Source organism: Ranitomeya variabilis, chromosome 1, assembly GCF_051348905.1.
Source record: "Ranitomeya variabilis isolate aRanVar5 chromosome 1, aRanVar5.hap1, whole genome shotgun sequence".
Classification (NCBI taxonomy): domain Eukaryota; kingdom Metazoa; phylum Chordata; class Amphibia; order Anura; family Dendrobatidae; genus Ranitomeya; species Ranitomeya variabilis.
Window position 1 is genome coordinate 8,229,194 of NC_135232.1, and position 72,089 is coordinate 8,301,282.

At 45.6% G+C, this 72,089-nt stretch overlaps 1 protein-coding gene across 3 annotated transcripts; it reads left to right on the plus strand.

Annotated features, from left to right (window-relative positions):
* The first annotated feature begins 15,830 nt into the window (after positions 1-15,830).
* LOC143793647 (uncharacterized) lies at positions 15,831-58,262 on the plus strand. 3 transcript variants are annotated; one of them, XM_077280705.1, is made up of 7 exons: positions 15,831-15,947; positions 40,088-40,210; positions 42,614-42,703; positions 46,004-46,306; positions 56,568-56,713; positions 56,912-57,006; positions 57,909-58,262. In XM_077280705.1, exons 1-7 carry the CDS (start codon positions 15,878-15,880, stop codon positions 58,120-58,122), a joined length of 1,041 nt encoding a protein of 346 aa, XP_077136820.1. In that variant the 5' UTR covers positions 15,831-15,877; the 3' UTR covers positions 58,123-58,262. The 3 variants fall into 3 exon arrangements, with proteins under 3 accessions (XP_077136820.1, XP_077136821.1, XP_077136822.1); XM_077280706.1 differs by having other exon boundaries at positions 46,004-46,287; positions 56,561-56,713; XM_077280707.1 differs by lacking the exon at positions 42,614-42,703.
* The last annotated feature ends 13,827 nt before the right edge of the window (positions 58,263-72,089 follow it).

A 72,089-nucleotide genomic window follows, 5' to 3' on the forward strand; every position in this document is an offset into this window, starting at 1 on the left:
GCGCAATGTGGATGCGTTTTTTTTGGCCTTGGGCTTGCTGTATGAGGAACCTCATTTGGAACTTCAGGCAGAAAAAACTTTGATGTCCCTATCGCAGGGGCAAGATGAAGCTGAAATTTACTGCCAAAGATTCCGTAAATGGTCTGTGCTTACTCAGTGGAATGAGTGTGCCTTGGCGGCTACTTTCAGAGAGGGTCTCTCTGATGCCATTAAGGATGTTATGGTGGGGTTCCCTGTGCCTGCGGGTCTGAATGAGTCCATGACAATGGCCATTCAGATCGATAGGCGTCTGCGGGAGCGCAAACCAGTGCACCATCTGGCGGTGTCCACTGAGAAGACGCCAGAAAGCATGCAGTGTGATAGAATTCTGTCCAGAAGCGAGCGGCAGAATTTTAGACGGAAAAATGGGTTGTGTTTCTATTGTGGGGATTCTACTCATGTTATATCAGCATGCTCTAAACGTACTAAAAAGCTTGATAAATCTGTTTCCATTGGCACTTTACAGTCTAAATTTATTTTGTCTGTGACCCTGATTTGCTCTTTGTCATCTATTACTACTGACGCCTATATCGACTCTGGCGCCGCTTTGAGTCTTATGGATTGGTCCTTTGCCAATCGTTGTGGGTATGATTTAGAGCCTTTGGAAACTCTTATTCCTCTGAAGGGGATTGACTCCACCCCATTGGCTAATAATAAACCACAATACTGGACACAAGTGACTATGTGTATTAATCCGGATCACCAGGAGACTATTCGTTTTCTAGTGCTGTATAATCTACATGAGGATTTGGTGCTGGGATTGCCATGGCTGCAGTCTCACAACCCAGTCCTTGACTGGAGAGCTATGTCTGTGTTGAGCTGGGGATGTAAGGGGACTCATGGGGACGTACCTTTGGTTTCCATTTCATCATCTATTCCCTCTGAAATCCCTGAGTTCCTGTCTGATTATCGTGACGTCTTTGAAGAACCCAAGCTGGGTTCACTACCTCCGCACCGTGAGTGCGATTGTGCTATAGATTTAATTCCGGGTAGTAAATACCCAAAGGGTCGTTTATTTAATCTGTCTGTGCCTGAACATACTGCTATGCGAGAATATATAAAGGAGTCCTTGGAAAAGGGACATATTCGTCCATCGTCATCTCCCTTAGGAGCCGGTTTTTTCTTTGTGTCAAAAAAAGACGGCTCTTTGAGACCATGTATTGATTATCGGCTTTTGAATAAAATCACGGTTAAATATCAATACCCATTGCCGTTGCTGACTGATTTGTTTGCTCGCATAAAGGGGGCCAAGTGGTTCTCGAAGATTGATCTCCGTGGGGCGTATAATTTGGTGCGGATCAGGCAGGGGGATGAGTGGAAAACCGCATTTAATATGCCCGAGGGCCACTTTGAGTATTTGGTGATGCCTTTTGGTCTTTCTAATGCCCCTTCAGTCTTCCAGTCCTTTATGCATGATATTTTCCGCGATTTTTTGGATAAATTTATGATAGTGTATCTGGATGATATTCTGATTTTTTCGGATGACTGGGACTCTCATGTCCGGCAAGTTAAGAGGGTTTTTCAGGTTTTGCGGTCTAATTCTCTGTGTGTCAAGGGTTCTAAGTGCGTTTTTGGGGTTCAGAGAATTTCCTTTTTGGGATATATTTTTTCTCCCTCTTCCATTGAGATGGATCCTGTCAAGGTTCAAGCTATTTGTGATTGGACGCAGCCCTCTTCTCTTAAAAGTCTTCAGAAATTTTTGGGCTTTGCCAACTTTTATCGTCGATTTATTTCTGGTTTTTCGGATGTCGTTAAGCCATTGACCGATTTGACTAGACAGGGTGCTGATGTTGCTAATTGGTCCCCTGATGCTGTGGAGGCCTTTCAGGAGCTTAAGCGCTGTTTTTCTTCTGCCCCTGTGTTGCGTCAGCCTGATGTGACTCTTCCTTTTCAGGTTGAGGTCGACGCTTCTGAGATCGGAGCTGGGGCAGTGTTGTCGCAGAAAAGTTCTGACTGCGCCATGATGAGGCCTTGTGCCTTCTTTTCCCGTAAATTTTCGCCCGCTGAGCGGAATTATGATGTTGGGAATCGGGAGCTTTTGGCCATGAAGTGGGCGTTTGAGGAGTGGCGCCATTGGCTCGAGGGGGCCAGACATCAGGTGGTGGTATTGACTGACCACAAAAATTTGATTTATCTTGAGACCGCCAGGCGCCTGAATCCTAGACAGGCGCGCTGGTCATTATTTTTTTCTCGGTTTAATTTTGTGGTATCGTACCTACCAGGTTCTAAGAATGTTAAGGCGGATGCCCTTTCTAGGAGTTTTGAGCCTGATTCACCTGGCAACTCTGACCCCACAGGTATTCTTAAGGAGGGAGTTATCTTGTCAGCCGTTTCTCCAGACCTGCGGCGGGCCTTGCAGGAGTTTCAGGCGGATAGACCGGATCGTTGTCCGCCTGATAGGCTGTTTGTTCCTGATGATTGGACCAGTAAAGTCATCTCTGAGGTGCATTCTTCTGTGTTGGCAGGTCATCCTGGAATTTTTGGTACCAGGGATTTGGTGGCAAGATCCTTCTGGTGGCCTTCCCTGTCACGAGATGTGCGAGGCTTTGTGCAGTCTTGTGACGTTTGTGCTCGGGCCAAGCCTTGTTGTTCTCGGGCTAGTGGATTATTGTTGCCCTTGCCTATTCCTAAGAGGCCTTGGACACACATCTCGATGGATTTTATTTCAGATCTGCCTGTTTCTCAGAAGATGTCTGTCATCTGGGTGGTGTGTGACCGTTTTTCTAAGATGGTTCATTTGGTTCCCCTGCCCAAATTGCCTTCTTCTTCCGAGTTGGTGCCCCTGTTTTTTCAAAATGTTGTTCGTTTGCATGGTATTCCTGAGAATATCGTTTCTGACAGAGGAACCCAATTTGTGTCTAGATTTTGGCGGGCATTTTGTGCTAGGATGGGCATAGATTTGTCTTTTTCGTCTGCTTTTCACCCTCAGACTAATGGCCAGACCGAGCGGACTAATCAGACCCTGGAGACATATCTGAGGTGTTTTGTGTCTGCTGACCAGGATGATTGGGTTGCTTTTTTGCCATTGGCGGAGTTCGCCCTCAATAATCGGGCCAGCTCTGCCACCTTGGTTTCCCCGTTTTTCTGTAATTCGGGGTTCCATCCTCGATTTTCCTCCGGTCAGATGGAATCCTCGGATTGTCCTGGAGTGGATGCGGTGGTGGAGAGATTGCATCATATCTGGGGGCAGGTGATGGACAATTTAAAGTTGTCCCAGGAGAAGACTCAGCTTTTTGCCAACCGTCACCGTCGTGTTGGTCCTCGGCTTTGTGTTGGAGATTTGGTGTGGTTGTCTTCTCGTTTTGTCCCTATGAGGGTCTCATCTCCTAAGTTTAAGCCTCGGTTCATCGGTCCGTATAAAATATTGGAGATTCTTAACCCTGTTTCCTTCCGTTTGGACCTCCCTGCATCCTTTTCTATTCATAACGTTTTTCATCGGTCGTTATTGCGCAGGTATGAGGCACCGGTTGTGCCTTCCGTTGAGCCTCCTGCTCCGGTGTTGGTTGAGGGTGAGTTGGAGTACGTTGTGGAAAAAATCCTAGACTCCCGTGTTTCCAGACGGAGACTCCAGTATCTGGTCAAGTGGAAGGGATATGGCCAGGAGGATAATTCTTGGGTCACTGCATCTGATGTTCATGCCTCTGATCTGGTTCGTGCCTTTCATAGGGCCCATCCTGATCGCCCTGGTGGTTCTGGTGAGGGTTCGGTGCCCCCTCCTTGAGGGGGGGGTACTGTTGTGAATTTGGATTCTGGGCTCCCCCGGTGGCTACTGGTGGAATTGAACTTGTGACATCATCTTCCCTGTTCACCTGTTCTGATTAGATCTGGGTGTCGCTATATAACCTGGCTTCTCTGTTAGATGCTTGCCGGTCAACAATGTTATCAGAAGCCTCTCTGTGCTTGTTCCTGCTCCCAGACATCTACTAGATAAGTTGGACATTCGTCCATGTTTTGTTTTTGTATTTTGGTTCCAGTTCACAGCTGCAGTTTCGTTACTGTGTCTGGAAAGCTCTTGTTGATCAGGAATTGCCACTCTGGTATTATGAGTTAATGCCAGAGTCCTAAAGTAATTTCTGGATGTGTTTTGTTAGGGTTTTCTACTGACCATGAAAGTATGCTTTCTGTCTTCTGCTATCTAGAAAGCGGACCTCAAATTTGCTAAAACTATTTTCCTGCTGCGTTTGTTGTTTCATCTCATATCACCGCCAATATATGTGGGGGGCTTCTGTCTCCTTTTTTTTGGGCATTTCTCTAGAGGTGAGTCAGGTCTTATATTTCCCTCTGCTAGCATTATTTAGTTCTCCGGCCGGCGCTGGGCATATAGGGATAAAAAGTAGGACATGCTACCTGGCTACTTCTAGATGATGCGGTAGGTTTAGTTCATGGTCAGTATAGTTACATCTTCCAAGAGCTTGTTCCTATAGAGGCTTATGCTAGTTCTCTGGCCATGGAGATCATGATAAGGAAGGCAACTTAGGCAAGGGCACCAAATGGACCATTTTAGAAAAACTATCGCATACCACCCAGATGACAGACATCTTCCGAGATACCGGAAGATCCGAAATGAAATCCATGGAAATGTGCGTCCAAGGCCTCTTTGGGATAGGCAAGGGTAAAAGCAACCCGCTGGCACGAGAACAGCAAGGCGTAGCCCGAGCACAAATCCCACAGGACTGCACAAAAGAACGCACATCCCGCGACAAGGAAGGCCACCAAAAGGACCTAGCCACCAAATCTCTGGTACCGAAAATCCCAGGATGTCCCGCCAACACCGAAGAATGAACCTCAGAAATGACTCTGCTGGTCCATCCATCAGGGACAAACAATCTCTCCGGTGGACAACGATCAGGCCTATCAGCCTGAAATTTTTGCAGCCCTCGTCGCAAATCTGGGGAAATGGCAGACAAAATCACTCCCTCTCTGAGAATACCAGCCAGCTCAGAGACTCCCGGAGAGTCAGGCACAAAACTCCTAGAAAGTGCATCAGCCTTCACGTTCTTCGAACCAGGCAGGTACGAGACCACAAAGTCAAAACGGGAGAAAAACAACGACCAACGAGCCTGTCTAGGATTCAGGCGCTTGGCAGACTCGAGGTAAATCAGATTTTTATGATCAGTCAAGACCACCACACGATGTCTAGCTCCCTCGAGCCAATGTCGCCACTCCTCAAATGCCCACTTCATAGCCAACAACTCCCGATTACCAACATCGTAGTTCCGCTCAGCAGGTGAAAATTTCCTTGAAAAGAAGGCGCATGGCTTCATCACGGAGCCATCAGAACTTTTTTGCGACAAAACAGCCCCTGCTCCAATCTCAGAAGCATCAACTTCAACCTGGAAGGGAAGAGAGACATCCGGCTGACATAAGACTGGAGCTGAAGTAAACCGATGCTTCAGCTCCCGAAAGGCCTCCACGGCCGCAGGAGACCAGTTCGCAACATCAGAACCCTTCTTAGTCATATCCGTCAAAGGTTTAACCACGCTGGAGAAATTAGCGATAAAACGATGGTAAAAATTAGCAAAGCCCAAGAACTTCTGCAGGCTCTTAACAGACGTGGGCTGAGTCCAGTCATGAATGGCACGGACCTTGACTGGGTCCATCTCCACAGTAGAAGGGGAAAAAATAAAACCCAGAAAAGAAACCTTCTGTACCCCAAAGATACATTTTGAGCCCTTCACAAATAGAGCATTCTCCCGCAGAACCTGAAACACCATCCTGACCTGGTTCACATGGGACTCCCAATCATCAGAAAAAAAAAAAATATCATCCAGATAAATAATCATGAATTTATCCAGATATTTCCGGAAGATGTTATGCATGAAGGACTGAAACACAGAAGGAGCATTAGATAATCCGAAAGGCATCACCAGGTACTCAAAATGACCCTCGGGCGTATTAAATGCCGTTTTCCATTCATCTCCCTGCTTTATACGCACAAGGTTATACGCACCACGAAGATCTATCTTGATGAACCAACTGGATCCCTTAATCCGAGCAAACAAATCAGACAATAGTGGTAAAGGATACTGAAATTTAACCGTGATCTTATTCAGAAGACGATAATCAATACAAGGTCTCAGAGACCCGTCTTTCTTGCCCACAAAAAAGAATCCTGCACCAAGAGGGGACGAGGATGGGCGAATATGTCCCTTCTCCAAAGACTCCTTTATATAACTCCGCATCGCGGCATGCTCTGGCACAGATAAATTAAAGAGTCGTCCCTTAGGAAACTTACTACCAGGAATCAAATCTATAGCACAATCACAGTCCCTATGAGGAGGAAGGGCACTGGACCTGGCCTCATTAAATACATCCTGAAAGTCTGACAAAAACTCAGGGATCTCAGAAGGAGTAGAAGAAGCAATAGACACCAATGGAGAATCGCCATGAATCCCCTGACACCCCCAACTAGACACAGTCATAGCTTTCCAATCTAAAACTGGATTATGGGCCTGCAACCATGGCAGACCCAAAACGACAACATCATGCATTTTATGCAGTACCAAAAAACGAATCACCTCCTGATGTACAGGAGTCATGCACATGGTCACCTGCGTCCAGTACTGAGGTTTATTCTCTGCCAATGGCGTAGAATCAATTCCTCTAAGAGGAATAGGATTTTCCAAAGGCTCCAGGACAAAACCGCAGCGCTTGGCAAACGACAAATCCATCAGACTTAAAGCAGCACCAGAATCCACAAAAGCCATAAGTGAGTAAGAAGATAATGAACAAATTAAAGTCACAGACAAAATAAACTTAGGCTGAAAAGTACCAATGGCGACAGGATTAACTTTTTTCTTTAAACGTTTAGAGCATGCTGAGATAACATGTGTTGAATCACCACAGTAGAAACACAACCCATTTTGACGTCTATGATTTTGTCGCTCGGCTCTGGTCAGAATTCTGTCACATTGCATAGAATCAGGTGACCGTTCAGACAGCACTGCCAAAGGATTAACAGATTTGCGCTCCCGCAAACGTCGATCAATTTGAATGGCTAGAGCCATTGAATCATTTAGACCTGTAGGGATAGGAAACCCCACCATCACATCTTTAATGGCTTCAGAAAGACCATTTCTGAAATTTGCGGCCAGTGCACACTCATTCCATTGAGTAAGCACGGACCATTTCTGAAATTTTTGGCAATATACCTCAGCTTCATCCTGACCCTGAGAGATAGCCAGCAACATTTTTTCAGCCTGATTTTCAAGATTAGGCTCCTCATAAAGTAAACCAAGTGCCAGAAAAAACGCATCAACATTCACCAATGCAGGATCTCCTGGCGCCAGAGAGAAGGCCCAATCCTGAGGGTCGCCGCGCAAGAAGGAAATAACAATCTTAACTTGCTGAGCGGAATCACCAGAGGAACGAGGTTTCAGAGACAGAAACAATTTACAATTATTCCTAAAATTCAGGAATTTAGATCTATCTCCAAAAAACGGCTCAGGAATAGGTATTTTTGGTTCAGACATAGGGCTATGGATAACAAAATCCTGAATGCTTTGCACCCTAGCAGCAAGCTGATCCACACTAGAAGTCAGAGTCTGGACATTCATATCTGCAGCAGAGTTTCAGCCACTCAGAGAAAAAGGGGATGGAAGAAGCTAGGCAAACTGCAGCAAAAAAACCCAAAAAACTCAGAACTTCTTTTTAATCCCGCTTCTGCGATGCATTAAACATTTTCTTTTGGCCTGGCATTCTGTTATGATCCCAATGGCAGAGGATCTCTGATATTCCGGCAAGATAGCAAAAATATAAATACTGCTCTAGGGAGGTGGAAACTGGGCTAACCGCATACCTGATCCTAACACAAACAACTAAAAGTAGCCGGTGAACGTGCCTACGTTGGTTCTAGACGTCTCGAGCCCGCCGGAGAACTGACTACCCCTAGAGAGAAAAAATAAGACCTCACTTGCCTCTAGAGAAATTGAACCCCAAAGATATAGAAAGCCCCCAACAAATAATAACGGTGAGGCAAGAGGAAAGCACAAACGTAGAGATGAACTAGATTCAGCAAAGTGAGGCCCAATAGTCTAAATAGCAGAAAATAGATAGTGGACTATGCGGTTAGCAGAAAACCCTACAAAAACATCCACGCTGAACATTCAAGAACCCCCACACCGACTGACGGTGTGGAGGGAGAATATCAGCCCCCTAGAGCTTCCAGCGAGTCAGAAAATCAAATGTAAAGCAAGCTGGACAAAAACACTGAATAATGCAAACGATCCAAATTGTACAAAACAGACTTAGCTTTTCTTGCATGAGGCAGACTGAAAGGAATCCGGAGGAGACCATATAGGTCTGGATACAACGATGCCAGGCAAGAGACTGAGTCCAGAGGAGACTTAAATAGGGAACACCCGCTGCTTAACGACACAGCTGGAGCTCAGGCCTGCAACAAGACATGCCTAACACAATACCGTTAGTGACCACCAGAGGGAGCCCAGAAACACAGTTCACAACAATTTTCTATATTTCTGACAATACAATTCTGCCGCCTTTTGACCCTGAGACAGGGCCAACAAGGTCTTCTCCGCTTGATCCACAGAATTCGGTTCATCATATAATAATCCTAAAGCCTGAAAAAAGGAGTCTACATTAAGCAAGGCCGGATTCCCAGATTCCAGGGAAAATGCCCAATCCTGTGGATCGCCACGCAGCAGGGAGATGTCGATTTTAACCTGCTGAATGGAATCACCAGAGGATCGCGGTCTCAGAGCAAAAAACAGTTTACAATTGTTTTTAAAACTCAAAAATTTGGACCTGTCACCAAAAAACAAATCAGGAGTAGGAATCTTCGGCTCTAAAACAGGAGTCTGAACAATATAATCAGAAATACCCTGTACCCTAGCAGCAAGCTGGTCTACACGAGAAGCTACTTCCTGAACATCCATGCTAGCACAAGACTCCTCAGCCACCCATAGATAAAGAGGGAAGAAAAGACAAAGCAAACTGCAGAAAAAAAAATGGCTCAACACCTTTCTTCCCTTCTTCTGAGATGCATTTAACTCATTATCAGCCAGTTGTACTGTTATGATCCGGTGACCGTGGAGCCGCATGAAACTTTCTCTGGAGTAGGTGGAAACTGTACTGACTGCAAATCCTGAACTAACACCGCAACTAGAAGTAGCCGTGGGGTGTGCCTAACAAAACCCTAGACACCTCGACACAGCCGGAGGACTAAATACCCCTATAGATGGAAATAGGAATGCTACCTTGGCTCAGAGCAGAACCCCAAAGGATAGGCAGCCCCCCACAAATAATGACTGTGAGTAGGAGAAGAAAAGACACACGCAGGTAGAAAACAGGATTTAGCAAAAGAGGCCACTCTAGTTAAATAGGAAAGGATAGGACAGAATTCTAGGCGGTCAGTAAAAAAACCCTTCCAAAAATATCCACCGCAGATAATACAAAAATTCCACAATCTAACTAAAGACGTGGAAAGAATATCTGCAACCCCAGAGAATCCAACAAGACTGAGAAAATACTGACACAATCTAAGCTGGACAAGAAAACACAAAGAATAGCACTGAATTGTGAAGCACACAGCATGTGTGCCACAGAAACAAAACCAGACACTTATCTTTGCTGATTTGGCAGAAAGGCAGGAGGAACCAAGCAGAGGTCCAACACCTCCCAACAACAATTGACAACTGGCAAGGACTAATGAATCCTGCACACCTAAATACCCCAGTCAGAACTGCAATCAGCAGACACACCTGACCAGGACTGCAACTCAGGGGCAACTGCATTACCACCTACTACCACTGGAGGGAACCCAAAAGCAGAATTCACAACAGGGGCCATATTGGATATATTACTGAACACATAAAAAGATTAGAGGGTACAATTAACAAAGAAGACATTTATGCGTGATTCTGTTGCTCTTGAACCACACAGGCTCTGCAAATATGACAATCTATATGAATCTATAGGGCAGCACAGTGGCTCAGTGGTTAGCACAGCAGCCTTGCAGCACTGGAGTCCTGGGTTCTAAACCCACCAAGGACAACATCTGGAAGAAAGGTAATGTCCAGGATTGAATCCAAGTGGATTTTCACACTGGACACCCTGGTCCCCAAAGGTTTAAACCAAGAAATAGAACTGTATGCGTTTTAATTACAAGAGGGTAACCTTAAGTGTGCATGTTACCCGAATAGCCTAATACGAGTTTTTATTAATATTTTATTAATAATTTATTATTAGGCGGCCATAGGTGTATGTGGGGATTTTTTCTGGTGATCATACAACCTATGACCATTAATAAGCTACAGCACTTTTCCATATACGCGTAATAATTTTATGTTTTTTTTCACTCGTAAGTAAATGAGTAATTTTATGATTATATGTGTTTAACCTATATAGGGGTTCTTAAAATGTAAGGTTTTTATTTTCACTTGAAATAAATTATGATTTTTAATCGCCATAACATTATGACCACTAACCCCCTCTCTATCTAATCTTCCCCCTCCCCTTTCCTTTCTTTAGCAATATGGGACATAATGGTGTATCTCTAAGCAGTAAACTTTGGTACAGTCTTTCATGGTTCCACTTAAAGAGTAACCAAGTGGTCCTATCTATCACCACTCAAGCTTGACATAAGCGCAGAACATACATGTCATATTTTAATTTATACCACAATATAGTGCTGCAAAAAGTAACACGTGGGTGAATCAATATGCAGGCTGTCCAGGCTGGCTAGGATCAAGGAAGGCGTAGTCCATATAAGGTCGGGCCAGACAGGGAACTCCATCCCTGACGAAGAAGGAGTGTATCCTTCGAAACGCGTCGGATTGGTTGCCCTGTCTAAAGCCCGCCCTCCTACCCTGTGACGTCACATCAGGTACCACGCCCCCAACAAACACCGCTACGGCTCCGGCGTTGCTTCCGGCCGGGGCACGCCAGGAGTACGCGGTCCCCGCTCACACACAGTGCTGAGCGAGCGGAGATTCTCTCAGCCTAGTCGGCCTCCACACTGCCCCGCAGCCCCATGCTATAGTCTGCACCTACCAAATCAAGCACAACATCGCTCTCAAGCAGGACGGCTGGTATCCTCCACGCGGTGCTCACTCCTGCTATCACATACAGTGAGTACATGTATTTAAATAGTAAGCTCGCTTGAAGTACGGGCTATCATCGGGTGGACTATTCGGGGAGGTCTTGTCCGGACTTATATGTACACAATCCTTTGAGGATCTAAACTGATTATTGTACTACTGTGTTTGCTAATTTCTAGGACCTTTAGTACTACTATTTCACAAGCGCAGGTGACCTATTTATTTGAACATCTGGAAGAAGTTTGTATGTTCTCCCTGTGTTTGCGTGGGTTTCCTCCGGGTTCTCTGGTTTCCTCCCACACTCCAAAGACATACTGACAGGAAATTTAGATTGGGAGCCCCATCAGGGACAGGGATGATAATGTGTGCAAACTGTAAAGCGCTGCGGAATATGTTAGGGTATGTGCACACGTCCGGATTTCTTGCAGAAATTTCCTGAAGAAAACCGGAAATTTTCTGCAAGAAATCCGCATTTTTTTTTTTGCGTTTTTTTTGCGTTTTTTTTTAGCATTCTGCAAGCGTAATTAGCTTGCAGAATGCTAAAGTTTTCCAAGCGATCTGTAGCATCGCTTGGAAAACTGACTGACAGGTTGGTCACACTTGTCAAACATACTGTTTGACAAGTGTGACCAACTTTTTACTATAGATGCTGCCTATGCAGCATCAATAGTAAAAGATAGAATGTTTAAAAATAATAAAAAACATTAAAAAAAATGCTTATACTCACCTGCAGACCTCAGCGGCGTCCGTTCCGTATAGATGGTGTGTGCGCGCAGGACCTTCCATGACGTCGCGGTCACGTGAGCGGTCACATGACCGGTCTCGACCAATCACAGGACCGTGACGTCATCGCAGGTCCTTCACCGCACACCAGCTATAGAAACCGAAGCGGCAGCATGCACCTGAGAGGCGGGAAGACATCGAAGGTGAATATATCACTATTTTTTATTTTAATTCTTTTTTTTTAATCAATTTTATGGTGCCCAGTCCGTGGAGGAGAGTCTCCTCTCCTCCACCCTGGGTACCAACCGCACATAATCTGCTTACTTCCCGCATGGTGTGCACAGCCCCGTGCGGGAAGTAAGCAGATCAATGGACTCCTAGGTGTGCGGAATCCCCGCAATTCCGCATTTTTAATGAACATGTTGCTTTTTTTTCCGCGATGCGATTTGTTCGCGGAAAAAATCGCAACATTTGCACAAAAAATGCGGAATACACTGTAAATAATAGGAGGCATAGGTTAGCGTTTTTTTCGTGTTTTTATCACGTTTTTATAGCGAAAAAACGCGAAAAAAGCGTGAAAAATCCTGAATGTGTACATGGCCTTAGCGCTATATAAAAAATAAAGATTATTCCAAATAGAGCCAAATTTGTCACATTGTGCCCGTTCCTCTCTGAGCCCTGCCGTTTGTCCAAACAGAACCTTTTGACTACAAATTGTGTAATCACTGACAAAAGTGAGAAATTCTGGTCTAAAACAAGATTTTTCTGAAAAAAATGAACTTTTTCAATATGACGACCTAATGTTATCAAATTATGTGTCGGACCTGTGGGTTCAAATTGCTCATTATACCCCTGGATGAAATCTTTTAGCGGTGTTGTTTCCAAAATGGGGTCAGTTGTGAGGGGTTTCCAATGGCGCTCCTTTCCTTCCGAGCCCTGTTGTGCACCCAAACACTGGTCTTCCCCCACATATGGGGTATCGGCATACTCAGGAGAAATGGCACAACAAATTTTATGGTTCATTTTCTCTTTTTACACTTGTGAAAATAAAAAAAAAATTGTTCTGAATTAAAATGTTTGTGAAAAAAAGTTAAATGTTCATTTTTTCCTTCCGCATTGCTTTAGTTCCTGTGAAGTTCCTGAAGGGTTAATAAACTTCTTGAATGTGGTTTTGATCAGCTTGAGGGGTGCAGTTTTTAGAATGTTGTCACACTTGGGTATTTTCTATCATATAGACCCCTCAAAATGACTTCAAATGTGAGGTGGTCCCTAAAAAAAATGGTTTTGTAAATTTTGTTGGAAAAATGAAAAATCGCTGGTCGACTTTTAACTCTTATAACTTCCTAAATTTTCAAAATTTTTGCCAAATTTCCTTTTTTTTTCATAAATAAACGTAAGTCATATGAAAGAAATTTTAACACTAACATGAAGTACAATATGTCATGAAAAAATAGTCTCAGAATCAGTGGGATCTGATGAAGCAGAGTTATTACCTCATAAAGGGACAGTGGTCAGAATTGTAAAAATTGTAAAATTGTAAAAATTGGCCGGTCATTAAGTACCAAATTTCCCATTTCCTTACATATTGTAGCTTATCAGCAGCCGGACCCTCCTGCTCCTGTAACTGGTGAAATGTGTTACATTCTATTGGTTTTAAGTCACCGTTTAATTGTAAAGCGCTGCGGAATATGTTAGCGCTATATAATTTAAAATATTCTTATTATTCAGTGTTCACCTATTGTTATTTTGTTAATACACATTTTTATTGCCACGTCTCTATTATTTCCGTCCACAGTTTGCACTTATTTGTATAGGTTTTTATGCTTCTTTTGGTATATACAAACCTGTGTTCATGTCGTTATCTGGGTTTGGTTACATTTTCTCCTCGGGTTTCCATGGTAATCTCAGCCCGATTGTGCGTTCACGCGATGATGGCATGGGTGGTTGTATCCATAATTGTGTCTTAGCTGACTGAAACACCATGATTTGTGGGTAATGACTGTGCTCTTGTGGCTGGGTCATTACTCATGACACACTCGGTGATTGTGCCCACCCTGTCCAAATCACCCCGGCATGTGCCAATCAATGTCGGGGTTTTATATACCAAGGCAATGTTGGCTGTTACAGTTGGCTATAAGTCTGTGTAAAGACAGTTCCCTGAAGGTGCGATGCCAGCCCCAGAGGAAGGTAATGTGCCAAAACGCGCGTCGGGGCCTGGCACCCCATCAGCAGGAGGTCAGGTTTACTTTATACAGGTGTCAGATCAGCTCTACATCTTCTACATAATATCATTGAGTACACTTACTGGCTGCAATATATTAGCTTAGGCTCTACATTTTACATGTACTGGAACTACTGTAGATCATCACCAGACTCTGCTGATTCTACTGTCTACATACGTAATCATGGAGATTTACACGCATCTTGATCTGCACATACATTAAACCTGAGTCGTCTGTCTTTACGTTTCTGTTTGTTGTTGCTGTATAGTGTGTATCTTGTATCTGCCTCCGCTATACATTAGTTTTCTGGTGCCATCTTTAGTTACACTCTTTTTTTAATCTTTTTGTATCAACAAAGTTTTACTATTATTAGATTTTAGCCTCTATTTTTGCATCTTTTTCTGTAGGGTTTTATATGTTTGTGTGCTGAGCATTTCATGGAGCTCAGCCTGAGGAAAATACCTAAATACCTCCACCAATGCACATTTAGTTTTGCGGGGGTGGTGACCTATGGCCGGGCTCAATTCCGGGGGTGGAAGCTTGTGGTATTTGGGTCACTGATGAGGGAACGGGGAGGTTGTTTCTGGCTGGAGTGGGATACACATGCTATGGTCATGATATCCGTCTTTTGGAGGAACATGAAATCTTGTGGACTGAGGGCTTTGTATTTTGGCCATCTAAATGGAGTTGCTGTATGACAGTGGATGGAAGAAATAAAACTAATTGCCTCGTTCTCCTGCCTGGGTGATTATTACAGCCCACAACCTCAGGTCTTCACATCCACAACACCAGCTAACATGCTCATCATACTGCTGTGAGCAGCCTGCATGGTATAAACCTGCTTCTGTAGCTGCAGAGTCTCCAGACTTGTCTCCATCGAGTGCATCAGGGCAGTCATTGGTCAGTGATCACCAGCGGATCCTAATGACTTGTACAAGAGTGTGATCCTTCCTCAGACCGGTACTAACCTCAGTGAGGGCCGGGATTTCTGCTCATGGTTCAGACTCCAGACTGGAGAAATCCAGAGATGGTGATAATGTAGGACCTCTATCGCTCCCGTCCATAATTTCATGACTTTTCCTTCTCGTGCAGTTATCCAGGCGATTGCTGCTGCTTGTACTTCATGTCGTATCTACTTGCTATTACCTGCTTTATGTCCAGACATCTCCTTTTTATCCTAAGTGGTATTAATGCTTTACATTCTGATGTAATGTTGTATGAATTAATAAAGCATTTTTACTCTTGGACATTAACCGGATGGTTTAAGATTCATTTTTTAGTAGGTTTCTATCCAGACAAAGAACAGTGGAGCCCGGGTTGTCCTGTGGGCCGCAGCATGCAGATGCTAAAATTGCTCTTGTAGGATGACGTCTGGGTGTTATAAGATGTATCGGGGCCCCCAGATTAAATCCTGGAGGCTGATTATAATGACTGTTTACTTTTCTAGCTTACTCGTATAGGGTTTGTGTTTTTTATACATTTTATGTCTTTGATAACATTGTTTGAAATTCTATTTTTGCACATTTTTATCTTTGTGTCTTTTTCAAACACATTTATTTTTTGTCTAAAAATCATTTTTTTTCAGTTAGCTTTCATTAAAAAAAAGTTTTTGTCTTTTGATTTTTACATAATGATAGCAGTAAAAATAGTGAGAAGTTCTTCTAATTCTTCCTCTTTCATTAATTTTCCTAGATGGTGGTTTCTGGTATTTTGCATTTCCTGTCATTTTCTCTTATGATTTTCTGTTTCTAGCTTCATTATAATAATATGTTTGTTACTTTCCTTCCTCTTTTCTTGCAGTGAGTTCCCCATCCTCAGCCGGTGATCAGGACAGATATGGCCCATACTGTGACTTACGCCGACCTGAGATTTCTTGAAGTCCTGCAAAAGGAGAAGAAACTTTCCGGTGAGTTATTTTATTTTTTATCAGCATCTCTACAATCTACAGACTTAGATCCAGTCAGGCACCACCTTGTGCCGTTGTCACAATCACACAATTGGATACAATAATACAGTATATGTCGTCGTACAGACACAAACTGGTCAGGTACAACTCACATACAGTCACATACTGTGGAGGTGAGAAAGAATAATTACACACTGGATTGTGCAGAAAATCTAACACTAGACCAAACAATAATCAATAGATGTGGGGTCCGGGGGCACTTGGGTAATACTGGTCACAAAATAATGAGTTCTCCGTCACCTCTCCTGTAATAACATGTTTAGTAGAGGGGCTACAAGGACACTGATCAGCAGGAAGGAGAATTTCCAGCGGCACAGACATGATCTTATGCCATAAAATAGGACAAAGTCCTGAGTATAAAAGTACAAAACAAATGGAAGATGTGAAGAAACCAGATTGTATCTTAATTTCCCAGACAACCATGTTTTTACAAACCAAAAGAATTTACTTTTTATCTGTATATTGGCTTGTGGATTTAAGTGTTTATGTCTGGTGGGTCGAGAAGACAAACTTGCAAACTGATATACTATCTAACACACTGGGTAAGTATGTGAGGGTATGTGCACACGTCCGGATTTCTTGCAGAAATTTCCTGAAGAAAACCGGAAATTTTCTGCAAGAAATCCGCATATTTTTTTTTGTGTTTTTTTTTCGTTTTTTTCGCGTTTTTTTTAGCATTCTGCAAGTGTAATTAGCTTGCAGAATGCTAAAGTTTTCCAAGCGATCTGTAGCATCGCTTGGAAAACTGACTGACAAGTTGGTCACACTTGTCAAACATACTGTTTGACAAGTGTGACCAACTTTTTACTATAGATGCAGCCTATGCAGCATCTATAGTAAAAGATAGAATGTTTAAAAATAATAAAAAAAATAAAAAAATGGTTATACTCACCCTCTGCAGACAGCCGATCTCAGCGGCGTCCGTTCCTATAGATGCCGGTGTGGTTCAGGACCTTCGATGACGTCGCGGCTTGTGATTGGTCACGTGAGTCACATGAGCCATCACGCGACCAATCACAAGACAGCGACGTCATCACAGGTCCTGAACCACACCATCTATAGGAACCGAAGAGAGAGCATGCACGGGAGAGGCGGGAACACTTCGGCGGCCATCAGAGGGTGAGTATAGGACTATTTTTTATTTTAATTCTTTTTTTTTCACCAATTATATGGTGCCCAGTGCGTGGAGGAGAGTCTCCTCTCCTCCACCCTGGGTACCAACCGCACATAATCTGCTTACTTCCCGCATGGTGTGCACAGCCCCGTGCGGGAACTAAGCAGATCAATGCACTCCTAGGTGTGCGGAATCCCCGCAATTCCGCATTTTTAATGAACATGTTGCTTTTTTTTCCGCGATGCGATTTTTTTGCGGAAAAAAATGCAACATTTGCACAAAAAATGCGGAATACCCTGTAAATAATAGGAGGCATATGTAAGCTTTTTTTTCGCGTTTTTATCATGTTTTTATAGCGAAAAAACACGAAAAAAACGCGAAAAATCCTGAACGTGTGCACATGGCCTAATAGTGACTGTACATAGTGTGTGTTTATCTTTGTTTATTGATGTATGCTGATATGCTAATTGTGCATTGAAATCTGGAACCAACTTGGTGACTTCTAAAGCAGAGAGGGAAAGACTGAGCAAATAGATTGAATGGTCAAGTAGTACTACATGATCACATCACCATTGTTTACCTCATCTTGATGTTGGACTGAAGGACACTGGGTAAATCTAAAACTAGATCACATGCCTGCAGTATAAAAGAGACTTTTCTTCTGGTGACTCTTTAGGATCTCAGCTTAGGGTACATCGGACCCAGCTGAAAGAACACAGGACTGCTCTCGGTTATCTCCCTACGCTTGTCGTTACCTCCTCTCTGCGTGTATACCACAGGTGGAGTAGTGACCCTGGGAGCTCTGACGTAACATCTACCATTATCTCGGCGAGTCAGCGGAAGGGTGAGGCCCTGTAATGTGCACCATCTTGGGGTAATTGCTGAGATTGTTCTGTTTGCTATGGTGTGTTGTGGTTCAATAAAGTATTGCCACACTGTTTTACCTTAGCCCTGTGATGTCTGTGTAGTGTATTGCCCACCGGGAGATAGAGCGGACGTTCAGTGGTATGAGCCCTGGTCCATGCAGTCTTGCTAAAGACAGCCGGGCCAGCGGACGAGAGCACCCACTGACCCCGTTTCTCCACAGAAGACTATTATAATCACCCTAAATATGACCTGCGCACAATATATAGAGACATTGAAATCATACAAGAAGGAGGACACAAGGAAACAATACAAGAGGGAGGAGATGGGGAAATAAATCAAGAGGGAGGAGGTGAGGAAATAATACAAGAGGGAGGAGGTGAGGAAATAATACAAGAGGAAGGAGAGAAGGAAACAATACACGAGAGAGGAGGTGAGGAAATAATACAAGAGGGAGGAGATGAGGAAATAATACAAGAGGGAGGAGGTGAGGAAATAATACAAGAGGGAGAAGAGAAGGAAACAATACAAGAGGGAGGATGTGAGGAAATAAAACAAGATGGAGGAGAGTAGGAAATAATACAAGAGGGAGGAGAAGGGGAAATAATACAAGAGGGAGGAGATGAGGAAATAATACAAGAGAAAGGAGGTGAGGAAATAATACAAGAGGGAGGAGAGAAGGAAACAATACATGAAAGCAGAGGTGAGGAAATAATACAAGAGGGAAGAGACAAGGAAATAATACAAGAGGGAGGAGATGAGGAAATAATATAAGAGGGAGGAGAGAAGGAAACAGTACCTGAAAGAGAAGGTGAGGAAATAATACAAGAGGGAGGAGAGAAGTTCATACAAAAGGAAGGAGGCAAGGAAATAGTACATCAGGGAGGAGATGAGGAAATAATACAAGAGGGAGGAGAGAAGGAAATAATACAAGAGAGAAGAGGCGATTAAATAATACAAGATGGAGGAGAGAAGGAAATAATACAAGAGGGAGGAGATGAGGAAATAATAAAAGAGGAAAGATGCGATGAAATAATGCAAGATGGAGGAGAGAAGGAAATAATAGAAGAGGGAAAGACGTGAGGAAATAATACAAGAGGGAGGAGATGAGGAAATAATACACAAGGGAGGACGCAATGAAACGATACAAGATAAGGAAGTGAGGAAATAATACAATAGGGGGAGACAAGGAAATAATACAAGATGGAGAAGAGAAGGAAACAATACAAGAGGGAGGATGTGAGGAAATAATACATGAGGGGGGACGTGAGGAAATAATACGAGAGGGAGGAGATGAGGAAATAATACAAGAGGGAGGAGATGAGGAAATAATACAAGAAGGAGGACATGAGGAAGTAACACAAAAGGGAGGAGATGAGGAAATAATACAAGAGGGAGGAGGTGAGGAAATAATGCAAGAGGGAGGAGATGAGGAAATAATACAAGATGGAGGAGAGAAGGAAATAATACAAGAGGGAGGACGTGAGGAAATAATTCAAGAGGGAGGAGATGAGGAAATAATACAAAAGGGAGGAGGTTATGAAATAATACAAGAGGGAGGACGCAATGAAACGATACAAGATAAGGAAGTGAGGAAATAATACAAGAGGGGGGAGACAAGGAAATAATACAAGATGGAGAAGAGAAGGAAATAATACAAGAGGGAGGATGTCAGGAAATAATACATGAGGGGGACGTGAGGAAATAATACAAGAGGGAGGAGATGAGGAAATAATACAAGAGGCAGGAGATGAGGAAATAATACAAGATGGAGAAGAGAAGGAAACAATACAAAAGGGAGGATGTGAGGAAATAATACTTGAGGGGGGACGTGAGGAAATAATACAAGAGGGAGGAGACGAGGAAATAATACAAGAGGGAGGAGATGAGGAAATAATACAAAAGGGAGGAGGTGAGAAAATAATACAAGAGAAAGGACGCAAGGAAATAATACAAGAGAGAGAGGAGATGAGGAAATAATAAAAGAGGGAGGAGATGAGGAAATAATACAAGAGGGAGGAGATGAGGAAATAATACAAGAAGGAGGACATGAGGAAGTAACACAAAAGGGAGGAGATGAGGAAATAATACAAGAGGCAGGAGATGAGGAAATAATACAAGATGGAGAAGAGAAGGAAACAATACAAAAGGGAGGATGTGAGGAAATAATACTTGAGGGGGGACGTGAGGAAATAATGCAAGAGGGAGGAGACGAGGAAATAATACAAGAGGGAGGAGATGAGGAAATAATACAAGAGGGAGGAGGTGAGAAAATAATACAAGAGAAAGGACGCAAGGAAATAATACAAGAGAGAGAGGAGATGAGGAAATAATAAAAGAGGGAGGAGATGAGGAAATAATACAAGAGGGAGGAGATGAGGAAATAATACAAGAAGGAGGACATGAGGAAGTAACACAAAAGGGAGGAGATGAGGAAATAATACAAGAGGGAGGAGGTGAGGAAATAATGCAAGAGGGAGGAGATGAGGAAATAATACAAGATGGAGGAGAGAAGGAAATAATACAAGAGGGAGGACGTGAGGAAATAATTCAAGAGGGAGGAGATGAGGAAATAATACAAAAGGGAGGAGGTTATGAAATAATACAAGAGGGAGGACGCAATGAAACGATACAAGATAAGGAAGTGAGGAAATAATACAAGAGGGGGGAGACAAGGAAATAATACAAGATGGAGAAGAGAAGGAAATAATACAAGAGGGAGGATGTCAGGAAATAATACATGAGGGGGGACGTGAGGAAATAATACAAGAGGGAGGAGATGAGGAAATAATACAAGAGGGAGGAGATGCGGAAATAATACAAGATGGAGAAGAGAAGGAAACAATACAAAAGGGAGGATGTGAGGAAACAATACTTGAGGGGGGACGTGAGGAAATAATACAAGAGGGAGGAGACGAGGAAATAATACAAGAGGGAGGAGATGAGGAAATAATACAAGAGGGAGGAGGTGAGAAAATAATACAAGAGAAAGGACGCAAGGAAATAATACAAGAGAGAGAGGAGATGAGGAAATAATAAAAGAGGGAGGAGATGAGGAAATAATACAAGAGGGAGGAGATGAGGAAATAATACAAGAGGGAGGAGATGAGGAAATAATACAAGAGGGAGGAGATGAGGAAATAATACAAGAGGGCAGAGATGAGGAAATAATACAAGAGGGAAGGAAAGAGGAAATAATACAAGCGGGAGGAGAGAAGGAAACAATACAAGAGGGAGGTGGTGAGGAAATAATACAAGATGGAGGAGAGAAGGAAATAATTAATACAAGAGGGAGAAGGCAATGAAACAATACAAGAGGGAGGAGATGAGGAAATAATACAAGAAGGAGGAGACAAGGAAATAATACAAGAGGGAGGAGATGAGGAAATAAAACAAGAGGGTGGAGACAATTATATAATACAAGAGGGAGGAGAGAAGGAAACGATACAAGAGGAAGGAGAGAAGGAAACAATACAAGAGGGAGAATGTGAGGAAATAAAACAAGACGGAGGAGAAAAGGAAATAATAAAAGAGGGGGAGGCGAGGAAATAAAACAAGAGGGAGGAGATGAGGAAATAATACAAGAAGGAGGAGACAAGGAAATAATAGATGAGGGAGGAGATGAGGAAATACAATAGGGAGGAGAGAAGGAAACAATACAAGAGGGAGGAGAGAAGGAAACAATACAAGAGGGAGGACGTGAGGAAATAAAACAAGATGGAGGAGGTGAGGAAATAATATAAGAGAAAAAAGTAAATGATAAAAGAAGGATGAAACAAGGAAATAATAGCTGAGGGAGGAGACAAGGAAACAAAAACAGAGGGTAGTGATGAAGCAATAAATATTCATTAGAAAAATTGTGTAAAAATGAAATCAATTTTCTAATATTGAGACAAAGAGACTCATTGCCAAAGAAAGTGAAAATAATCCAAAAGTATTTTTCAGCTACGTAAACAAAAAACTTAAAAATGATAATGTTGGTCCTTAGAAATAATGATGCCACTAGAAAATCATTAATGTAGACATATCACCGGGCCCAGACGGCAGACACCAACGAGTACTGCAGCAATTATGTTCTGTGATAAATGGACCATTGTTTCTAATATTAAACCCCTGACCTTAATGACCGGTCAACTTTTACAATTCTGACCACTGTCCCTTTTTGAGGTTATAACTCTGGAGCACATCAATGGAGTCCACTGAGTCTGAGAACATTTTTTCGTAACATATTTTACTTCATGATAGTGGTACAATTCCTTCAATATGACTTGTGTTTATTTATGAAAAAAACAACAGAAATTTGCCAAAAATTTAGAAAATGTTGCAATTTTGAAACTTTTAGTTCTTTGTGTCCTTAAATCACATAGATACAGTATGTCACACAAAATAGTTAATAAATAACATTTCCCACATGTCTACTTTACATCAGCACAATTTTGGAAACATAAATTATTTTTGTTAGGGCGTTATAGGAGTTAAAAGTTGACCAGCGATTTCTAATTTTTCCAACAAAATTTACAAAATTATTTTTTTAAGAACCACCTAACACTTGAAGTGATTTTGAGGGGTCTATATAATAGAAGATACCCAAAAGTGACACATTCTAAAAACTGCACCCCTCAAGGTGTGCAAAACCACATTCAAGAAGTTTATTAACCCTTTAGGTGCTTCACAAGAACTAAAGCAATGTGGAAGGAAAAAGTTAACATTTAACTTTATTCACAAAAAATTTAATTTAGACCCAAACTTTTTTATTTTCACAAAGATATCAGGAGAAAATGGAACACAAAATTTGTTGTGCAATTTCTCCTGAGTACGCTGATATGTGGGGGAAACCCACTGTTTGGGTGCATGGCAAGGCTCAGAAGAGAGGTAGCATCATTTGACTTTTTGAATGCAAAAAAACACCAAGCAAAACACCACCATAACACCAACACCACAGCCGTAACCCCAATATAACCCTAGCCCCAACCCTAACCCCAACCTCAACCCTAACACAACCCTAACCACAGCTCAACCCCATCCCTAACCGCAAACCAAACAATGGAAAAAATTACAATTTTTTATTTTATTGTTTTTCCCTAACTAAGGGGGCGACAAAAGGGGGTTTGATTTACTATTTTATTTTGATCATTGTGATAGGGTCTATCACAGTGATCAAAATGAGCCAATAGGAAAAATCTCCTATTGCTGCCGGGTACCGGATGGCAGATATCGGCGGACGCACTGCACATGCGTCCACTATTTTCTTCCAGGAAGATGACGTGGAGGGCTGCGGGATGGAGCAGGAGGGTCTGGGGATGGTGCAGGTACCGGGGGTGCTCGGGGGACCCCATTTCTCTCTCCTGTTGTATGCTAGATCATATCCGAGGAGAGTGAAATTAATGGAAAATCTAATTTTTTTTTGTGATAACGTGACAGGAGACAGTAAAAACTGACCTGAATCCTGTTCTCCAGGGTCTTAGATACCCCTAGTAGCCAAGACCCCGGAGATTTTCCAATGCTGGAGAGCACTATGTACAAATTTCGCTGAGGAATAGGTACCCTTAACTGTCACCATTAAAAGGCGTATCAGCGGTAGTTTAGGGGTTAAGGATCACATAATAACAGGGTCTAAACTGAAGAGCAAATGTGGTGCCAATATTCAAAAAGGAACATAATCGGAGCCTGGAAATTACAGGCCTGTAAGAGTAACCTCTACTGTGTTACCATCCTTGAGGGTTTCCTTAGAGACACTATGCTGGAAGATCTCACTAAGAATACCCTCATGACCCAGCATCACGTGGGTTTATGAGGGATCGGTCCTGTGATCGGCTTCTATGAGGAGGTAAGGGCCAGACTGGAGCAGGGGAGCACTCTGTATACTGTCTATATATACAGATGTGTTATACAGAAGCACATGAAAGGTTGGTATAGAAAAAAGAGCAATGGGACTAGTGAAAAATATGTGTAATTGGGTTAAGAGCTGGTTATTATTAGAGATGAGCGAATATCTTGTGCTTCCTCCTTATTCGGCAAGCTATAGCACTTACCGAACAATCAGTTCTCAGAAGGCTTCCACGGGGGGTCAGTATTGGGCCCTCTTCCTTTTAACATATTTATCAATGATATTGTAGGGGGAAAACAAGGTAGAATTCCAATATTTGCAGGTGATGCTAAACTCTGCAGGGTAATTTACACAGAGGAGGACAATTTAATATTAAGGAGGAATTATGTAAATTGGAGTTTAGGGTGAGAAATGGCAATTGAATTTTAACGAAAATAAATGTAAGGTCATGCACCTGGGTAGAGGAAATAAAATGTATAATTATGTGCTAAATTGTAAACCACTGGGCAAAACTATCACTGAAAAAGACTTGGGAGTATGGGTGGACGACAAACTCACATATAGTGGCCAGTGTCAGGCAGCTGCTACAAAGGCAAATAAAATAATGGGATGTGCTAAAAGAGGCAGAGATGACGAGAACATAGTTTTGTCTCTACTAGTGCTGAGCGATACCTTCCGATATCGGGAAATATCGGGATCGGATTGGATCAGCCGATATCTAAAAAATATCGGATATCGCCGATACCGATACCGGAAACCAATGCAAGTCAATGGGACACAAATATTGGAATGAAAATAAGCCCTTTCTTTCCTTGTACATCCTGTTCCGGAGGGGGGGAAGAGTGTGGGCGGTGCGTGGGCGGAGACTGCGTGTCTGTGTGGGACCGTGGGGGGTCTGTGCGTGCCTGCTGGGGGTCTGTATGGGCCTCTCGGGGGTCTGTGCGGGCCTGCCGGGGGTCTGTACGGGCCTCTCGGGGGTCTGTGTGGCTTGCTGGGGGTCTGTGCGGCCTTCCGTGGGTCTGTACGGGCCTTCCGGGGGTCTGTGCGGCCTGCTGGGGGTCTGTATGGGCCTCTCGGGGGTCTGTGCGGCCTGCCGGGGGTCTGTACGGACCTCTCAGGGGTCTGTGCTGGCCTCTCAGGGGTCTTTGTGTTTGTGTGCATGCATCATCTGATGGGACTACAAGTCCCAACGGGCTATGCCTGCTACAATGGCAGTGATTGACACATTAGCCAATGATGGGACAGTAGACCCATCATCCGGCTAATGTGTTGAATGTAAAAAAAACCCACAAACATACATACAACATACTACATACATACTACATACATACATACAACATACCACATACATACAACATACATACAACATACTACTTACATACTACATACATACAACATGCATACAACATACTACATACATGCTACATACATAGATACAACATACATACATACAACATACATACTACATACATACATACAACATGCATACAACATACTACATGCATACTACATACATACATGTAACATACATACAACATACTACATACATACAACATACATACTAAATACATATTACATACATACTACATACATGCAACATATTACATACATACTACATACATACAACATACATAGTAACATAGTAACATAGTTAGTAAGGCCGAAAAAAGACATTTGTCCATCCAGTTCAGCCTATATTCCTATATTCCATCATAATAAATCTCCAGATCTACGTCCTTCTACAGAACCTAATAATTGTATGATACAATATTGTTCTGCTCCAGGAAGACATCCAGGCCTCTCTTGAACCCCTCGACTGAGTTCGCCATCACCACCTCCTCAGGCAAGCAATTCCAGATTCTCACTGCCCTAACAGTAAAGAATCCTCTTCTATGTTGGTGGAAAAACCTTCTCTCCTCCAGACGCAAAGAATGCCCCCTTGTGCCCAACACCTTCCTTGGTATAAACAGATCCTGAGCGAGATATTTGTATTGTCCCCTTATATACTTATACATGGTTATTAGATCGCCCCTCAGTCGTCTTTTTTCTAGACTAAATAATCCTAATTTCGCTAATCTATCTAAGTATTGTAGTTCTCCCATCCCCTTTATTAACTTTGTTGCCCTCCTTTGTACTCTCTCTAGTTCCATTATATCCTTCCTGAGCACCGGTGCCCAAAACTGGACACAGTACTCCATGTGCGGTCTAACTAGGGATTTGTACAGAGGCAGTATAATGCTCTCATCATGTGTATCCAGACCTCTTTTAATGCACCCCATGATCCTGTTTGCCTTGGCAGCTGCTGCCTGGCACTGGCTGCTCCAGGTAAGTTTATCATTAACTAGGATCCCCAAGTCCTTCTCCCTGTCAGATTTACCCAGTGGTTTCCCGTTCAGTGTGTAATGGTGATATTGATTCCTTCTTCCCATGTGTATAACCTTACATTTATCATTGTTATACCTCATCTGCCACCTTTCAGCCCAAGTTTCCAACTTATCCAGATCCATCTGTAGCAGAATACTATCTTCTCTTGTATTAACTGCTTTACATAGTTTTGTATCATCTGCAAATATCAATATTTTACTGTGTAAACCTTCTACCAGATCATTAATGAATATGTTGAAGAGAAGAGGTCCCAATACCGACCCCTGCAGTACCCCACTGGTCACAGCGACCCAGTTAGAGACTATACCATTTATAACCACCCTCTGCTTTCTATCACTAAGCCAGTTACTAACCCATTTACACACATTTTCCCCCAGACCAAGCATTCTCATTTTGTGTACGAACCTCTTGTGCGGCACGGTATCAAACGCTTTGGAAAAATCGAGATATACCACGTCCAATGACTCACCGTGGTCCAGCCTATAGCTTACCTCTTCATAAAAACTGATTAGATTGGTTTGACAGGAGCAATTTCTCATAAACCCATGCTGATATGGAGTTAAACAGTTATTCTCATTGAGATAATCCAGAATAACATCCTTCAGAAACCCTTCACATATTTTACCAACAGTAGAGGTTAGACTTACTGGCCTATAATTTCCAGGTTCACTTTTCGAGCCCTTTTTGAATATTGGCACCACATTTGCTATGCGCCAGTCCTGCGGAACAGACCCCGTCGCTATAGAGTCCCTAAAAATAAGAAATAATGGTTTATCTATTACATTACTTAGTTCTCTTAGTACTCGTGGGTGTATGCCATCCGGACCCGGAGATTTATCTATTTTAATCTTATTTAGCCGGTTTCGCACCTCTTCTTGGGTTAGATTGGTGACCCTTAATATAGGGTTTTCATTGTTTCTTGGGATTTCACCTAGCATTTCATTTTCCACCGTGAATACCGTGGAGAAGAAGGTGTTTAATATGTTAGCCTTTTCCTCGTCATCTACAACCATTCTTTCCTCACTATTTTTTAAGTGGCCTACATTTTCAGTTTTTATTCTTTTACTATTGATATAGTTGAAGAACAGTTTGGGATTAGTTTTACTCTCCTTAGCAATGTGCTTCTCTGTTTCCTTTTTGGCAGCTTTAATTAGTTTTTTAGATAAAGTATTTTTCTCCCTATAGTTTTTTAGAGCTTCAATGGTGCCATCCTGCTTTAGTAGTGCAAATGCTTTCTTTTTACTGTTAATTGCCTGTCTTACTTCTCTGTTTAGCCACATTGGGTTTTTCCTATTTCTAGTCCTTTTATTCCCACAAGGTATAAACCGCTTACAGTGCCTATTTAGGATGTTCTTAAACATTTTCCATTTATTATCTGTATTCTTATTTCTGAGGATATTGTCCCAGTCTACCAGATTAAGGGCATCTCTAAGCTGGTCAAACTTTGCCTTCCTAAAGTTCAGTGTTTTTGTGACTCCCTGACAAGTCCCCCTGACATACTACATACATACTGTTATGATCCGGTGACCTTGGAGCCGCATGAGACTTTCTCAAAAAAAGGTGGAACCTGTACTGACCGCAAACCCTAAACTGACACCGCAACTAGAAGTAGCCGTGGGGTGTACCTAAACCATCCTAGACACCTCGACACAGCTGGAGGACTAAATACCCCTATAGATGGAAATGGGAATCCTATCTCGCCTCAGAGCAGAACCCCAAAGGATAGGCAGCCCCCCACAAATATTGGCTGTGAGTACTAGAGGAAAGACACACGCAGGCAGAAAACAGGATTTAGCAAAAGAGGCCACTCTAGCTAAATAGAAAAGGATAGGACAGAATACTAAGCGGTCAGTATCAAAACCCTGAAAATATCCACAGCAGATAATACAAAAATTCCACCATCTAACTAAAGACATGGAACGTATATCTGCATCTCCTGAGAATCCAACTTGACTGAAAAAATCCTGACACAGTCTAAGATGGACAAGAAAAAACAATGAATAGCACTGATTTGTAAAGCACACAGCATGTGTGCTGAAGAAACAAAACCCAGACACTTATCTTTGCTGATTTGGCAGCAGGGCAGGGGAACCAGACTGAGATCCAAAACCTCCAAGAACAATGGACAACTGGCAAGGACTAATGAATCCTGCAACCTTAAATACCCCAGTCAGACCTGCAATCAGCAGGGACACCTGCCCAGGATTGCAATCCAGAGACAACTGCATTACCACCAACCACCACCGGAGGGAACCCAAGAGCCGAATTCACAACAGTACCCCTTCCTTGAGGAGGGGTCACCGAACCCTCACCAGAGCCCCCAGGTCGATCAGGACGAGCCAGATGAAAGGCACGAACCAAATCAGCAGCATGGACATCAGAGGCAAAAACCCAAGAATTATCCTCCTGGCCATAACCCTTCCATTTAACAAGGTACTGAAGCCTCCGCCTCGAAAAGCGAGAATCCAAAATCTTCTCAACCAACTCCCCATCAACCAACACAGGGGCCGGAGGATCAACAGAGGGAACAACGGGCACCACATATTTCCGCAATAAAGATCTATGGAAGACATTATGGATAGCAAAAGAGGCCGGAAGGGCCAATCGAAAAGACAGCGGATTAATAATCTCAGAAATCCTATAAGGACCAATAAACCGAGGCTTAAACTTAGGGGAAGAAACCTTCATAGGAACATGACGGGAAGACAACCAGACCAGATCCCCAACCCGAAGCCGGGAACCAACACACCGACGACGGTTAGCAAAACGTTGAGCCTCCTCCTGAGACAACACCAAATTGTCCACCACATGAGCCCAAATCTGCTGCAACCTGTCAACCACCGAATCCACACCAGGACAGTCAGAAGGCTCAACCTGCCCTGAAGAAAAAAGAGGATGAAAACAAAAATTACAAAAGAAGGGCGAAACCAAAGTAGCCGAACTAGCCCGATTATTAAGGGCAAACTCGGCCAATGGCAAGAAAGCCACCCAATCATCCTGATCAGCAGACACAAAGCATCTCAAATAAGTCTCCAAGGTCTGATTAGTTCGCTCGGTTTGGCCATTTGTCTGAGGATGAAATGCGGAAGAAAAAGACAAATCAATGCCCAGCCTAGCACAAAAGGCTCGCCAAAACTTAGAAACAAACTGGGAACCTCTGTCGGACACAATATTCTCCGGAATACCATGCAGACGAACTACATGCTGAAAAAACAACGGAACCAAATCTGAAGAGGAAGGCAATTTAGGCAAAGGCACCAAATGAACCATCTTAGAGAACCGGTCACAAACCACCCAGATAACCGACATCCTCTGGGAAACCGGAAGATCAGAAATAAAATCCATAGAAATATGCGTCCAGGGCCTCTCAGGGACCGGCAATGGCAAAAGCAACCCACTAGCACGGGAACATCAAGGCTTGGCCCGCGCACAAGTCCCACAGGACTGCACAAAAGAACGCACATCACGTGACAAAGAAGGCCACCAAAAGGACCTACCAACCAAATCTCTGGTACCAAAAATACCAGGATGACCAGCCAACACAGAACAGTGAACCTCAGAAATCACTCTACTAGTCCATCTGTCAGGAACAGTTTCCCCGCTGGACATCGGTCAGGTTTGTCAGCCTGAAATTCCTGAAGAACCCGTCGTAAATCGGGAAATGGCAGAAAGAACCACCCCTTCTTTCTGAATGCCGACCGGTTCAAGGACCTCAGGAGAATCAGGCAAAAAACTCCTAGAGAGGGCATCAGCCTTAATATTCTTAGAACCCGGAAGATACGAGACCACGAAATCAAAACGGGGAAAAAACAAGGACCATCGAGCCTGTCTAGGATTCAGCCGTCTGGCAGACTCGAGGTGAATCAGATTCTTATGATCGGTCAAGACCACAATACGGTGCTTAGCTCCCTCAAGCCAATGTCGCCACTCCTCAAACGCCCACTTCATAGCCAACAATTCCCGATTGCCGACATCATAATTGCGTTCAGTAGGCGAAAACTTACGGGAAAATAAGGCACACGGTTTCATCAAGGAACCAACAGGATCCCTCTGGGACAAAACGGCCCCTGCCCCAATCTCAGAAGCATCAACCTCAACCTGAAACTGAAGAGAAACATCCGGTTGACGCAACACCGGGGCAGAAGTAAATCGGCGTTTAAGCTCCTGAAAGGCAGAGACATTTCTCCACATCAGCGCCCTTCTTCGTCAAATCGGTCAAGGGTTTAACCACGCTGGAGAAGTTAGCAATGAAACGGCGATAAAAATTAGCAAAGCCCAAAAATTTCTGAAGGCTCTTCACGGATGTGGGTTGAATCCAATCATGAATGGCCTGAACCTTAACCGGATCCATTTCTATAGATGAAGGAGAAAAAATGAAGCCCAAAAAAGAAATCTTCTGTACTCCAAAGAGACACTTAGACCCCTTCACAAACAAAGCATTGTCACGAAGGATCTGAAATACCATCCTGACCTGCTTCACATGGGACTCCCAATCATCGGAAAAAATCAAAATGTCATCCAAATATATAATCAAGAATTTATCCAGATAAGTCCGGAAGATATCATGCATGAAGGACTGAAACACAGATGGAGCATTAGAGAGTCCGAATGGCATTACAAGATATTCAAAATGGCCTTCGGGCGTATTAAACGCAGTTTTCCATTCATCACCCTGCTTAATACAAACAAGATTATATGCCCACCGAAGGTCAATCTTAGTAGTAAACCAACTAGTCCCCTTAATCCTAGCAAACAAATCGGAAAGCAGAGGTAAAGGGTACTGAAACTTGACCGTGATCTTATTCAAGAGGCGATAATCAATACAGGATCTCAAGGAGCCATCCTTCTTAGCAACAAAAAAAATCCCGCTCCCAACGATGAAGAAGATGGCCGAATATGCCCCTTCTCCAAAGACTCCTTAACATAGCTCCGCATAGCGGTATGTTCAGGCACAGACAGGTTGAAAAGTCGGCCCTTAGGAAACTTACAGCCTGGAGTCAAGTCAATAGCACAATCACAGTCCCTGTGCGGTGGAAGGGAACTGGACTTGGGCTCATTGAATACATCCTGAAAATCAGACAAAAACTCTGGAATTTCAGAAGAGGAAGAAGAGGAGATTGACATTAAAGGAACGTCATTATGAACCCCCTGACAACCCCAACTAGTCACGGACATAGACTTCCAATCCAACACAGGATTATGTACCTGCAACCATGGAAAACCCAGCACGATAGCATCATGCAAATTATGCAACACCAGAAATCGACACTCTTCCTGATGGGCTGGCGCCATGCACATGGTCACCTGTGTCCAAAACTGGGGCTTATTTTTAGCCAAAGGTGTAGCATCAATGCCCCTTAAAGGAATAGGGTTCTGCAAAGACTGCAAGGGAAAACCACAACGCCTGGCAAACTCAAAGTCCATTAAGTTCAAGGCGGCGCCTGAATCCACAAACGTTATGACAGAAAATGATGACAATGAGCAAATCAAGGACACAGATAACAGAAATTTAGGTTGTACAGTACTGATGGTAAATGAACTAGCGATCCTCTTTGTACGCTTAGGGCAGACTGAAATAACATGAGAAGCATCGCCACAATAAAAACACAACCTATTCTGACGTCTGAATCCTTGTTGTTCCGTTCTAGATAGAATCCTATCACACTGCATTGGCTCAGGCATCTGCTCTGAGGACAACGCCACAGCGCGTACAGTTCGACGCTCCCGCAAGCGCCGATCAATCTGAATGGCCAGAGACATAGAATCACTCAGACCGAAGGGCGTGGGAAACCCCACCATAACATCTTTAACGGATTCAGAAAGACCCTTTCTGAAATTTGCCGCCAAAGCATCATCATTCCATTTAGTCAACACAGACCATTTTCTAAATTTCTGACAATACAATTCTGCCACCTCTTGATCCTGAGACAGGGCCAACAAGGTCTTCTCCGCTTGATCCACAGAGTTTGGTTCATCATATAATAATCCTAAAGCCTGAAAAAAGGCATCTACATTAAGCAAGGTCGGATTCCCAGATTCCAGGGAAAATGCCCAATCCTGAGGATCACCACGCAGCAGGGAGATGACAATTTTAACCTGCTGAATGGAATCACCAGAGGATCGAGGTCTCAGAGCAAAAAACAGTTTACAGTTGTTTTTAAAACTCAAAAATTTGGACCTGTCACCAAAAAACAGATCAGGAATAGGAATCTTAGGCTCTAAAACCGGAGTCTGAACAATATAATCAGAAATACTCTGTACCCTAGCAGCAAGCTGGTCTACACGAGAAGCTAATCCCTGAATATTCATGCTAGCACCAGACTCCTCAGCCACCCAGAGAAAAAGAGGGAAGAAAAGACAAAGCAGGCTACAGAAAAAAAAATGGCTCAACACCTTTCTTCCCTTCTTCTGAGATGCATTTAACTCATTGTTGGCCAGTTGTACTGTTATGATCCGGTGACCTTGGAGCCGCATGAGACTTTCTCAGGAGAAGGTGGAACCTGTACTGACCGCAAACCCTAAACTGACACCGCAACTAGAAGTAGCCGTTTGGTGTACCTAAACCATCCTAGACACCTGGACACAGCCGGAGGACTAAATACCCCTATAGATGGAAATGGGAATCCTATCTTGCCTCAGAGCAGAACCCCAAATGATAGGCAGCCCCCCACAAATATTGACTGTGAGTATTAGAGGAAAGACACACGCAGGCAGAAAACAGGGTTTAGCAAAAGAGGCCACTCTAGCTAAATAGAAAAGGATAGGACAGAATACTAAGCGGTCAGTATCAAAACCCTGAAAATATCCACAGCAGATAATACAAAAATTCCACCATCTAACTAAAGACATGGAACGTATATCTGCATCTCCTGAGAATACAACTTGACTGAAAAAATCCTGACACAGTCTAAGCTGGACAGGAAAAAACAATGAATAGCACTGATTTGTAAAGCACACAGCATGTGTGCTGAAGAAACAAAAACCAGACACTTATCTTTGCTGATTTGGCAGCAGGGCAGGGGAACCAGACTGAGATCCAAAACCTCCAAGAACAATGGACAACTGGCAAGGACTAATGAATCCTGCAACCTTAAATACCCCAGTCAGACCTGCAATCAGCAGGGACACCTGCCCAGGATTGCAATCCAGAGACAACTGCATTACCACCAACCACCACCGGAGGGAACCCAAGAGCAGAATTCACAACAACATACTACATACGTACATACAACATACATACTACATACATACAACATACATACATACATACATACTACATACATACTACATACAATACATTCATACATTACATACATTACATACATACAAACATACAGTACATATAACATAGATTACATACTCACCATCACTTGTCACTTTGCTCCCCGACGCCAGTGTCAACTGTAAAAAATATTAAAATAACAAACAATATATTTCCTGATCTGCAGAAATCCACGAGTGTTCCACAACGATCTCCCATGGAGAACAGCAGCATCAGCTGATGCGACCGCTCTCCAGGGGCTCCAGGAACACAATGACGGGAGGAAGGTATCCTTTCGCACTATATTCCTCCGCCACTGTAAAAAAATAGTCCCTAGTCTCACTTTTGGCATTGCTGTGTGAGAAATTTCCCACGCAGCAATTGCCATAAAGTGAGACCAGTGAACTATAGTAACCTCAGTGATGCACTGCAGGAGCCATTGTCTCCTGTCAGTGTGTCACTGAAGTTCCTATAGAGCAGTGACATCACCCGATGTCACTGTTCTATAGGGGAGATCGTCGTGGGACACTTGTTATTAATTTGACAATCGTGGACAGGTAGTATACGGTTAATTATTTTACGTTTTTTGCAGGCGCTGAAGTATGGATACGTCAAAAAAGCTGTTTCCGCCGGACAGAAAACACATACAGAGGAATGGTTTTTCTGTCCGGCGAAAAAACGCACAGCGACGGATTCGGCAAAAAAAACGCGTGGCTATCAGGCGCAATCCGGCGCTAATACAACTCTACGACAAAAAAACGGATCCGGCGGAAAAAAACGGATCTGTTTTTTTCAAAACTTGCTGGATTGTGCCTGACAGCAAAAACCTGATGTATTATATGTACTGTATGTCTATATGTATGTATTGTATGTAATGTATGAATGTATTGTATGTAGTATGTATGTTGTATGTATGTAGTATGTGTGTAGTATGTATGTAGTATGCTGTATGTATGTAGTATGTATGTAGTATGTATGTTGTATGCATGTAATATGTATGTGGTATGTTGTATGCATGTAGTATGTATGTAGTATGTTTCACGTATGTAGTATGTTGTATGTATGTTGTATGTAGTATGTATGTAGTATGTTGTATGTATGTAGTATGTATGTAGTATGTTGCATGTATGTAGTATGTATGTAGTATGTATGTTGTATGTATGTAATATGTATGTATGTAGTATGTAGTATGTTTGTATGTAGTATGTATGTAGTATGTATGCTGTATGTATGTACAGTATGTATGTAGTATGTATGTAGTATGTGTGTTGTACGTATGTAGTATGTATGTAGTATGTTGTATGTATGTAGTATGTATGTATGTAGTATTTATGTAGTATGTAGTATGTATGTAGTATGTATGTATGTATGTTGTATGTATGTAGTATGTATGTTGTATGTATGTAGTATGTATGTATGTAGTATGTATGTATGTTGTATGTAGTATGTATGTATGTAGTATGCATGTAGTATGTATGTAGTGTGTATGTATGTAGTATGTATGTTGTATGTATGTAGTATGTATGTAGTATGTAGTATGTATGTACTATGTATGTTGTATGTATATAGTATGTATGTACTATGTATGTTGTATGTATGTAGTATGTATTTAGTATGTATGTATGTATGTATGTTGTATGTATGTATGTATGTATGTAGCATGTACTGTATGTAGTATGTATGTATGTAGTATGTATGTATGTAGTATGTTGTATGTATGTATGTATGTTGTATGTATGTATGTAGTATGTATGTATGTATGTATGTAGTATGTATGTAGTATGTTGTATGTATGTATGTTGTATGTATGTATGTATGTATGTAGTATGTATGTACTATGTATGCTGTATGTATGTAGTATGTAATATGTATGTACTATGTATGTTGTGTGTATGTAGTATGTATGTAGTACGTAGTATGTATGTAGTATGTACTGTATGTTGTATGTATGTAGTATGTATGTAGCATGTATGTAGTATGTATGTTTGTGTTTTTTTTACATTCAACACATTAGCCGGATGATGGGACTACTACTGTCCCATCATTGGCTAATTTGTCAATCACTGTCATTGTAGCAGGCATAGCCTGATGGGATTTGTAGTCCCATCGGACGATGCCTGCACAGACACACAACCCCGGCAGCCTGCACAAACCCACAGCAGGCCCGCACAGACCCCCAGCAGGCCCGTACAGACCCCCGGCAGGCCACACAGATCCCCGGCAGGCCCACACTGACCCTCGGCAGGACGCACACCCCCCCGGCAGGACGCACAGACCCCCGAGAGCCCCATACAGACCCCCGGCGGGCCCGCACAGACCTCCGGCAGGCCACACAGACCCCCGACAGGCCCGTACAGACCCCCAGCAGGCCCGCAGAGACCCCCGGCAGGCCACACAGACCCCTGGCAGGCGCGTACAGACCCCCAGCAGGCACGTACAGACCCCCAGCAGGCCCGCACAGACCCCTGGCAGGCCGCACAGACCCCCGGCAGGCTGCACAGACCCCCGGCCAGCCGCACAGACCCTCGAGAGGCCCGTACAGAACCCCGGCAGGCCGCACAGACCCCGGCAGGCCGCACAGACCCCTGAGAGGCCCGTACAGACCCCCGGCAGGCCTACACAGACCCCCCACGGTCACGCACAGACCCCGCCCGCACACACAGACACACAGTCTCTGCCCACGCACCGCCCACACTCCATTATAATGCATCATTCCACTATGGGAACTTCCAATTTCGGTATTCGATATCTTAAAAGTATCGGAACTCAGTATCGGAAATCCGATACAGCGAATATCGGCTGATACCCGATATTTGCAGTATCGGAATGCTCAACACTAGTCTCTACACAAGTCACCATTGAGGACCCACTTATATACTGTGTACTGTACTGAGCCCCGTGTATAAGGACAGAGAGGAGCTAAAGTGGGTGCAGAGAAGAGCAACCAAGGTTATTAAGGGAATGGGAGACTGCAGAAGACAGGTTATTAAACTTGGGGTTATTCTTCAGTTTGGAAAAGCAAAAGCTTAGGAGCCATCTTATTACATTGTACAAGAGAAGATAGTATTCTGCTACAGATGGATCTGGATAAATTGGAAACTTGGGCCGAGAGGTGGCAGATGAGGTTTAACAATGATAAATGTAAGGTTATACACATGGGAAGAAGGAATCAATATCACCATTACACACTGAATGGGAAACCACTGGGTAAATCTGACAGGGAGAAGGACTTGGGGATCCTAGTTAATGATAAACTTACCTGGAGCAGCCAGTGCCAGGCAGCAGCTGCCAAGGCAAACAGGATCATGGGGTGCATTAAAAGAGGTCTGGATACACATGATGAGAGCATTATACTGCCTCTGTACAAATCCCTGGTTAGACCGCACATGGAGTACTGTGTCCAGTTTTGGGCACCGGTGCTCAAGAAGGATATAATGGAACTAGAGAGAGTACAAAGGAGGGCAACAAAGTTAATAAAGGGGATGGGAGAACTACAATACCCAGATAGATTAGCGAAATTAGGATTATTTAGTCTAGAAAAAAGACGACTGAGGGGCGATCTAATAACCATGTATAAGTATATAAGGGGACAATACAAATATCTCGCTGAGGATCTGTTTATACCAAGGAAGGTGACGGGCACAAGGGGGCATTCTTTGCGTCTGGAGGAGAGAAGGTTTTTCCACCAACATAGAAGAGGATTCTTTACTGTTAGGGCAGTGAGAATCTGGAATTGCTTGCCTGAGGAGGTGGTGATGGCGAACTCAGTCGAGGGGTTCAAGAGAGGCCTGGATGTCTTCCTGGAGCACAACAATATTGTATCATACAATTATTAGGTTCTATAGAAGGACGTAGATCTGGGGATTTATTATGATGGAATATAGGAATATAGGCTGAACTGGATGGACAAATGTCTTTTTTCGGCCTTACTAACTATGTTACTATGTTACTATGTTACTATGTTACAAATATATTAACAGTAGAGAGATCTGCATAATGATTGGTTTACACCTAAACTTACGGCGGTGACAAAGAGGAATCCACAAGGTCTAGAAGAAAGAGGATAAAATCATAATCACATTTGGCGATTCTTTACTGTAAGAGCAGTGAGACTGCGGATTCTTTATTGTAAAAGCAGTGAGCCTCTGGATTCTTTACTGTAAGAGCAGTGAGACTCTGGATTATTTACTGTAAGAGCAGTGAGACTATGGATTCTTTATTGTAAGAGCAGTGAGACTATGGAATCTTTACTGTGACAGGAGTGAGACTATGGATTCTTTACTGTAAGAGCAGTGAGACTATGGATGCTTTATTGTAAGAGCAGTGAGACTATGGATTCTTTATTGTAAGAGCAGTGAGACTATGGATTCTTTATTGTAAGAGCAGTGAGACTATGGATTATTTATTGTAAGAGCAGTGAGACTATGGATGCTTTATTGTAAGAGCAGTGAGACTATGGATTCTTTATTGTAAGAGCAGTGAGACTATGGATTCTTTATTGTAAGAGCAGTGAGACTATGGATTCTTTAAGAGCAGTGAGACTATGGATTCTTTATTGTAAGAGCAGTGAGACTGCGGATTCTTTATTGTAAGAGCAGTGAGACAATGGATTCTTTACTGTGATAGCAGTGAGACTCTGGATTCTTTACTGTGACAGCAGTGAGACTATGGATTCTTTACTGTAAGAGCAGTGAGACTCTGGATTCCTTATTGTAAGAGCAGTGAGACTATGGATTCTTTATTGTAAGAGCAGTGAGACTATGGATTCTTTATTGTAAGAGCAGTGAGACTATGGGTTCTTTAAGAGCAGTGAGACTATGGATTCTTTACTGTGACAGTAGTGAGACTATGGATTCTTTACTGTAAGAGCAGTGAGACTCTGGATTCTTTATTGTAAGAGCAGTGAGACTATGGATTCTTTATTGTAAGAGCAGTGAGACTATAGATTCTTTATTGTAAGAGCAGTGAGACTATGGATTCTTTACTGTAACAGCAGTGAGATTATGGATTCTTTACTGTAAGTGCAGTGAGACTATGGATTCTTTACTGTGACAGCAGTGAGACTATGGATTATTTACTGTAAAAGCAGTGAGACTGCAGATTCTTTGCTGTATAAGCAGTGAGACTATAGATTCTTTACTGTAAGAGCAGTGAGACTATGGATCCTTTATTGTAAGAGCAGTGAGACTATGGATTATTTACTGTAAGAGCAGTGAGACTCTGGATTCTTTACTGTGACAGCAGTGAGACTATGGATTCTTTACTGTAAAAGCAGTGAGACTGCGGATTCATTGTTGTATAAGCAGTGAGACTATAGATTCTTTACTGTAAGAGCAGTGAGACTATGGATCCTTTATTGTAAGAGCAGTGAGACTATGGATTATTTGCTGTAAGAGCAGTGAGATTCTGGATTCTATACTGTGACAGCAGTGAGACTATAGATTCTTTACTGCAAGAGCAGTGAGACTCTGGCTTCTTTATTGTAAGAGCAGTGAGATTATGGATTTTTTATTGTAAGGGCAGTGAAATCATGGATTCTTTACTGTAAGAGCAGTGAGACTCGGGATTCTTTACTCTAAGAGCAGTGAGACTATGGATTCTTTACTGTAAGAGCAGTGAGGCTGCAGATTCTTCACTGTAAGACCAGTGAGACTATGGATTCTTTACTGTAAGAACAGTGAGACTCTGGATTCTTTACTGTAAGAGCAGTGAGACTCTGGATTATTTACTGTAAGAGCAGTGAGGCTCTGGATTCTTCACTGTAAGAGTAGCGAGACTCTGGATTCTTTATTGTAAGAGCAGTGAGACTATGGATTCTTTATTGTAAGAGCAGTGAGACTATGGATTCTTTACTGTAAGAGCAGTGAGACTCTGGATTCTTTACTGTGACAGCAGTGAGACTATGGATTCTTTACTGTGACAGCAGTGAGACTGGATTCTTTACTGTAAGAGCAGTGAGACTCTGGATTCTTTACTGTGACAGCAGTGAGACTATGGATTCTTTACTGTAAGAGCAGTGAGAGTGTGGATTCTTCACTGTAAGAACAGTGAGACTCTGGATTCTTTACTGTAAGAGCTGTGAGACTCTGGTTATGGTCTCTGAGTCTGTGATGGAAGTTGATCTGGGGAACTTGTCTGATTGTTGTATGTGGAGTCAGAAAGAATTTTTCCCCTAATATGGGGCTATTAATCTCTGCCTTTTGGGGGTTTTATTTCCTCTAAATCAATGCGTCAGGCTACAGGTCATACGGTCACAAATACTGATGTAAAATACTGACATAATGGTAAGGCAAAACCAGGAGTGGAACAAATAGAGGAAAAGTATAACAGAAACATCCGCACCACTTCTGTATTATCACCCCCTCCTGGTTTTGGCTACAAATACTGATGTAAAATACTGACCAAATACTGATCGTGTGAACGTGTCCGGAAGGCAGTAAGTTGAACTTGATGGACTTCTTTCTACCTTCAATCTTATAAACTATATAAAACTATACGGTCACATAGGTCCTCATACGGATGAATACAGTCTGATATGAGTTTGGTGGATTCATGTCCCTCTGTCCATCACAGTAAGTACCAGATGGAGATGAGCCCCTTTATGTGATCAATTCCCTCCTGTGTTACAGAGACCCCACATGAGAGACACAGCCATTTCTTGGATGAAACCTATGAAAATGTTGATAAACCACCAAGAGAGGAAAAAGTCCCCGAAGTGCCTCCTAGTGGAAGATGGCGTCCCCTTCTAACAGGTAGCGTCGTGAATTGTGAGCATCAAGGTTCAAAAGTCTCTCTATGCTGCGTAAATGGGCAATATATCAATTAGCAATATCTGTATGACAACAACAGGGCCACCATCGGGACCACCGCCAGACAGTGACATCAAGCAGAGGATCGCAATACCCGAGAGTGACATTACCAGAGAGGCTACCAGTAGAGAATGTCACTGGAATGCCCGCCAGGGCCTGGGGATACTCGGTACCGGGTCCCGTCGTTATTAAAGGGGTGGACACAGTGGTGGCGACCCGGTCCTTGGCCCTGTGCACCCAAGTAAAAGGGATAGTCTTTAAAGGGATTTGTAAAGTAATAAAAGTTTGTGATGCCACCTGTGGTACTTGGTCAAGGGCGACCGACACTGCTTAAAGGGGTCCTCTGGGGGTGGTAGTACTGCAGCAAAGATGGTATCGCCTCCCACGGGTGAAGCTGGGTCCCCAGGGCTCCCGGTGTGTTTGGGCAAAGATGGTGTGGTGCTGGAAATAAACAAAGGACACAGGGTTACAATCTCTTTACCTGATTTACTGGTTGTAGTAAGCCACAGTCCATGGTACCAGCAACAGGAAGTGATGTGGTCCAGCCGGCCTGGAGGCAATGGTGGATCCCTTTCCCAGGTGAGGATTGTAAGCCTTCCCTTTAGTGCTCTTTTGTGAGGCTTTGCTGCCTGTGGCTCCCTTACAAGGTCCTCTCTCTCCTGTCCTGGGACAGTACCAGTATGGTGGGCAATGCAAGCCTTTTTTGCAGGGTCCCTATCATGACTTGGGCTCTCTGTTTACTGCTGCACCTTCAGGTGTGGGTGCGGACAGAAGACTTACAATCTTCTGTCCTTCTGGTTCTGCTGTGGGACGTGGAGTGCGACACAGCCTCGGGCTCCCGGTGCCCGGTTTCTGCACTTCAGCTCGGAGGGTGCCCGGTCACAGTTCCCCTCCGAACTCCTTGATTCTCCTGTGCTTCTCCCCTCTCACACTTGCTATCACTACAACCCTTCTGGTTCTTTTCTGTCCTGGAGCTGCAGCACCACATGTGGCTGCACAGCCCCACTTTCTCCACACTCCAACTAACTGGATCAACTCCCTAACTCCTCCTCCAGACCAGAATACATATATCTGGGGGAAGCTCCCCTGTTTGGCCTGGATTCAGAGCTCCCCCTTCTGGCCTGGATTCAGAATGCGTTGCATGTAGATGTATTACCTGTTAAAGGGAATCCTCCTTGACTCCAGGCATGACATCACCCACCCCGAAAGGAAGGCAACATCACTGTAACAACCGGTTACCTGGGGTGTTACATCAAAAGCAGAGGGGTCATAAATAGAGGGGCTGCTATCAGTGAGTGACATGACCAGAGCGTGACATTGCCTGAGCGTGACACCACCAAAGTCATCACCACCTGAGTGTGACACCTTTCAGAATGTGACACCTCCAGAGAATGTCACTACCCGAGGGCATAGGGTGACATTACCAGAGAGGCTACCACTAGAGAATGTCACCACCAGATGGGCCATAAATAGAGGGGCTGCTATCAGAGTGTGACAAGACCAGAGAGTGACACCAGTAGAGAGTGACACTATCAAAGAGATCACCACCAGAAGGTGACAGCAGTGTAGCCTGACACCGCCATAGAGTGACTCTACCAGAAGGATCGCCATCCGGGGGTGACATTACCAGAGACTGATCACTGTAACTGCATGCTACACGGTTGCCATCATTACTAATACCAGCGGCACCATTAGTGCTCCCCTGTCCCAGCTCCTGCATTGCTCGGGGTTCCATGGGGTGTCCACATATGACCAGCATTGACATCGAGGATCAGTGCTGGGAGGAGAGGATGGATAGTCATGTAATGACTGAATTTTTTAGGGTGTTGGTGTCTTTTGACAGCTGCTCTAAGCCATTGGGTCATAGACAAGTCTGTGCTGTGGGTGGCACAGGATGGCATCGCAGATAGTAGATTGTACAGCCATAATCTAAGGCTACATCCCCACAATCAGGAATTGCAGCGCATTGGATGCAGCGTATTTTCGATGCTTTCTAATTGATGCCCTTGTTTGTCAGTAGATGCGGATCCACCACATGTAACGACACTCAACATCCACTTCTACAGAGATTGACATGCTGCATCACGGGTGCGCTTACGTAGCGTTAAATAGAAGCACAGTGAGCGCGGGATCTCTATAAATCCATCCACTGTGATTGTGACGTAGAGCTGCACAAATGAGCTGCATCCAAAACGCTGCTGTTCCTGATGGTGGGCACCTAACCTAACAGTACTGAGGAGCGAGTCTTCTCGGTGGAATGCCCTCCGCTCTGCTCCGGACATTACTGCATAACACAATGTGACCCATCTCTGCCCTCAGCGTCCAGTAACCTTCTCTGTTATTTAGGGTTCAGACGTTGGGCTCCGCACTTGGCTCTTCTGTTCCTGATGCTCAGTCTTATACTTTCCACAATTACCATCGAAAGGACTATAAAATGTGAGTAAAATTCACAGAAATTTCTGCGAAATCCAATGAAACATTTCAGACTTATGTGTTGGAGTGAAGGGGCGGTTGGGAGCTCACGCAACACCAGTCGCGATAGGCAACACTCACACTAGGACCAGGGGTGAACCTAGCCTCTCTGCTGCCTGAGGCGAACGGAAAAATGGCGCCCCCCCCACACACACACAGTCCCTGCTGGAGGGGGGGCGGGAAGGAGGGAGGGAGGAGGGGGGGCGGGCACTTGACCTCGGAGTTTTATAAAAAAAAACTAGCAGCGCAAATCCAGTTACCGTATATACTCGAGTATAAGCCGACCCGAGTATAAGCCGACCCCCCTAATTTTGCCACAAAAAACTGGGAAAAGTTAGTGACTCGAGTATAAGCCTAGAGTGGAAAATGCAGCAGCTACCGGTAAATGTCAAAAGTAATAATAGATACCAATAAAAGTAAAATTAATTGAGACATCAGTAGGTGAAGTGTTTTTGAATATCCATATTGAATCAGGAGCCCCATATAATGCTCCATACAGTTTGATGGGCCCCATTAGATGCTCCATATTAAAATATGCCCCATATAATCCTGCATAAAGGGTAATAAGGGCCCCATAAGATGCTCCATAGAGATATTTGCCCTATATAGTGCTGCACAAGCGCTATGGCCCCATAAGATATAAGTATAATAGACTCCCCATAGTCCTCCCTAGTATAATAGACTCCCCATAGTCCTCCATAGTATAATAGACTCCCCATAGTCCTCCATATAGTATAATATATTCCCTCTAATCCTCCATATAGTATAACGCACTCCCCATAGTCCTCCATAGAGTATAATACACTCCCCATAGTCCTCCAGAGTATAATGCAGTCCCCATATAGAATATAATACTGACATATAGTATAACACATAGAATATAATGCAGTCCTACAGCATTATGGCCACCATGTACTGATATATATTGTATTCATGGGTGTGGAGAGCAGTGAATATTCATTCCCTTTAGTAGCGGGCACATGTGATCGTCTAGCAGCAGGAAGCCTGCAGCTGCGGCTACTGTGACCGCTATTAAAGTGAAGTGAATATTCACTGCTCTCCACTCCTATAGTCCCTCCCATCTCTCGGCACCGGCTTCAGTGCATGGTGGTGGGAGCGACTATGGGCGTGGGGAGCAGTGACTACGAATTTCTCTTTAGCAGCGGGCACAGGCTTTAGCCGCAGCAGCCGGCTGCTGCCTCCTGTCACCCACTGCTCCTTCTTCACTGGCACTGGGCGAGCCCCTTTGACTCATGGGCCCCATAGCAGCTGCATGGTGTGCTGCTATTAGCGACACGCCACTGGCTGGGGGCAGGGGCGGACACTAATAGCTTGTTGCCCCTGTTCAAGAAATGTGTCTGGGCCCCCTTCCTGCCTGATACACTGCTTATGATGATGGCAATCTGGCCATGGCACCCTGGAGCCTCGGGCTCTGAGAAACAAGTCAGATTGCCCTCATTATCACTGCCCTGCAAGCAGGGGCCGACACAGCAATCACAGGGCCCCATAGCAAAAGTTCTATTTTGGGCCCCACACCTCTAAAAAATATATATATTTATATTTTTTCACTGAGATGGATATATATATATATATATATATATATAGTGTTTTTGTAATAAATATATATGTTACCCATAGATACACATACATATACCTTATATGCAAACACACATACTGCAGTGTACATACATACAGATACACATACATATACCGTACATACATACACACAGATACACATATATATACTGTCATACATACATGTACTATACATACACACATGCATATACCGTACATACACACAGATACCGTACACACACATACCGTACATACATATACTGTACATACACACAGATACACATACCGTCATACATACACGCATATACCGTACATACACATAGATACACATACTCGTACCGTACATACATATACAGTTATATACACAAAGTATACACATACCGTACACACAGACATACACATATACTGTACATACATGCACATAAACATACATACCGTATATACATACAAATATATCGCACATAGACACATATACTGTACATGCATACACAGATACACACAGAAGCATACACATAGATACACACACACTGTACATACACAGATGCACATACATACATATACAAGCACATACATACACACATACTAATCTTGTATAGGTGATCAGAGGAGCCTTGGAGGAGGGCAGTTCAGCTGGAGAGGGCTGCAGACCCCACTGTGGGGGATGGGGCACAGAGCAGTCTGATATCAGCCCCCTGGTGCTGCTGTGCTGTCCTGTGCAGTGAGCTCCTGCCCCATCTCTTCACAGTGAGGACGGAGATGCTGCAGCCTGCTGGGAACAGAGCAGTGGAGGAAGAAGACCCCTTGTAAGTCCTGCTCTCCCTCCACTGATGTTCCTGCGTGCTGCGGGGCCCCTGAGTGTACTGTAGGTGAGTACTCACCAGTCACCAGGGACGCGCCATGCAGGAGAACAGACGGCAGCCAGTGAGCGCTCTCCTCAGCCTGGTGAGGAAAGCGTTCATTGGCCAGCGTCTCTCCCTGCATGACACGCCCCCTTTTGAAGTCCTGCACTTCCCGCGCCACTCTCTCCCCAGCTGAGGGTGTTGGCAGGATTACAGGAGGGAGTGACAGGGGCCTGATGCTACATGATACGGGGCCTGCCTGCAGGGGCCACCCTCCACCTCTCAGCCCCAGAGCAGTGGCATTGGCGGTATGTCCGCTCCTGGCTGGGGGCCCCTAGGGGCCGGGAACTACAGAATCTGCTGCCCCCTCTCTTCTGCCGCCTGAGCCAAAGAGCTCAAATCGCCTAATGGTAGCAGCGTCACTGACTAGGACACATCTGCACAGTGCTGTTTTTGGTGGTCTTTTGATTTTGAGCCGCCATCCCATATGGCTGCTGCGCTGGTACAAGAGCAAGGAGTAACTATCAAGGACCACCCATGTTCCTATAGCTTTCTGTGAGTCTACACAAATGGACGTTGCAGTTTTTTCCATGAGATCTCTAAGTTCTAGTGACCCCATCTAATCTTGTGGAATAAGAGGGTCCGTCCGCTCTTTTGTCTAAAGTTTTCTTATAGCTCTGTATGGTGCTATTCCTCTGTTATTCCCCCACGAAGTCTATTAATAAATTACCAACCGGGCGTATACTAAAAACCTTAAATAAGGGGCCGTGCTGGAGTGTAGGACATCATGGTGAGATCAGCGGTGATTTGATAAGTTATGATTATTTTGGCACTCGTATTTCTCCTACAGACCTCCACGTGTCCAGCGAACTCCAGGCTCTTTCTACAAGTCATCAAGCAATAAACAGAAGTCTAATACAGAATGTGCAGAGTAGAGAGCACGTCCTGACCACTCTTCGGAGAGACCTGCAAACTACTGAGCAAAGAGTCAGGCAGCTGACGGAGGAGACAGACAGGCTCGCCTCCTCACTACAACGAACAGAAGACGAGCTGCAGGCCCAGAAAACCATAACAAGCAGAGCTCAGATGGAGCTGGAAAGAGCGGAGAAGATGATGAGCGAAGAGCAAGCAAAGATAAGTCAGAGGGAAAGAGGTATGGGGTGGGTGAGACACCAACTCTAGAGTGATGTACCTGATGACATGGCAGATGATGGGGCATCATGCATAAATCCAAAAACTCCACTACATCAGAGAATCTCCAAAAACTAAACATCAGAGTGTCTTCCAACACTCTCCTACACTGGAGCATCTCCAAAAACTCCCCAACATCAAAGCTTTTCACAAAATTGCACCACCCTAGAGCAACCCTAAAACTTCGGCACACTAGAGCATTTCTAAAAAAGTCCACCTCACCACATGACCTCAAAAACTCCATGGAAAATATGATTGTCACAGATAAGTTTTTAATTATTGCCTGCTTATCTCCAGCCTGTGGCTCCTCAGGTATAAAGATGGACACCTCCAGAGAAAAGGTCAAGCAAAGTCCAAAGATTCGGATTTTAGATTTTGCCTAACCAAAGTCAATGGTTCCTTTAGGGGGTACGTTTGAATCAACAATGGGAAGATAGATGTGATGTGATCCTGGCCTCAGACGTAGTCTATGATTATGTACCTCAGCTTGGAGATAAGTAGGCCTACATGTGATGGAGAGGTGGGCTTCTTCTGGTTTTGGGATAGTGAACATAGTCACTTGGAACATTAGGATCCTATCCTTTGCGGCAACAACGTTAAACCCTTTGGTGAAGAATGGTGAGTTCATGGGTTCAAAGTCTGGTAATACTCAGTCGTAATCCCACCGGGCCCCGGGGCCTCATTACATCTGGCTAGTTCAGAAACTTTAAAGACTTGTGATTGTAGAATGGGGCAGCTGAGTTGGGATTTTTTCAGACAATTTTCACAAATCTCTTGTAAATTTCAAGACAAATGAAAAAAGCCGTTCTAACACGTCATTATGATGTGAATAAAAGTGGACAATTTACATCTAAATAAATTATTTATTAAATAGCCAAATGTTCCAAAATCCTATCTGGTCATTTAGAGCGAAAACCTCCTGGTTGTTAAGGACTAATTCACACTGATGCCATAACTGCCGAAAAAAGCCCTGGAGCAATACAAATGTTATACCTTCATCTGCTGCGGCAACACGTGTCCCAATAGGAACATGAGGTTGTTAGTGAAGACTGGGATCAGAATATAGACGCCACTGCTGAGTCTCCGCGACCGCCATAGTAGGACCCCAATCTATTAAAGAGTGGCCATTGTTTTATTGTTTTCAGAAATCAATAGTACATGTGAAAATACAAAACTTTCTTATTATTTCCGATCAGAGAAATTCCCTTCTTTTGGCTCCTGGACTGTTCATTCATTCTCAAGATGTCTGCGTCTAACTCTTTTCCTTTGTGTGTGCCTGTCTATAGCAATCCCTCTTATATATGTGTCTGCCTCTTGCTCCTCACCCTCAATGTCTCTGTCTACCTCTTGCTCCTCACCCTCCATGTCGCTGTCTACCTCTTGCTCCTCACCCTCCATGTCTCTGTCTACCTCTTGCTTCTCACCCTCCATGTCTGTGTCTACCTCTTGCTCCTCACTCTCCATGTCTCTGTCTACCTCTTGCTCCTCACCCTCCATGTCTCTGTCTACCTCTTGCTCCTCACTCTCCATGTCTGTCTACCTCTTGCTCCTCACTCTCCATGTCTCTGTCTACCTCTTGCTCCTCACTCTCCATGTCTCTGTCTACCTCTTGCTCCTCACCCTACATGTCTGTGTCTACCTCTTGCTCCTCACTCTCCATGTCTCTGTCTACCTCTTGCTCCTCACCCTCCATGTCTCTGTCTACCTCTTGCTCCTCACCCTCCATGTCTCTGTCTACCTCTTGCTCCTCACTCTCCATGTCTCTATCTACGTCTTGCTCCTCACTCTCCATGTCTGTGTCTACCTCTTGCTCCACACCCTACATGTCTGTGTCTACCTCTTGCTCCTCACTCTCCATGTCTCTGTCTACCTCTTGCTCCTCACCCTCCATGTCTCTGTCTACCTTTTGCTCCTCACCCTCCATGTCGCAGTCTACCTCTTGCTCCTCACCCTCCATGTCTCTGTCTACCTTTTGCTCCTCACCCTCCATGTCGCAGTCTACCTCTTGCTCCTCACCCTCCATGTCTCTGTCTACCTCTTGCTCCTCATTCTCCATGTCTCTGTCTACCTCTTGCTCCTCACCCTCCATGTCGATGTCTACCTCTTGCTCCTCACCCTACATGTCTCTGTCTACCTCTTGCTCCTCACTCTCCATGTCTCTGTCTACCTCTTGCTCCTCACTCTCCATGTCTCTGTCTACCTCGTGCTCCTCACTCTCCATGTCTCTGTCTACCTCTTGCTCCTCACCCTACATGTCTGTGTCTACCTCTTGCTTCTCACCCTCCATGTCTCTGTCTACCTCTTGCTCCTCACTCTCCATGTCTCTGTCTACCTCTTGCTCCTCACTCTCCATGTCTCTGTCTACCTCTTGCTCCTCACCCTACATGTCTCTGTCTACCTCTTGCTCCTCACTCTCCATGTCTCTGTCTATAATAAATAAATAATAATAATTTTATTTATATAGCGCCAACATATTCCGCAGCGCTTTACAACTTATAGAGGGGACTTATACAGACAACAGACATTACAGCATAACAGAAATCACAGTTCAAAACAGATACCAGGAGGAATGAGGGCCCTGCTGCTCGCAAGTTTACAATCTATGAGGAAAAGGGGAGACTCTTGCTCCTCACTCTACATGTCTCTGTCTACATCTTGCTCCTCACTCTCCATGTCTCTGTCTACCTCTTGCTCCTCACCCTACATGTCTGTGTCTACCTCTTGCTCCTCACTCTCCATGTCTGTGTCTACCTCTTGCTCCTCACCCTCCATGTCTCTGTCTACCTCTTGCTCCTCATTCTCCATGTCTCTGTCTCTGTCTTGCTCCTCACCCTCCATGTCTGTGTCTACCTTTTGCTCCTCGCCCTCCATGTCTGTGTCTACCTCTTGCTCCTCACCCTCCATGTCTCTGTCTACCTCTTGCTCCTCATTCTCCATGTCTCCATCTACTTCTTGCTCCTCACCCTCCATGTCTGTGTCTACCTTTTGCTCCTCATCCTCCATGTCTCTGTCTACCTCTTGCTCCTCACCCTCCATGTCTCTGTCTACCTCTTGCTCCTCATTCTCCATGTCTATGTCTACTTCTTGCTCCTCACCCTCCATGTCGCTGCCTACCTCTTGCTCCTCATTCTCCATGTCTCTGTCTACTTCTTGCTCCTCACCCTCCATGTCTGTGTCTACCTTTTGCTCCTCATTCTCCATGTCTCTGTCTACGTCTTGCTCCTCACCCTCCATGTCTGTGTCTACCTTTTGCTCCTCACCCTCCATGTCTGTGTCTACCTCTTGCTCCTCACCCTCCATGTCTCTGTCTACCTCTTGCTCCTCATTCTCCATGTCTCTGTCTACGTCTTGCTCCTCACCCTCCATGTCTGTGTCTACCTTTTGCTCCTCACCCTCCATGTCTGTGTCTACCTCTTGCTCCTCACCCTCCATGTCTCTGTCTACCTCTTGCTCCTCATTCTCCATGTCTCCATCTACCTCTTGCTCCTCACCCTCCATGTCTGTGTGTACCTTTTGCTCCTCATCCTCCATGTCTCTGTCTACCTCTTGCTCCTCCCCCTCCATGTCTCTGTCTACCTCTTGCTCCTCATTCTCCATGTCTCTGTCTACTTCTTGCTCCTCACCCTCCATGTCGCTGCATACGTCTTGCTCCTCACCCTCCATGTCTCTGTCTACCTCTTGCTCCTCCCCCTCCATGTCTCTGTCTACCTCTTGCTCCTCATTCTCCATGTCTCCGTCTACTTCTTGCTCCTCACCCTCCATGTCTCTGTCTACCTCTTGCTCCTCATTCTCCATGTCTCCATCTACTTCTTGCTCCTCACCCTCCATGTCGCTGCATACTTCTTGCTCCTCACCCTCCATGTCGCTGTCTACCTCTTGCTCCTCACCCTCCATGTTTCTGTCTACCTCTTGCTCCTCACCCTCCATGTCTCTGTCTACCTCTTGCTCCTCACCCTCCATGTCTGTATCTACCTCTTGCTCCTCACCCTCCATGTTTTTGTCTACCTCTTGCTCCTCACCCTCCATGTCTCTGTCTACCTCTTGCTCCTCACCCTCCATGTCTGTATCTACCTCTTGCTCCTCACCCTCCATGTCTCTGTCTACCTCTTGCTCCTCATTCTCCATGTCTCCGTCTACTTCTTGCTCCTCACCCTCCATGTCGCTGCCTACTTCTTGCTCCTCACCCTCCATGTCTCTGTCTACCTCTTGCTCCTCACCCTCCATGTCGCTGTCTACCTCTTGCTCCTCATTCTCCATGTCTCTGTCTACTTCTTGCTCCTCACCCTCCATGTCTGTGTCTACCTCTTGCTCCTCACCCTCCATGTCTGTGTCTACCTCTTGCTCCTCACCCTCCATGTCTCTGTCTACCTCTTGCTCCTCATTCTCCATGTCTATGTCTACCTCTTGCTCCTCACCCTCCATGTCTGTGTCTACCTCTTGCTCCTCACCCTCCATGTCTCTGTCTACCTCTTGCTCCTCATTCTCCATGTCTATGTCTACCTCTTGTTCCTCACCCTCCATGTGTGTATCTACCTCTTGCTCCTCACCCTCCATGTTTTTGTCTACCTCTTGCTCCTCACCCTCCATGTCTCTGTCTACCTCTTGCTCCTCACCCTCCATGTCTCTGTCTACCTCTTGCTCCTCACCCTACATGTCTGTGTCTACCTCTTGCTTCTCACCCTCCATGTCTCTGTCTACCTCTTGCTCCTCACTCTCCATGTCTCGGTCTACCTCTTGCTCCTCACTCTCCATGTCTCTGTCTACCTCTTGCTCCTCACCCTACATGTCTCTGTCTACCTCTTGCTCCTCACTCTCCATGTCTCTGTCTATAATAAATAAATAATAATAATTTTATTTATATAGCGCCAACATATTCCGCAGCGCTTTACAACTTATAGAGGGGACTTATACAGACAACAGACATTACAGCATAACAGAAATCACAGTTCAAAACAGATACCAGGAGGAATGAGGGCCCTGCTGCTCGCAAGTTTACAATCTATGAGGAAAAGGGGAGACTCTTGCTCCTCACTCTACATGTCTCTGTCTACATCTTGCTCCTCACTCTCCATGTCTCTGTCTACCTCTTGCTCCTCACCCTACATGTCTGTGTCTACCTCTTGCTCCTCACTCTCCATGTCTGTGTCTACCTCTTGCTCCTCACCCTCCATGTCTCTGTCTACCTCTTGCTCCTCATTCTCCATGTCTCTGTCTCTGTCTTGCTCCTCACCCTCCATGTCTGTGTCTACCTTTTGCTCCTCACCCTCCATGTCTGTGTCTACCTCTTGCTCCTCACCCTCCATGTCTCTGTCTACCTCTTGCTCCTCATTCTCCATGTCTCCATCTACTTCTTGCTCCTCACCCTCCATGTCTGTGTCTACCTTTTGCTCCTCATCCTCCATGTCTCTGTCTACCTCTTGCTCCTCACCCTCCATGTCTCTGTCTACCTCTTGCTCCTCATTCTCCATGTCTATGTCTACTTCTTGCTCCTCACCCTCCATGTCGCTGCCTACCTCTTGCTCCTCATTCTCCATGTCTCTGTCTACTTCTTGCTCCTCACCCTCCATGTCTGTGTCTACCTTTTGCTCCTCATTCTCCATGTCTCTGTCTACGTCTTGCTCCTCACCCTCCATGTCTGTGTCTACCTTTTGCTCCTCACCCTCCATGTCTGTGTCTACCTCTTGCTCCTCACCCTCCATGTCTCTGTCTACCTCTTGCTCCTCATTCTCCATGTCTCTGTCTACGTCTTGCTCCTCACCCTCCATGTCTGTGTCTACCTTTTGCTCCTCACCCTCCATGTCTGTGTCTACCTCTTGCTCCTCACCCTCCATGTCTCTGTCTACCTCTTGCTCCTCATTCTCCATGTCTCCATCTACCTCTTGCTCCTCACCCTCCATGTCTGTGTGTACCTTTTGCTCCTCATCCTCCATGTCTCTGTCTACCTCTTGCTCCTCCCCCTCCATGTCTCTGTCTACCTCTTGCTCCTCATTCTCCATGTCTCTGTCTACTTCTTGCTCCTCACCCTCCATGTCGCTGCATACGTCTTGCTCCTCACCCTCCATGTCTCTGTCTACCTCTTGCTCCTCCCCCTCCATGTCTCTGTCTACCTCTTGCTCCTCATTCTCCATGTCTCCGTCTACTTCTTGCTCCTCACCCTCCATGTCTCTGTCTACCTCTTGCTCCTCATTCTCCATGTCTCCATCTACTTCTTGCTCCTCACCCTCCATGTCGCTGCATACTTCTTGCTCCTCACCCTCCATGTCGCTGTCTACCTCTTGCTCCTCACCCTCCATGTTTCTGTCTACCTCTTGCTCCTCACCCTCCATGTCTCTGTCTACCTCTTGCTCCTCACCCTCCATGTCTGTATCTACCTCTTGCTCCTCACCCTCCATGTTTTTGTCTACCTCTTGCTCCTCACCCTCCATGTCTCTGTCTACCTCTTGCTCCTCACCCTCCATGTCTGTATCTACCTCTTGCTCCTCACCCTCCATGTCTCTGTCTACCTCTTGCTCCTCATTCTCCATGTCTCCGTCTACTTCTTGCTCCTCACCCTCCATGTCGCTGCCTACTTCTTGCTCCTCACCCTCCATGTCTCTGTCTACCTCTTGCTCCTCACCCTCCATGTCGCTGTCTACCTCTTGCTCCTCATTCTCCATGTCTCTGTCTACTTCTTGCTCCTCACCCTCCATGTCTGTGTCTACCTCTTGCTCCTCACCCTCCATGTCTGTGTCTACCTCTTGCTCCTCACCCTCCATGTCTCTGTCTACCTCTTGCTCCTCATTCTCCATGTCTATGTCTACCTCTTGCTCCTCACCCTCCATGTCTGTGTCTACCTCTTGCTCCTCACCCTCCATGTCTCTGTCTACCTCTTGCTCCTCATTCTCCATGTCTATGTCTACCTCTTGTTCCTCACCCTCCATGTGTGTATCTACCTCTTGCTCCTCACCCTCCATGTTTTTGTCTACCTCTTGCTCCTCACCCTCCATGTCTCTGTCTACCTCTTGCTCCTCACCCTCCATGTCTCTGTCTACCTCTTGCTCCTCACCCTACATGTCTGTGTCTACCTCTTGCTTCTCACCCTCCATGTCTCTGTCTACCTCTTGCTCCTCACTCTCCATGTCTCGGTCTACCTCTTGCTCCTCACTCTCCATGTCTCTGTCTACCTCTTGCTCCTCACCCTACATGTCTCTGTCTACCTCTTGCTCCTCACTCTCCATGTCTCTGTCTATAATAAATAAATAATAATAATTTTATTTATATAGCGCCAACATATTCCGCAGCGCTTTACAACTTCTAGAGGGGACTTATACAGACAACAGACATTACAGCATAACAGAAATCACAGTTCAAAACAGATACCAGGAGGAATGAGGGCCCTGCTGCTCGCAAGTTTACAATCTATGAGGAAAAGGGGAGACTCTTGCTCCTCACTCTACATGTCTCTGTCTACATCTTGCTCCTCACTCTCCATGTCTCTGTCTACCTCTTGCTCCTCACCCTACATGTCTGTGTCTACCTCTTGCTCCTCACTCTCCATGTCTGTGTCTACCTCTTGCTCCTCACCCTCCATGTCTCTGTCTACCTCTTGCTCCTCATTCTCCATGTCTCTGTCTCTGTCTTGCTCCTCACCCTCCATGTCTGTGTCTACCTTTTGCTCCTCACCCTCCATGTCTGTGTCTACCTCTTGCTCCTCACCCTCCATGTCTCTGTCTACCTCTTGCTCCTCATTCTCCATGTCTCCATCTACTTCTTGCTCCTCACCCTCCATGTCTGTGTCTACCTTTTGCTCCTCATCCTCCATGTCTCTGTCTACCTCTTGCTCCTCACCCTCCATGTCTCTGTCTACCTCTTGCTCCTCATTCTCCATGTCTATGTCTACTTCTTGCTCCTCACCCTCCATGTCGCTGCCTACCTCTTGCTCCTCATTCTCCATGTCTCTGTCTACTTCTTGCTCCTCACCCTCCATGTCTGTGTCTACCTTTTGCTCCTCATTCTCCATGTCTCTGTCTACGTCTTGCTCCTCACCCTCCATGTCTGTGTCTACCTTTTGCTCCTCACCCTCCATGTCTGTGTCTACCTCTTGCTCCTCACCCTCCATGTCTCTGTCTACCTCTTGCTCCTCATTCTCCATGTCTCTGTCTACGTCTTGCTCCTCACCCTCCATGTCTGTGTCTACCTTTTGCTCCTCACCCTCCATGTCTGTGTCTACCTCTTGCTCCTCACCCTCCATGTCTCTGTCTACCTCTTGCTCCTCATTCTCCATGTCTCCATCTACCTCTTGCTCCTCACCCTCCATGTCTGTGTGTACCTTTTGCTCCTCATCCTCCATGTCTCTGTCTACCTCTTGCTCCTCCCCCTCCATGTCTCTGTCTACCTCTTGCTCCTCATTCTCCATGTCTCTGTCTACTTCTTGCTCCTCACCCTCCATGTCGCTGCATACGTCTTGCTCCTCACCCTCCATGTCTCTGTCTACCTCTTGCTCCTCCCCCTCCATGTCTCTGTCTACCTCTTGCTCCTCATTCTCCATGTCTCCGTCTACTTCTTGCTCCTCACCCTCCATGTCTCTGTCTACCTCTTGCTCCTCATTCTCCATGTCTCCATCTACTTCTTGCTCCTCACCCTCCATGTCGCTGCATACTTCTTGCTCCTCACCCTCCATGTCGCTGTCTACCTCTTGCTCCTCACCCTCCATGTTTCTGTCTACCTCTTGCTCCTCACCCTCCATGTCTCTGTCTACCTCTTGCTCCTCACCCTCCATGTCTGTATCTACCTCTTGCTCCTCACCCTCCATGTTTTTGTCTACCTCTTGCTCCTCACCCTCCATGTCTCTGTCTACCTCTTGCTCCTCACCCTCCATGTCTGTATCTACCTCTTGCTCCTCACCCTCCATGTCTCTGTCTACCTCTTGCTCCTCATTCTCCATGTCTCCGTCTACTTCTTGCTCCTCACCCTCCATGTCGCTGCCTACTTCTTGCTCCTCACCCTCCATGTCTCTGTCTACCTCTTGCTCCTCACCCTCCATGTCGCTGTCTACCTCTTGCTCCTCATTCTCCATGTCTCTGTCTACTTCTTGCTCCTCACCCTCCATGTCTGTGTCTACCTCTTGCTCCTCACCCTCCATGTCTGTGTCTACCTCTTGCTCCTCACCCTCCATGTCTCTGTCTACCTCTTGCTCCTCATTCTCCATGTCTATGTCTACCTCTTGCTCCTCACCCTCCATGTCTGTGTCTACCTCTTGCTCCTCACCCTCCATGTCTCTGTCTACCTCTTGCTCCTCATTCTCCATGTCTATGTCTACCTCTTGTTCCTCACCCTCCATGTGTGTATCTACCTCTTGCTCCTCACCCTCCATGTTTTTGTCTACCTCTTGCTCCTCACCCTCCATGTCTCTGTCTACCTCTTGCTCCTCACCCTCCATGTCTGTATCTACCTCTTGCTCCTCACCCTCCATGTCTCTGTCTACCTCTTGCTCCTCATTCTCCATGTCTCCGTCTACTTCTTGCTCCTCACCCTCCATGTCGCTGCCTACTTCTTGCTCCTCACCCTCCATGTCTCTGTCTACCTCTTGCTCCTCACCCTCCATGTCGCTGTCTACCTCTTGCTCCTCATTCTCCATGTCTCTGTCTACTTCTTGCTCCTCACCCTCCATGTCTGTGTCTACCTCTTGCTCCTCACCCTCCATGTCTGTGTCTACCTCTTGCTCCTCACCCTCCATGTCTCTGTCTACCTCTTGCTCCTCATTCTCCATGTCTATGTCTACCTCTTGCTCCTCACCCTCCATGTCTCTGTCTACCTCTTGCTCCTCATTCTCCATGTCTATGTCTACCTCTTGCTCCTCACCCTCCATGTCGCTGCCTACTTCTTGCTCCTCACCCTCCATGTCTATGTCTTCTATCTCCTCCCTTTTCCTTCCCCCTCTACTCTGCATACAAGTTTCAGAGCACCAACCATCATCTCCCCTCTCAGTAATGGGAAAGTCTGTCTTTACCAATATGGATTTGACCGATTTTACCTCTAAGCTTAGAGTTAACTATCGATATCCAGGGGAAGAGTGAAGCAGATTTCTCCAATAAGATAATGACAGTTTCGTATTTCCATGATTATGAAACATTACGGTGTCTCTAAGTTCAGCACCACGGGCATTTTCACCTTGGTAATTCTCCATATTTGACATCTGTATTTTCACAGTGTAGTGATGGCATCCATATTTCTATACTTTGCAGATATTTGCCCAGAAGGTTGGATTCTGGTTGGTAGTAAATGTGTCTTCCTCACAGATGAAAAAGGAAAATGGATGGATTGTGTTGAGTTTTGTAAAAACAGAGGCTCCAACATTATTGTCGTCCTGTGGAATGATCTGACGCTTCAGGTAAAGCCCGGGGGTCTGGTGAGGGTCTTACTTCTGGTCCATGCGACGTGATGTTAGAATGTCTCCACTACTTCTCCACCAGCAGACCGGTCATCCCTTGGCCTCTGAACCATCACACGTCCACCAAGAAGCCATCAATGTGGTGGGCGGAGGTTCTGATTCAAGGAATAACACTGCTCCTTTCATGACTCATTTCAGGAGTTTCTGTCTAACAAAACAGACGATTTCTGGGTCGGGAAGGAATATAGATGGACAGAGAATTTCTGGAGTTGGGAATGGCCAGAACAGTACTGGTAAGTCAGACAATGTAATGAGACGTCAGTCTATGAAAAGTGTCGTCCAGCTTTACTGTGCACATTACTAGGACCCTCGGCCACCATGCCATCATGGCATCGCCATGCATGGACTTCACAAGGCAGTAACTCCAATACTCAGAGGTTTCCAGGAACGTTCCCCAGGAGATGAAGCTCTAACCAGCCATGGGTGACCTACCTAAGGGCAGCAAAATAACTAGAGATGACTGAGAACAAAGGGAGAGGAAAACAAGATGAGAAAGACAAGAGGTAAGGAGAGGACATCATAGAAGAGAAGAAAGGGGAAGAGAGAAAAGAAAATGGAGATAGGAGGAAAGACAAGGGAACAATGAGGAACTAACATTAGAGAGGAGCGGAAAAGAGGGGAAACAAAGAAAGGAAGGAAAGTAAGAGGAGAGATAAGAAGAAGGGGACAGGATGTAAGAAAGGTGGAAAGGAGAGAAGAGGAAATGAGAAAGAAGGTAGATGAAACGAGAAGAAAGGCAGAAATAACACGAGACAGTGGAGCCAAGACCAGAGAACGAGAGGAGAAGAAAGGACAAAGAGGGAAGAAGAGATGAGAGAGCTGAGATAAGAGAGGAGGGAGAAGAATCAGTACAGAAGAGAGCAGAAAAGGGTAAAATGAGAGAAACAAGAAGGAAGGAGAGAGGGAAGGATGGATCACCGGCGAGGGGTGGATTGGTTGGATCACCAAGTAGATGTTTGATGGTCACAGGAGGATCTGAGTTTGTTATTCGTCCTTATTGGAAGTAGTAAGAATAAGAGGAGCAGTTAGTGGCCGGTACGAGGCTCGTATCACGGTGCGATGAGGTACGAAGAGTCTGAGACACAGTCACATCAACATCTTTCTTGTACTTTATCCTTTTTACTTTGTTTTTCAGGATCCAAAATGGAAATTGTTGGAAAATTAGCCAAAGAGGCTTAATGTATGAGAACTGTTCAGAAAAGAAAAGGTGCGTCTGCGAAAAGAATCTCGTCCTGACCACAATAAGGACATATGCCTCCAGTGGCTATGATCTCCCGCATCTGATTCTGTCAGGCACAGAATATTACTGCTTGAGACAACAGCCAGGAACAAAAGCATCCAGAAAATGAACGCGTCCCCCCCGCACTGTGTGCTGCGCACCCCGGTGTCACCTCCAGCTGTAGATACAACGATGAAGACCAGCACCCATATATACGCTATACAATGTCTCCATCAACTATTAATAAAAGTCCTGTCACAGGATAAATCACGGTGGCTCAGTGGTTAGCTCTGTACAGTGGCTCAGTGGTTAGCACCATACGGTGGCTCAGTGGTTAGCACAGTAGCCTTGCAGCGCTGGGGTCCTGGGTTCAAATCCCACCAAGGACAACATCTGCAAGGAGTCTGTATGTTCTCCCCGTGTTTGCGTGGGTTTCCTCCGGGTTCTCCAGTTTCCTCCCACATTCCAAAGACATACTGATGGGGATTGTAGATTGTGATGGCAATGTCTGTAAAGTGCTGCGGAATATGTTTGCCTGATATAAATAAAATATTATTATTATAAATCTGATCCATAGGATATTTATCCCTAGGGCCCCCCATGGCACGTATGACTGAGAATCCTGCCTGACAACAGTCCCCGCACAAGCTCCTATGTGCAAAAGATACAGAAATACAAGATGTCCGGCTGCGCAGGATCGTCATTCACATGGATGGTGCAGATCACATGTGTAATAGTAAAGCTCCAGTCCATAAAGGGTCACTGCCAGCACACGTATCCTCAACAGTCTGATAAAACCAATTTATCAGAAATGATATTGGGGTGACAGGTGCCCTAAACCTGTGGCTCACTGACGTCTCACAAACATTTTTCTCTGGATTTGTACTGATATAAATAATATGTATATTCATATTGCATCTGAAAGAGCCATTTCACCTTTTCCCTACACAGAGGTGTGTAATGTTTGCAACTCACTGTTCGCTGCCTGTTGTCAAGACTGATCCTGCCATAGTCACAAGTGAGAAAGGTAGATTAATAGGAGGCGTGTCCATGCAATGTGTGGGGGCGTGTCCTTATGAGCTGTGGAGGTGTGTTCTCACAATATGTGGGCCGTGTCCTTACAATATGTGGGGGGTGTCCTTACAATATGTGGGGGGTGTCCTTATAATCTGTGGGGGCGTGTCCTTACAATATGTGGGGCCTGTCCTTACAATATGTGGGGGGTGTCCTTATAATCTGTGGGGGCGTGTCCTTACAATATGTGGGGCCTGTCCTTACAATGTGTGGGGGCCTGTCCTTATGAGCTGTGGAGATGTGTTCTCACAATGTGAGGTGTGTCCTTAAAATATGGAGGGTGGGCAAGCCCTTACAATATGTGGGGCGTGTCCTTGTAAACTGTGGGGGCGTGTCCTTACAATCTGTGGGTGCATGTCCTCACAATAAGTGGGGTGAGTCCTTACAATATGTGGGGTGAGTCCTTACATTATGTGGGGGGTGTCCTTATAATCTGTGGGGGCGTGTCCTTACAATATGTGGGGGGTGTGGCCTTACAATATGTGGGGTGAGTCCTTACATTATGTGGGGGCGTGTCCTTGCAATATGTGGGGTGAGTCCTTACTATATGTGGGGGGTGTGGCCTTGGAATATGTGGGGTGAGTCCTTACTATATGTGGGGGGCGTGTCCTTGCAATATGTGGTGGGGCATATCGTTACAATATTTGGGTGTGTGTGCTTACATTATGTGGGGGCGTGTCCTTACAATATGTGGGGTGAGTCCTTACAATATGTGGGGGCGTGGCCTTGCAATATGTGGGGTGAGTACTTACTATATGTGGGGGGCGTGTCCTTGCAATATGTGAGGTGTGTCCTTACATTATGTGGGGGGCATGTCCCTACAATATGTTGTGTGAGTACTTACTATATGTGGGGGCGTGGCCTTGCAATTTGTGGGGTGAGTACTTACTATATGTGGGGGGCGTGTCCCTACAATATGTTGTGTGAGTACTTACTATATGTGGGGGCGTGGCCTTGCAATTTGTGGGGTGAGTACTTACTATATGTGGGGTGAGTCCTTACTATATGGGGGGGCGTGTCCTTGCAATATGTGGTGGGGCATATCGTTACAATATTTGGGGGTGTGTCCTTACATTATGTGGGGGCGTGTCCTTACAATATGTGGGGTGAGTCCTTAGAATATATAGATTTCAAATGTCAAAAAACTGACCGTCACAAACAAACATAGACTAAGTGTGAACAGGTGCTGAACCTACAGTCACCAACTCATATACAGTCAAATAAATAAGGCAGCACACTGCAGCGCTGAAACCTGCAAACATGAAACATGAACATTGAACTGCATTACTGCACTAGAAATATGAAGCATGAGAGCGTTTAGCACATAAATTGGCCAATTCATGTGTACCTGGTAGCCACAATAGGGCGTCTCTCCATGTGAAATTACTTTAGTTTTGTGCCATGTCTGTGATCGGCTTTTTTTCTACAAAATTAAACAACTGAATGAACATCCTCCAAGGCCGGTGAGTCCATCATTATTGCCAGGGGTTGTATATATATATATATATATATATATATATATATATATATACATACATGTGCATATTACATAGTCTCCTTTATTATGTATATTGCCGTTACACAGAACCCTCTCTTGTTATGTACAGCACCGTCCTTTACATATCGGATTATTTACAGAGGGGGCGGAAAGTATTCAGACCCCTTTACATTTTTCACTCTGTTTCATTGCAGCTATTTGGTTTAGTTTGCAGTACATTCAGGGCCGTATTTAGAGCTTATGCCGCCCTAGGCACTTTTAGTGCTGCCTCCCCCATTGGCATGACTAATGCAGATACTGTCGACAGTGACTAAAGGTACCTTCACACTGACCAACTTTCCAACGATAACGACAACGATCCGTGACGTTGCAGCGTCCTGGATAGCGATATTGTTGTGTTTGACACGCAGCAGCCATCTGGATCCTGCTGTGATATCGTTGGTCGGAGCTAGAAGTCCAGAACTTTATTTGGTCGTCAGATCGGCGTGTATTGTTGTGTTTGACAGCAAAAAGCAACGATGCCAGCGATGTTTTACAATGGTAACCAGGGTAAATATCGGGTTACTAAGCGCAGGGCCGCGCTTAGTAACCCGATATTTACCCTGGTTACCATTATAAAAGTAAAAAAAAAAAAAACACTACATACTCACCCTCTGATGTCTGTCACGTCCCCCCGGCGTCCGCGCTGCTGCTCAGAGCTTCCTGCACTGAGTGTGTCAGTGCCGGCCGGAAAGCAAAGCACAGCGGTGACGTCACCGCTCTGCTGTTAGGGCCAGCGCTTACACAGTGCAGGGAAGCGGACGCCGGGGGACGCGAATGTAAGTATGTAGTGTTTGTTTTTTTACATTTAACACTGGTAACCAGGGTAAACATCGGGTTACTAAGTGCGGCCCTGCGCTTAGCAACCCGATGTTTACCCTGGTTACCCGGGGACTTCGGCATCGTTGGTCGCTGGAGAGCGGTCTGTGTGACAGCTCTCCAGCGACCACACAGCGACGCTGCAGCGATCGGCATCGTTGTCTAGATTGCTGCAGCATCGCTAAATGTGACGGTACCTTTAGAGTTAAATCAGACTTTTTTGGGGAGGTGGAGAGGCACTAAACTTTATCAACATGCAGGAGAGCAAAACACAGCAAAGACTGCTTTTTGTAAGCAGCTTAAATGCCGCTTTAAATTTGCATTAAAAAAAATGCAACATGTGAACATAGACTAACAGTTCCATACATTCCGTCCCCACTATGTTACAGCGCTGTCTAAAAGAAAATGGTGGACAAGTTGCTAGCCCCGGACTATTGAAAAAAAAAAAAAAAAAAAAACAAACCTTGTTCAGGTGCCGCCCCCCCTGCATCCTGCCGCCCTAGGCACGTGCCCTCAAGTGCCTAGTGGCAAATACGGCCCTGAGTACATTCTCATTAATGTACACTCCACACCCCATCTTGACTGAAAAAAAAACAGAAATGTAGAAATTTTTGCAAATTTATTGAAAAAAACCTGAACTATCCCATGGTCATAAGTCTTCAGCCCCTTTGCTCAGTATTGAGTAGAAGCCCCTTTTGAGCTAGTACAGCCATGAGTCTTCTTGGGAATGATGGAACAAGTTTTCCCCCCTGGATTTGGGGATCCTCTGCCATTCTTCCTTGCAGATCCTCTCCAGTTCCTTCAGGTTGGATGGTGAACGTTGGTGGACGCCATTTTCAGGTCTCTCCAGAGATGCTCCATTGGGTTTAGGTCAGGGCTCTGGCTGGGCCGGTCAGGAATAGTCACAGAGTTGTTCTGAAGCCGCTCCTTTGTTATTTTAGCTGTGTGCTTAGGATCATTGTCTTGTTGGAAGGTGAACCTTCGGCCAAGTCTGAGGTCCAGAGCATTCTGGAAGAGGTTTTCATCAAGGATATCTCTGTACTTGGCCACATTCATGTTTCCTTCAATGACAACCAGTCGTCCTGTCCCTGCAGCTGACAAACACCCCCATAGCATGATGCTGCCTCCACCATGTCTCACTGTAGGGATTGTATTGGGCAGGTAATGAGCAGTGCCTGGTTTTCTCCACACATACCGCTTAGAATTATCACCAAAAAGGTCTATCTTCATCTCATCAGACCAGAGAATCTTATTTCTCATAGTCTGGGAGTCCTTCATGTGTTTTTTTAGCAAACTCTATGCAGCTTTCATGTGTCTTGCACTGAGGAGAGGCTTCCGTTGGGCCACTCTGCCATAAAGGCTCGACTGGTGGAGAGCTGCAATGATAGTTGACTTTGTGGAACTTTCTCCCATCTCCCTACTGCATCTCTGGAGCTCAGCCACAGTGATCTTGGGGTTCTTCTTTAACTCTCTCACCAAGGCTCTTCTCCCATTACTGCTCAGTTTGGCTGGATGTCCAGGTCTAGGAAGACTTCTGGTGGTCCCAAACTTCTTCCATTTAAGGATTATGGAGGCCACTGTGCTCTTAGGAACCTTGAGTCCTGCAGAAATTCTGTTGTAACCTTGGCCAGATCTGTGCCTTGCCACAATTCTGTCTCTGAGCTCCTTGGCCGGTTCCTTTGACCTCATGATCCTCATTTGGTCTGACATGCACTGTGAGCTGTGAGGTCTTATATAGACAGGTGTGCGCCTTCCCAAATCAAGTCCTATCAGTGTAATTACACGCAGCTGGCCTCCAATGAAGGAGTAGAACCATCTCAAGGAAGATCGCAAGGGAATGGACAGCATGGGACTTACATATGAGAGTCTGAGCAAAGGGGCTGAAGACTTAGGACCATGGGATATTTCAGTTTTTCTATTTTAATAAATTTGGAAAAATTTCTACATTTCTGTTTTTTTCAGTCAAGATGGGGTGCAGAGTATACATTAATGAGAGAAAATGAACTGTTTTGAATTTACCAAATGGCTGCAATGAAACAAAGAGTGAAAAATTTAAAGGAGTCTGAATACTTTCCGTACCCACTGTAGAGCCCTGTTCTTTAGTACATAGCGGTCTGTCGTGTTGTTAGATATATAATGCAATGACTTATGATGGAGCATGGAAAAGCTTCTTTTCTACAGGAGGAGCTGATGGACTGGTTGTCTGGTCACCAGCTGCTCCATCAGCCATCATTTTATGGCTAGCAAGAGAGGACTAGGTAATAAAGAGAGGGCGATGTAATAACAAAAATAACAAGAATACACGATGTAAGAGACAGCTCTGTATATAACAGTAGAGGAAGCTATATAATAAGGGACAGCACCATATATGACTAGAGAGGATGGTACGTAATAAGGGATGATGTTATACATAATAAGAGGAAACTATGCAACTAAGGATAGTGTTATAACTAATAAGTGAGTACACTATATACTAAGGGACTGTGCTCTACACAATAAGTGAATACACTATGCATTAAGGGACTGTGCTATACATAATAATTAATTACACTGTATACTAAGGTACTGTGCTATACATAATAAGTGAGAACACTATCTACTAAGTGACTGTGCTATACATAATAAGTGAGTACATTATATACTAAGGAACTGTGCTATACATAATAAGAGACTACACTATATACTAAGGAACTGTGCTATACATAATAAGAGACTACACTATATACTAAGGGACTGTACTATACATAATAAGTGATAACACTATATACTAAGGGACTGTGCTATACATAATAAGTAAGTACACTATATACTAAGGTACTGTGCTCTACACAATAAGTGAATACACTATACATTAAGGGACTGCTATACATAATAACTAATTACACTGTATACTAAGGTACTGTGCTATGCATAATAAGTGAGAACACTATCTACTAAGGGACTGTACTTTACATAATAAGTGAGTACATTATATACTAAGGAACTGTGGTATACATAATAAGTGAGTACGCTATACACTAAGGGACTGTGCTATACATAATAAGTGAGTATAGTATATACTAAGGGACTGTGCTTTACCTAGTAAGTGAGTACACTATATACTAAGGGACTGTGCTTTACATAATAAGTGAGTACACTGTATACTAAGGGACTGTACTTTACATAATAAGTGAGTTCACTATATACTAAGGGACTGTACTTTACATAATAAGTGAGTATAGTATATACTAAGGGACTGTGCTTTACATAATAAGAGACTACACTATATAGTAAGGGACTGTGCTACACATAATAAGGCTACATCCCTGCATCTGTGTGCAGTGTTGGTGTGCTATCTGCTTTTACAAACATACACTCACCGGCCACTTTATTAGGTACACCATGCTAGTAACGGGTTGGACCCCCTTTTGCCTTCAGAACTGCCTCAATTCTTCGTGGCATAGATTCAACAAGGTGCTGGAAGCATTCCTCAGAGATTTTGGTCCATATTGACATGATGGCATCACACAGTTGCCGCAGATTTGTCGGCTGCACATCCCAAAGATGCTCCATACAAGGCAGGATGGATCCATGCTTTCATGTTGTTTACGCCAAATTCTGACCCTACCATCCGAATGTCGCAGCAGAAATCGAGACTCATCAGACCAAGCAACGTTTTTCCAATCTTCTACTGTCCAATTTCGATGAGCTTGTACAAATTGTAGCCTCAGTTTCCTGTTCTTAGCTGAAAGGAGTGGTACCCGGTGTGGTCTTCTGCTGCTGTAGCCCATCTGCCTCAAAGTTCGACGCACTGTGCGTTCAGAGATGCTCTTAGGCCTACCTTGGTTGTAACGGGTGGCGATTTGAGTCACTGTTGCCTTTCTATCAGCTCGAACCAGTCTGCCCATTCTCCTCTGACCTCTGGCATTAACAAGGCATTTCCGCCCACAGAACTGCCGCTCACTGGATTTTTTTTCTTTTTTGGACCATTCTCTGTAAACCCTAGAGATGGTTGTGCGTGAAAATCCCAGTAGATCAGCAGTTTCTGAAATACTCAGACCAGCCCTTCTGGCACCAACAACCATGCCACGTTCAAAGGCACTCAAATCACCTTTCTTCCCCATACTGATGCTCGGTTTGAACTGCAGGAGATTGTCTTGACCATGTCTACATGCCTAAATGCACTGAGTGCCGCCATGTGATTGGCTGATTAGAAATTAAGTGTTAACAAGAAGTTGGACAGGTGGACCTAATAAAGTGGCCTGTGAGTGTATTGACCATGTCGTATTCTGATCCTCAAAATCAGAACAGAACATTCTCTGACCCTCACGGATCTCATTCTCAGATCTATGATTTTCGTGTATGTGTGAATGCACCTGTAAAACTCTATGAGTCCATGTGCTGTCCAATAAAAAACACCTGGACGCACAGAGACATGTCACACAAATGTGAGAATGTAGAATAAGGGATGTAACAGATAACATTATCACTGCACGTCACACAGCGCAGACACAGAATAATATCTACATCCAGCACTTACCGCTGACGTCCCGTCTGATTAGAGCCACTTTCTGCCGTTTCTTCTCCATCTGGTCAGACCGTCATGTCGACATCTCCCAGCCATGACTCGTCTTGTCACGTTGGTCTTCACAGCCCTGAAAATAACAAGGTCATATACAGTGTATACATACTGTATGTGTGTCCCCCCGAATACAGCTATGTACCCCCCCATTAATACACTGTTAGCCACGCACCAATATAAATATTCAGTGATGATCGGCCCTGTGCCCCATTACCTGTAATCTCAGTGATATGAATTATTCAGCCTGTGACTCTCCCCAATTACCTGTTCGGCCATGTGCGCACACGGAATATACAAGGTTTACAGCACAGGAAAGTGACTGAGATCCCTGACGTCTCGTGCACACGCTGATTATTTTTTCCTCGCAGATTTGCAGCACATAAAAATCTGCATGACATTGGTATTGTCGACTACCCCCCTTTATTAAGTACCTTCCCAAGGGATCACCGACCCCTTTTCCTTCCAACCTCCGAATAACGACATGAGTCTCAAGTTGGATATAATTGGCCACAGCGGCCTTTATTATTACAAACAAAACATATAACCATAAACAGCTGGGAAGGGGTCCTTAAAGCTGAAATCTGGTGTCACCCAAAGTATGAACAGGTGGACAAGAGATCAACCGTAGATTACTCTCAGCCGTTACCCCACAGGCTCGAGAGCACCAAAATACCCCGAAGGGTTCCCATTGTCCACCTCCAACTTAGGAATCTGGCCCACCATTACCAAGATTCCCCCAGATCACCAGACCCGCAACCAAAACTTAAACCAACTGGAGAGTCCGTATCCCGACGGACCCCCCAGGCCAATTTAGCACCAACTCCAAGGACCCCTCCCCCCGCCACCATGAGGATACTTGACCCCCTCAAGTAGCCGAAACCCCACCAACCTTAACCGCTATGGCCCGTTCGATTCCTGACTGCAACCCCAGAGCCCACAAATCCATGCCTACCGCGTTTAGATGAACCCCATCTCCCAATAGAAATTGGTCACCACCACGCTCCAACTCAAAATGGCGCACGGCCATTCCTCCGTTTCGCACAATAAAACCCGACACGGCCCGGTTCACCTTAATACGGGCCCTATTTATCTTGTCTACCGACCTGGCATGCCTCCAAACTGTACGAGGAACAATCTCGGACCACACAATCGACATCTCCCGAAACGAAACCCATAACCGGAGCATGTCGTGTTTTATGTCGCGTATCAACTCTCGACAAGGACGAATTCCCAAGTCGTTTCCCCCAACGTGCAGAACCAAAATGTCCGGAGGCCTATCCAGCTGAATAGCTTTGTGTACCTCCTCCAGGACTCTGTTCCAACTTAAACCCCGAAACCCCAACCATCTGAGGACGGCCACGTCCCTGGAAAACCCAAGCTGTCTTCCATCCTGCCTGACGTCGGCCCGTCTCGCACCCCAGTACACATATGAATGGCCGACGATCCACACCAACAACGAGGATGGACCTGAAAAACAAAAACAACTTAGACAAAAGCCCACGCACACCAATTATCAACCATTCCCCGATACTCAAGGCCTCACATAACTCCAATAGCGGCCGGATTCCCACCGCCCAATCCTCTGTACCACGTCCGGAGCTAAACCATGTCGCGCCGCCTCGGTGGCAGCCCCAATCCGAAAAGAATGGGAAGCGAACCTGGCCGCATCTACCCCGATGGCCTTTAAACACTGCCGAAAAACCGCTACAAACTGATATTTGGACAGGAAAGACCCATCCTCGTGACACAACAAAGGCCCATCACCACGCGGATGCAACCTAACAAAAGCCTGCCAGCAACGAATAGGACACATCACAGAACCAGGAACTGTGCCCAACACAACTCTTTTACCCCGCCCCATCTGATCTGTCTTAGATTTCCGAATCCAAAACTGCATAGACCCCTCGGAAACAAAAACGTCCACCGCCCACAGGCCCCCTTGACGAACCGTAGTGGGAGACACCAATTCCCCAATCCTCAACGCTCCATAAAAAGCCAACGAAAAAGCTAAACGAAACAGCGCAACCTCAAAATTGGAAACGCATACATCACCCAAACGTGCCCCCAACCGCTCCAACATTTCAAAGGACACCGGGCGCCTACAATCTCCTCGGCTGCCTGATCTTCTCAGCCCCTTCACGGCCTGCTTTACCAGAAAGGACTTTGTCATGTCCTGAAAACCCCGAATCCTGAAACCGAAGGCTAAAGCCGCAATCGTCCTATCCACCTTCGCTGCCGACCATCCCTGATCCGCCCCATATCTCAACCACAGTAACAACGCCCCCACCTGATCCAAACCCGAACACCCGACACCACAAGCCGCCAACCAACTCTCCCAACTGTTCCATACCGCCTGATAAACCGACCACGTACTCGGGGCTAAGGACGCTTGGATTAAAGGCTCTGCAGCCCGGACACCACGTTCCAGAGTTCCGCCGGGCATTCCAGGCCCGTCTCCTCGGCATACGGCGCCAGCGACCGGAAACGCTCCCACTGGAAACGAGACAAAGAATCGGCAATGCAATTATTAACACCAGGCACATGCGAAGCTGTGAAATAAGCATTCAAGTGTAAACAAGACAAAACCAACTGCCGAAGCACTCTGATCACCGGGGGAGACGCCGTCGTCAAACTGTTAATGGCGCACACCACCGCCATATTATCACAGTGAAAGCGCACCCTTTTGTTCCGAAATTCGCCGCCCCAAATCTGCACCGCTACTAAGATCGGAAAAATTTCCAACAACGTGATGTTCCGCACCAAACCCGTTTCAACCCAGGCTTCTGGCCACCTGGCCGCACACCAACGGCCCCCAAAAAAGGCCCCAAAACCAATACCGCCTGAAGCGTCGGTAAACAAGTCCAAATCAGCATTGGCCACTGCCTCCTCGATCATCAATGAACGCCCGTTGTAACAAGACAAAAAACGGTCCCAAACCTCCAAGTCAGCCTTGTGCTCAGCTGACAAACGCACAAAATGATGCGGGGCGGTGACCCCAGCCGTAGCACTGGCCAATCTACGTGAAAAAATTCTCCCCATGGGAATAATTCGGCACGCAAAGTTCAATTTTCCCAAAAGCGACTGCACTTCACGCAGTGGCAATTTTTTCACACGCCGAGCTCGCGCTACTTCGTCTCTCAATCCCAGCACCTTGTCCACTGGCAACCTAAACTCCCACTTCTCAGAGTCGATGACAATGCCCAAAAAAGACAAGCTCGTACACGGGCCCTCAGTCTTGCCCGGTGCCAACGGGACCCCGAAGCGCTCCGCTACCCAAACAACCGTCCTTAACAGGATCTCACAACATTGAGACTGCTCCGGGCCTATACACAAGAAGTCATCCAAATAATGAATTATTGAGTCTAAACCGGACACATCCCGCACCGCCCACTCCAGAAAGGAACTGAAAGCCTCAAAATAAGCACACGACAGTGAACAGCCCATCGGCAAACAACGATCAACGTAGAACGCACCGTCCCAGTAACAGCCTAACAACCTCACGCTATCGGGATGAACGGGCAACAAACGAAAGGCCGACTCAATATCAGTCTTAGCCAACAACGCTCCCTTACCGCAAATGCGCACCCACCTGGCTGCTTCATCAAACGAAGTATAAGCTACCGAACAAAGCTCCGGATCAATCCCATCATTAACCGACCTCCCCTTCGGGTATGACAAATGCTGAATGAGCCGGAACTTATTCGGCTCCTTCTTGGGCACAACGCCCAGGGGGGACACAACCAAATCCTCCAAAGGGGGAGTAAAAAACGGACCAGACATCCTACCCAACGCCACCTCTTTTCCTAACTTTTCAGACACCACCGAAGCGTGCAACCCGGCCGATTTCAGGTTCTTCAGCGTAGGCGGTATCACGAAACCCGGAGCCGGTATAGAAAAACCCACATCAAACCCAGCCCGAAGCAACTCTGCCCCCTCCCTATCAGGATACCTACTTAGATAGGGGGCCATCGCGTCCAACTTCACCGGAGTCGCCCCCTTTGGGATTACCCTCTGGCCTCCCTTTCTTCTTAAAGCATTTGGAGGCTCCGTGGGAGGCGCCATTGCAGTGCGAGCACAGATGCTTGAACTTGCAAGTCGCCCCGAACTTACATTGGCCCTCGTTGAACTGCCAACAGACGCCATGCTTCTGGCTTCCGGATTGACCCGCCTGACCCCCGGCTCCCGCAGAGGAGCCCTGTCCAAAGCCTTGGCCGGAAGATCCGGCCCCCCCTTGAAAGGATTGACCAAACTTCGTCGGCGCCATTACACGTAACCACAAACCAATGTCCTTCTGATCCCATCTGATCACTGGACGAACCGCCTTCCGCTGCCGGAACTGCTCATCGTATCTTAACCACGCCTGACCACCATAGGCCCTATGCGCCTCCCCTATGGAATCCATGTAGCAAAACAAGGCTGAGCAATTCTCGGGAGCCTTTTCGCCAATAACACTTGCCAAAATCGCAAATGCCTGAAGCCAGTTCATAAACGTCTGAGGAATAAGTCGCCAACGCCGCTTCTCCTCATCCTCCTTCTTACTATCCTCTTTCTTATTCTTGTCCAAGTTAAATTTCTCCAATGGTAACAGTGAAAATATCTCCACGTACTCGTCTTTCCAGATCTTCTCACGCACTTCCTTCTTCAAGTGCGCCCCCAACGGCCCTTCAAAGCAAACATACACCTCACCACGTGCCTTATCATCTAACCGAACACCCCCTTCCTTCTCCTTTTCCGTTTGTACTGACACCGAGACCGGCTCGGCCGACCTACCCTGATCACCCAAACCGCTACCTGACAACGTTAAACCTGATTCGGCCGATCCAACCCAAGCTGACAAAGGGGACGGCCCCAACCTTCCGCTGCTCAACCGTGACAACAGCTCTCGTACCCCCGATAACAATTCGCCCACCCCTTCCCGCGTTGCATCCGCGCGTACCGTGACTCCCTCGCCGCGCTCCACACCCCCCCCCACCCGATCAACCGAAGTCAAAATCGGCGTTGACCACGCCGGGGACAAACAGAACATAGAGTGGTTCTCACCAGGCTGCAGGGGCGCAGCAGTCCCCCCAGCCGCCGACGTCGTCCCGCCGTCTCTTGCCTGCGAAGTCGTCTGAGCGTCCACCCGGACGTGGACCTCGCTCCTCACCGATCCAGCTGCTCCGCCACCAGCAGAGGGGACCGTGCCGGCTCCGTTATTCTGGAAGGCCGCCAGGAATCTGTCGTGCCCCGACCCGGACCCGCCGACCACAGCGCTACCTTCTGTCGCCGTCCCCTGGAGTGGTGCAGGCCCGGTCGCAGTTGCATGAGGGGAATGGGGTACCCCGGCTGAGCCTGGCAGCCCCGCCGAGTCTGGGGCGCCGCCTGCTGCTGGAATGCTCCCCCGCCGTCTCAGGTTGCCGCCGGAACCAGGCCGCCCAGGACGGGCATAACCGCCGTGGCCCGCCGTGCTCACACCGCGCACAGCTGCTGTTCTGGCGTGCATGGGCCCACCCCCCCTGGCAGATGAGGGAGAGGGGCCAACTGCCGCCGCATGCCCCAGCGCGGCAGGTGGATTCCTCCCGGACCGCGGCCTGCTGGGGCGCCTGCAAGCAGGCACGCGGCCCGGAGGGTCCGGTGACGGGCTCCTGCGCCGCCGCTGGGGCGCCGGGGCAGCATCCGGTGACAGCCGCTGAGGGGGGCGCACTCGCCTAGAGCGCCGCTCACCAGGCCCAGCCGCCGATGGGTCAGGGGAAACCGCTCCGATTCCACTTGGGCCTCCCAGGATGGACGCTAGCTGCCCTTCCAGCCAGCCGGGTGGCTGCGCTGCCGCCGCCGCCCGCAGCTGGGCCAGAATCCGGTCGATGTCGGACATAGTCACCGCAGGTACCAGCGTTCGTGACTGCTTCAGGTCCTGTAGAGCGGGAAGTGAACCGCTCCACCCCCGCTCCCATCATCCCCTTCACCACCGCTAACCCCTCCCCCTGGAACGTGCAACACGCCCCCCAACCCCTTGTCCCCTGCGCCAAAGCCCCTGTCATGGCGGCCTCCACGTACGCCGCCCGGGGGGGGGGGGGGGGGGCGGGCGGCTCGCTCCAGCCTGTCTTAATGTCAACTCTTGCAGCGTATT

Excerpts from the sequence above, each read along its gene's own strand:
- LOC143793647 (XM_077280705.1), top strand. The coding sequence starts at position 15,878 with ATGGCCCATACTGTGACTTACGCCGACCTGAGATTTCTTGAAGTCCTG. Across the intron at positions 40,211-42,613 it reads ATGGCGTCCCCTTCTAACAG|GGTTCAGACGTTGGGCTCCG; the intron begins GTAGCGTCGTGA and ends TCTGTTATTTAG. Across the intron at positions 42,704-46,003 it reads CATCGAAAGGACTATAAAAT|ACCTCCACGTGTCCAGCGAA; the intron begins GTGAGTAAAATT and ends TTTCTCCTACAG.